This window comes from Bubalus kerabau, unplaced genomic scaffold (assembly GCF_029407905.1).
Source record: "Bubalus kerabau isolate K-KA32 ecotype Philippines breed swamp buffalo unplaced genomic scaffold, PCC_UOA_SB_1v2 scaffold_31, whole genome shotgun sequence".
In the NCBI taxonomy this organism is placed as follows: Eukaryota; Metazoa; Chordata; class Mammalia; order Artiodactyla; family Bovidae; genus Bubalus; species Bubalus kerabau.
In genome coordinates this window covers 2,068,824-2,139,499 of record NW_026577885.1, presented here as the reverse complement: position 1 = coordinate 2,139,499, position 70,676 = coordinate 2,068,824, and positions in this window count along the sequence as shown.

Genomic DNA, 70,676 nt, shown 5'->3' with positions numbered 1-70,676 from the left:
ATCGGGGTCATTCGGCATGTGGCACCACCCACGTGGCTCATCTCGAATTTCCTCGTGAGACCAGCATCATCCTGAGGTGCGGCGGGAAGGCCGGGAACACCTTCCACACAAAGTAGGGGAATCGATTCTCCTGTCGCGATCAGGAGGGGAGATGGGGCTCAGATGAAGTGGTGCCGGGACCCTCGGTGTTCCACTCGAGGGAACCCGGCGTTTCAGGGAACTTTAGGGGTCGCATCAAGGGAGCCAAGTACCGTTTCCCACTTCAGGACGGAACATGGGACTTCCCTGGAGACGCTGTAGCGGGCAAGGGCCTCATCCTGTGAAGACGCTGGAACCACGTCGTTTTTCTCGAGTTGCATTGGGATTCTCAAAAACGACAGGAATTTCAGGCTTCCTCTTGGGTTGGCCCTGGGAAGCCCAATCTTCAATTCGAGTTGCGATGGAAAGCTGGGGGTTCTGCTCGAGTCACTACAGGGCCAAAGAGACCTCATCGAGGCGTGTGTCCAGGACCTAATATTCCTCTCAAGGGAAGACAGGGATCACGGGTTTCCATTCCAGACTCCCCCGGGGGGTCAGGACTCGCCTGGAGGGGAAGCAAAGACTCCGATTTCCTCTCAAGTCGCGACACGGATCTCTTGGAGCCCACTGAGTGGACTCAAGGGTGTCGAGCCTCCTCTTCAGTTTGGAGAGAGGAATCGGGATTGCTCTCCAGGCCAGGCAAGAAAAGAAGGCCCACATCTCGCGATGACGGGGGCGTCTCATGGGTTTCCTCAGGCTGCTGCGCCCATGGGGGTTTTCTCACGAGGCATGATGAGGACCTCAGGGAGCCTCTCGTGCGGCGCCAGGCAAGTCAGGTCTCCATGCGCATGGCGAGGGGGAGCTGGTCATCACTCTCGAGTCATGGGAAACGGCTAGGTCCTCAAGAGGCGTTGAAGAAGGACTCTCGAGGTCTTTCTCGGGTTGCGGCAGGATACCCTGTGTTCCCTCGACTTGTGCCGGTGACCTCAGGGAGTTGCTCAGGGTGCCTCTGAGAAGACACTGATACTGTGGAGTTGGGAGGGGCCTCTCGGGACTCCACTGGGTGTGGTATAATACAAGAGGGCCTCATCTCGTGTTGACGAAGGAACCTCAGGGTTCCTCTCCATTTCAGACTCCGATCTCAGGATTCCTGCAGAGTTGGGACAGGAGAGTCAGGCCTCGTCTTGTCTGAGGAAGGGAACCCCGCTGGCCTCTCGAGTTGCTCAGGGGGTCTCAGGCCCCTCGTCGAGCTGTGTGTGGAACCCGCGGGTCTTTGCGGACGATGCCCGGGGGTGGCAGTGCCCCTTCGTGTTTTGCCTTCACGCACAGGGTTGCCTTCGAAGAGGGGTCCGGGCCTCGGGTCCTTCTCAAGAGCGGACCGGGGAATCGGGGGCGTTCGGCCTGTGGCCCCACCCACGTGGCTCGTCTCGAGTTTCCTCGTAAGACCGGCCTCATCCTGAGGTGCGCCGGGAAGGCCGGGAACCCCTTCCAGACCACGCAGGGGAATCGCCTATCTGTCGCGATCAGGAGGGGAGAAGGGGCTCAGAGGAAGCGGTGCCAGGACCCTCGGTGTTCCCCTCAGGGGAACCCGGCGTGTCGGGGGACTCTTGGGGGTCGCAGGAAGGCTGTCAGGGACCGTTTCGCCCTTCAGGGCCGAACAGGGGACTTCCCTTGAGACGCCGTCGCGGACAAGGGCCTCATCTTGCCAAGAGGTGGGAACCACGTGGTTTTTCTCGAGTTGCGGCTGCATTCTCGAGTTACGACGGGGATCTCAGCCTTCCCCTTGGTTTGGCCCTGGGAAGCCCTATCTTCCCCCCGGGTTGCGAGGGAAAGCTGGGGGTTGCGCTCGAGTCACTGCAGGGCCGAAGAGACCTCACCTAGGCGTGTGTCCGGGACCTAATTTTCCTCTCCAGGGAAGGCAGGGATCTCGGGGTTGCATTCCAGGCTCCCCCGGGGAGTCAGGCCTCGTCTCGAGGGGAAGCCAAGGACTCCGCTCTCCTCTCGAGTCGCGACGCGGGTCTCTTGGAGCCCCCTGAGCGGCCTCAAGGGATTCCAGCCTCCTCTTCCGTTTGGAGAGAGGACCCGGGATTTCTCTCCAGGCCATGCAGGAAAAGAAGGACCTCAGCTCACGAGGACGGGGGCGTCTCCGGGGTTTCCTCGAACTGCGGCGCCCGTGGGGGTTTTCTCCCGAGGCACGACGAGGATCTCAGGGAGCCTCTCGTGCGGCGCCAGGGAAGTCAGGTCTCCATGCGCGTGGCGAGGGGGAGCGCGTCCTGGCTCTCGAGTCACGGGAGGGGACTAGGGCCTCGAGACGCGTTGAAGAAGGACTCTCGAGGTCTTTCTCGGGGGGCGGCGGGAAACCCTCGTGTCCCTCGCCTTCTGCCGGGGACCTTAGGGAACTTGCCAGGGTGCCTCTGAGAGGCGAGGGATCCTGTGGAGGTGGCGGGGCCCCTCGGGACTCCGCTGGGTCTGGCGCAACGGAAGAGGGCCTCACCTCGAGGGGAGGCAGGAACCTCAGGCTTCCTCTCCGTTTCGGACTCCGAACGCAGGGTCCCTGCAGAGTTGGGACAGGAGAGTCAGGCCTCGTCTTGTCTGAGGAAGGGAACCCCGCTGGCCTCTCGAGTTGCTCAGGGGTCTCAGGCCCCTCGTCGAGCTGTGTGTGGAACCCGCGGGTCTTTGCGGACGATGCACGGGGGTGGCAGTGCCCCTTCGTGTTGTGCCTTCACCCACAGGGTTGCCTTCGAAGAGGGGTCCGGGCCTCGGGTCCTTCTCAAGAGCGGACCGGGGAATCGGGGGCGTTCGGCATGTGGCCCCACCCACGTGGCTCGTCTCTAATTTCCTCGTGAGACCGGCCTCATCCTGAGGTGCGCCGGGAAGGCCGGGAACCCCTTCCAGACCACGCAGGGGAATCGCCTCTCCTGTCGCGATCAGGAGGGGAGAAGGGGCTCAGAGGAAGCGGTGCCGGGACCCTCGGTGTTCCCCTCGGGAGAACCCGGCGTGTCGGGGGACTCTTGGGGGTCGCAGGAAGGCTGTCAGGGACTGTTTCGCCCTTCAGGGCGGAACAGGGGCCTTCCCTTGAGACGCCGTGGCGGGCAAGGGCCTCATCTTGCCAAGAGGTGGGAACCACGTGTTTTTCTCGAGTTGCGGCGGGATTCTCGAGTTACGACGGGGATCTCAGCCTTCCCCTTGGGTTGGCCCTGGGAAGCCCAATCTTCCCCTCGGGTTGCGAGGGAAAGCTGGGGATTGCGCTCGAGTCACTGCAGGGCCGAAGAGACCTCACCTAGGCGTGTGTCCGGGACCTAATATTCCTCTCCAGGGAAGGCAGGGATCTCGGGGTTGCATTCCAGGCTCCCCCGGGGAGTCAGGCCTCGTCTCGAGGGGAAGCCAAGGACTCCGCTCTCCTCTCGAGTCGCGACGCGGGTCTCTTGGAGCCCCCTGAGCGGCCTCAAGGGAGTCCAGCCTCCTCTTCCGTTTGGAGAGAGGACCCGGGAATGCTCTCCAGGCCATGCAGGAAGAGAAGGCCCTCAGCTCGCGAGGACGGGGGCGTCTCAGGGGTTTCCTCGAGCTGCGGCGCCCGTGGGGGTTTTCTCCCGAGGCACGACGAGGATCTCAGGGAGCCTCTCGTGCGGCGCCAGGGAAGTCAGGTCTCCATGCGCGTGGCGAGGGGGAGCGCGTCCTGGCTCTCGAGTCACGGGAGGGGACTAGGGCCTCGAGACGCGTTGAAGAAGGACTCTCGAGGTCTTTCTCGGGGGGCGGCGGGAAACCCTCGTGTCCCTCGCCTTCTGCCGGGGACCTTAGGGAACTTCCCAGGGTGCCTCTGAGAGGCGAGGTATCCTGTGGAGGTGCGGGCCCCTCGGGACTCCGCTGGGTCTGGCGCAACGGAAGAGGGCCTCACCTCGAGGGGAGGCAGGAACCTCAGGCTTCCTCTCCGTTTCGGACTCCGACCGCAGGGTCCCTGCAGAGTTGGGACAGGAGAGTCAGGCCTCGTCTTGTCTGAAGAAGGGAACCCCGCTGGCCTCTCGAGTTGCTCAGGGGGTCTCAGGTCCCTCATCGAGCTGTGTGTGGAACCCGCGGGTCTTTGCGGACGATGTACGGGGGTGGCAGTGCCCCTTCGTGTTGTGCCTTCACCCACAGGGTTGCCTTCGAAGAGGGGTCCGGGCCTCGGGTCCTTCTCAAGAGCGGACTGGGGAATCGGGGCCGTTTGGCATGTGGCCCCACCCACGTGGCTCGTCTCGAATTTCCTCGTGAGACCGGCCTCATCCTGAGGTGCGCCGGGAAGGCCGGGAACCCCTTCCAGACCACGCAGGGGAATCGCCTCTCCTGTCGCGATCAGGAGGGGAGAAGGGGCTCAGAGGAAGCGGTGCCGGGACCCTCGGTGTTCCCCTCGGGGGAACCCGGCGTGTCGGGGGACTTTTGGGGGTCGCAGGAAGGCTGTCAGGGACGGTTTCACCCTTCAGTGCGGAGCAGGGGACTTTCATTGAGACGCCGTCGCGGGCAAGGGCCTCATCTTGCCAAGAGGTGGGAACCACGTAGTTTTTCTCGAGTTGCGGCGGCATTCTCGAGTTACGATGGGGATCTCAGCCTTCCTCTTGGGTTGGCCCTGGGAAGCCCAATCTTCCCCTCGAGTTGCGAGTGAAAGCTGGGGGTTGCGCTCGAGTCATTGCAGGGGCCAACAGACCTCACCTAGGCGTGTGTCCGGGACCTAATATTCCCCTCCAGGATAGGCGGGGATCTCAGGGTTGCATTCCAGCCTCCCCCGGGGAGTCAGGCCTCGTCTAAAGGGGAAGCCAAGGACTCTGCTCTCCTCTCGAGTCGCGACGCGGATCTCTTGGAGCCCCCTGAGCGGCTTCAAGGGAGTCCAGCCTCCTCTTCTGTTTGGAGAGAGGACTCGTGATTGGTCTCCAGGCCATGCAGGAAAATAAGGCCCTCATCTCGCGATGACCGGGGTGTCTCATGTGTTTCCTCGAGCTGCCGCGCCAGTGTGGGTTTCCTCACGAGGTACGATGAGGAACTCATGGAGCCTCTCGTGCAGTGCCATGTTAGTCAGGTCTCCATGCGCGTGCCGAGGGGGAGCGTGTCATGGCTCTTGAGTCATGGTAGGGGAATCGCGACTCAACACATTTTGAAGCACTCTCGAGGTCTTTCTCGAGTCACGGCAGAAAACCCAGGGGTCCCTCGACTTGTGCCTGTGACCTCAGGGAGCTTCTTTTTGTGCCTCTGAGAACTCAGGGAATCTGTGGAGTTGGTAGGGGCCTCTCGGGACTCCACTGGTTGTGGTGCAATGGAAGAGGGCTTCATCTCGAGTGGACGCAGGAACCTCAGGCTTGCTCTCCGTTTCTGACTCGGAACCCGTGGTCCCTGCAGAATAGGGACAAGAGAGTCACACCTAGTCTTCTGTTGAGGAATGGACCTTTGTTTGCCTTTCGAGTTGTTTACAGGATGACAGGCCACTTGTCGAAATGTCTGTGGGACCTGCGGGTTTTTCTGGACGATGCACGCGGGTGTCAGTGCCCCTTCGTGTTGTGCCTTCATCCACAGGTTTTCCTTCAAAGAGGTGTGCTGGCATCGGGTTCTTTTCAAGAGTGGACCTTGAAATTGGGGTCTTTCGACATGTGGCACCACCCACGAGGCTATGTCTCGAACTTCCTCATGAGACCGGCCTCATCCTGAGGTGCGCCCGGAAGGTCGGGAACCCCTTGCAGACAGAGAAGGGGAGTCGACCCTCCTGTCACAATCAGGAGAGGAGAAGGGGCTCAGATGAAGTGGTGCCGGGAACCTCGGTGTTCCCCTTGAGTGAGTCTGGTATGTCGCGGAACTTTTGGGGTCGCATCAAGGGTACCAAGTACCGTTTCGCACTTCAGGATGGAACGTGGGACTTCTGTTGAGATGCTGTAGCGGACAAAGGGCCTCATCTTGCGATGACGAGGGAAGCACGTGGTTTTTCTCGAGTTGCGGTGGGATTCTCGAGTTACGACGGGGAATTCAGGCTTCCTCTTGTGTTGGCCCAGGAAGTCTAATCTTCCATTCGAGTTGCCAGGGAGAGCTGGGGATTGGGCTCCATTCACTGAAGGGCAAACTAGACCTCATCTAGGCTTGTATCCAGGACTTAATGTTCCTCTCCATAGGCGACAGGGATTTGGGGTTGCATTCCATACTCACCCGGGGAGTCAGGCCTCTTCTCGAGGGGAAGCAAAGGACTCCACTCTCTTCTCGAGCCGCGACAGGTATCTCTTGGAGCCCACTGAGTGGTCTTTGCTCTGTAGGAGAGCTCTAGTGTTCATAAGCCTGTACATAAGTGAACACAGACATTCTGTGTGCATGTTGCTGCATACCCAAAATAGGGCCACAAGGAGCCTCATGCTCTCCATGCGGCGCGGAAGCTGTGCAGACACGCAGCAGCTGAAGAATCCAACCAATTGCTCTTTTCTTACCTCTGACAGAGCTCGCATTGCCGTAGCCCTTGGCAGTTTGAAAACACTGGACCCTAACCCCTCTCAAAGTAGGCCTGGGTTCTAGTTCGAATAGAAAGTCAATAGCGGAGCTGAGGACAGGAACGCGGCAGTCATTTATCACACGCTCCTGCAGCCTGCTACTACAGGGACACTAACGCTAGAAGCTAGGAATGTCTTTGCAAGGTGCGCAAAGGACAAGGGAGAACCTCGACCCTGACTCTAGTATTTCAGTCCCCTGAGCAGATCTGAGGTTCTCCCGCTGTAGAAGCTAACCCATTCCTTTCAAATACAGGCTTCCTAACACAGGGCCAGTTGGCTGCTTGCTCTTCCACGAAGCAGGCTTCCTTAACTTGCAAACTGCGAATTCCGCTTAACAGCCTGGAGGAAAATCGCTTCTTGGAAGATTTTTTTCAGAGGCTGTATCCCCGGAGCTGGGGCCAAGCTAGGGGACCCATAGTGACAAGGGAAGGCAAAACCACATCCAATGTCTTTGCTCTGGAGGACAGCTTTGGTGAGCCTAAGTCTTTCAGGAATATTTCTGGCTCCAACAGAGTCAAATTCTGTGTGTGAAGCTGCACAGCCAAAATAGGGGAACAGAGAGCCTGATTCTCTCTGTGTAGCTTTGAAGCTGTCATTCAAACAACAGCTTGAGAATCCATACAATGCTCTCCCTTACTTCTAAGAGAATTCTCATTGCTGTAGTCCTTGACAGTTTGTAGAAATCCGCACCCTAACCCTTCTCCAAGTAGGCCTGGGTCCTAGCTCGGAATAACAGGCAACGGCGGAGCTGAGGCCAGTAAGGCACAAGTGAGGTCTCACACACTCTTGCAGCCTGATCGTCCAGGAGCAGTAAGGCCTCTTTTTCCCTGTAGGAGGCTCGCTTGCCTTGCCTCCTGTGAACTGCATTTCCCAGCCTGGGCGCAAAGCTGTTCCTGGAGATTTTTTCTCAGGGGCTGTTTCCCTGGAGCTGGGTCGGACCTCGGGGGCCCAACTCACAGGGGAAGACAAAACCACATGGACAGGTCTATGCTCTGTAGGTGAGCTCTAGTGAACCTCTTCTCTCAGGAACATTCTTGGCTTCTACAGAGACACCTCTGTGCATGAAGCTACACACCCAACATAGTGGCAAAGGGAGTCTGATTCTCTCCGTGGGTGCTGATGCTTTGTGGCAAAGCACCTGCTAAGAATCCATCTGCATAGGCTTCCCTCACCTTGACAGAGGTCTCATTGCTGTAGTCCTTGGCAGTTTGGAAAGAAGCAGACCCTTACCCTTCACCAAGTAGGCCCTTGTCCTTGTTTGAATGGAAAGGCAGTAGCTGAGCTGAGGCCAGTAAGGCGCCAGTCAAGTCTGACATATTCCCGATGCCTGCTCCTTCATGGAAAATAACGTTAGAATCTGGGAATGTCTTTGCAAGGCTGGCAAAGGGCAGTCAGGAACCTCGACCCTGCCTCTGGAATTTCTATCTTCTCAGCACATCTGGCGGTCTCGGTCAGGAGAAACTAACCCATTCCTTGCAAATATAGGCTTCCAAACACAGTCCGGTTGGCTGTCTCTTCTTGCCGAAGGAAGCTTGCTTATCCCACCTCCTGTGAACTCCACTTCCCAGCCTGGGTGATAAGAGGTTCTTGGAGATCTTTTCTCAGAGGCTGTTTCCAAGGAGCAGGGGCTGATCCCAGAGACCCACACGCACAGGGGAAGGGAAAACCGCATGGATAAGTCTTTGCTCTCTAGGAGTGCTCTAGTGAACCTCAGTCTGTGGGGAATGTTCTTGGCTCCAACGGGGACATCTCTGTGTGGGAAGCTGCATAGCCAACATAGAGACACAGAGACCTGATTCTCTCTGTGCAGCTTTGACGCTGTCGTTCAAACAACAAATTGAGAATCCACACAATGCTCTCCCTTACCACTGAGAGAGTTATCATTGCTGTAGCCCTTCGCAGTTTCTGGAAATCGGCACACAAACACTTCTCCAAGTAGGCCTGGGTTCAAGTTCAGATGAACATGCAATAGCGGAGCTGAGGCCAGTAAGGCACCAGTCAGGTGTCACACACTCTGGCAGCCTGCTCCTCCAGGGACAGTAAGGCCTCTATTTCCCTTCAGGAGGCTCGCTTGCCTTACTTCCTGTGAACAGCGTTTCCCAGCCTGGGCGGAAAGCAGTTCCTGGAGATCTTTTCTCAGGGGCTGTTTCCCCAGAGTTGGGGCGGACCTCGGGGACCCAACTCACAGGGGAAGGCAAAACCAAATGGACAGGTCTATGCTCTGTAGGAGATCTCTAGTGAACTGCCGGGGTCCAGCCCCAGCTGATCCAGGGTATTCGAAGCAGAGACGGCATAGGCGAGGGTCAGGGAACAGCTGCTTAATTAAACGTTAATTAAGGATATAAAGAGTAATAAAATGAGGATAGCTCAGTAGGAAAATTCAGTGGAGAAAAGAGGCTGAGTAGCTTGGTTTACGCGGGGGACCAATAAAACTTCAAGACAAGAAGCTTGCACCACTTACGTAGGCCGCAGGCGTCCTTCCGTTCTCCCGAAGGAGAGGAGACACTGAGGCCTCCCCGGTCGGATCTTAGAAGCCCAGGCAAAATTAGTAAGCTTGGTGGGTTCCGCGCTCCAGATGGAGACTCAACCAGAGTGAGAGAGAGAGAGAGACATGGGGAGACCAGTATTTCGAGAAACTGATCCCAATTCTTTATTTTCCATGGTCTACTTTTATACACTGAGATGTTATGCAAAAGTCACGTGGGGTCAGCACTCCTGACTTTTATCAAAGTCAGGTGCTTCATACAAAAGTATACAGAGGTCTTAGGGGTGTTACATCATCTTCTGGCCGGGGGGCCTGCTGACAATTTACGACCCTCTCCTTGTGACAGCGGTCAGTCAACCAGGACACTTATTTCTCCAGGGGTGATTATTCTTAAAACAGACGCCACCCAAATAAAGTTACATTCCTATAGGGTGAGGGTGTAGTGGGTTTTAGTTAAGGAAAGAATTTACTTAGCCTAAGGTCTAACGTGATTTATATCAAAGGTTAATACTTATTTCTTCTATATATTCATTAATGTGTATAAGGGCAGGGGATGTGGAGACTTAGCAGTAAACATCAGCTCAACAAATGAAAAACCCTTCACCAATATGATTTCTAATCAGCCCATTATACTTATACTAATAATTTTCTAACTTTTCTAAGAAACCTGTTTTTAGAAGGTTTAAAGCATCTCGTGCCTCTCATGGTTGGGAGGCTGTGAGCAATCACATGTGGCCAGACAAGCCTGTCAGGCAGGCTAGAGAACCTTCAGAGGAGTTTGTAGGTTAAAACACTCTTGTCACACCCAGGGGTTTTTATCAACTGGAGCTCTAGGTTAACTCCTTCTCCGAAAGAGGTGGTGGGGGACAGCCCCCCGTAAAGTCAGAGGTGTAGGTGAGAGCACAAAGTAGTAAGGTAGGCAGGCTCTGGTTATGGGGGTAGATGCTCGAGGATTTCCAGGGGGACTCCTGAGGCTCGATCCCGCCTTTGCGTATGTCGAGCCTCCTTCCTCATGACCTTTGCCATGGGCGGAGTGCCTCACTCTGGCCCCCAACAGTGAACCTCCTCTCTCAGGAACATTCTTGGCTCCTATCGAGACACCTCTGTGCGTGTAGCTACACACGCAACGTAGGGGCAAAGGGAGCCAGATTCTTTCCGTGGGGTGCTGATGCTTTGTGGCAAAGCACCTGCTTGAGAATCCATCAGCTTACGCTTCCCTCGCCTTGACAGAGGTCTCATTGCTGTAGCCCTTGGCAGTTTGGAAAGAAGAGGACCCTTACCTTTCATAAAGTGGGCCCTTGTCCTAGTTTGAAAGGAAAGGCAAGAGCTGAGCTGAGGCCAATAAGGCGCCAGTCAAGTCTGACATATTCCCGAAGCCTGCTCCTTCATGGAAAATAACGCTGTAATCTAGGAATGTCTCTGCAAGGCTGGCAAAGGGCAGTCAGGAGCCTGCACCCTGCCTCTGGAATTACCGACTTCTGAACAGATCTGGAGGTCTCCCTTAGGGGAAGCTAACCCATTCTTCCAAATAGAGGCTTCCAAACGCAGGCCGCTTGGCTGCCTCTTGCTCTCTGAAGGAGGCCTGCTTTTCCCGCCTCCTATGAACCCCACATCCCAGCCTCTGGGAAAAGCGGATCTTAAAGATCTTTTCTCAGGGGTTGTTTCCACGGAGCTGGGGCCGAGCCTGGAGCCCCAAACGCACAGGGGAAGAAAAACCACATGGACAAGTCTTTGCTCTCTAGGAGAGCTCTAGTGAACTTCACTCTGTCAGGAACTTTCTTGTTTCCTATGGAGACACCCCTGTCTGTGAAGCTGTGTACCGAACATGGAGACACAGAGTCTGATTCTCTCTGTGCAGCTTTGAAGCTGTCGTTCAAACAACAGCTTGAAAATCCATACAATGTTCTTCCTTACCCGTGACACAGTTCTCATTGCTATACCCCTTGGCAGTATTTAGAAATCCATATCCAAACCCTTCTCCTAGTAGGCCTGGGTCCTAGTTCGGAGAAACACGCAATGGCGGAGCTGAGGCCAGTAAGGCACCAGTCAGGTCTCACACATTCTGGCAGCCTGATCGTCCAGGGAGACTAAGGCCTGTTGTGCCTTGCAGGAGGCTCGCTTGTGTTACCTCCTGTGAACTGCGTTTGCCAGCCTGGGGGAATAGCGGTCCCTGGAGATCTTTTCTCAGGGGCTCCTTCCCCTGAGCTGGGGCGGACCTCGGGGACCCAACTCACAGGGCAAGGCAAAACCATATGGACAGGTCTATGCTCTGTAGCAGACTTCTAGTGAACCTCATCTCTCAGGAACATTCTTGGCTCCTATAGAGACACTTCTGTGTGTGAAGCTGCGTACCTAACATAGGGGCACAGAGAGCCTGATTCTCTCAGTTCATTTTGACCCTGTCGTTCAGAAAACAGCTTGAGAATCCATAAAATGCTCTCCCTTACCGCTGAGAGAATTCTCACTGCTGTAGCCCTTGGCACTTTGTAGAAATCCGCACCCAAACGCTTCTCCAAATAGGCCTGGGTCCTAGTTCGGAGGAACAGGCAATGGTGGAACTGAGGCCAGTAAGGCAACAGTCAGGTTTCACACACTCTGGCAGCCTGCTCCTCCAGGGACAGTAAGGCCTCTTTTTCTCTGAAGGAGATTCGCTTGCCTTACTTCCTGTGAACAGCGTTTCCCAGCCTCAGCGAAGCGGTTCCTGGAGATCTTTTCTCAGGGACAGTTTCCCCGGAGGTGTGGCAGACCTCGAGGACCCAACTCACAGGGGAAGGCAAAACCACATGGACAGGTCTATGCTCTGTAGGAGAGGTTTAGTGAACCTAATCTCTCAGGAACATTCTTGGCTCCTATAGAGACAACTCTGTGTGTGAAGCTACACTCCCAACATTGGTGCACAGGGAGCTTGATTCTCTCCGTGGGGTGCTGATGCTTTGTGGCAAAGCACCTGCTTGAGAATCCATCCTCTTAGGCTTCCCTCACCTTGACAGAGGTCTCATTGCTGTAGCCCTTGGCAGTTTGCAAAGAAGAAGACCCTTACCCTTCATAAAGTAGGGCCTTGTCCTAGTTTGAATGGAATGGCAATAGCTGAGCTGAGGTCAATAAGGAGCCAGTCCCGTCTGACACATTCCCGAAGCCTGCTCCTTCATGGAAAATAACTCTAGAATCTAGGAATATCTTTGCAAGGCTAGCAAAGGGCAGTCAGGAACCAGTACCCTGCCTCTGGAATTACCGACTTCTGAGCAGATCTGGAGGTCTCCTTTAGGAGAAGCTAACCCATTCCTTCCAAATAGAGGCTTCAAAACACAGGCAGGTGGGCTGCCTTTTCGTTCCCTATGGAGGCGTGCTTTTCTCTCCTCCTACGAACCCCGGTTCCCAGACACTGGGAAAAGTGGATCTTGAAGATATTTTCTCAGGGGTTGTTTCCACGGAGCTGGGGCCGAGCCTGGAGACCCAAAGGCACAGGGGAAGGCAAGACCACATGGACAAGCCTTTGCTCTTTAGTATAGCTCTAATGAACCTCACTCTGTCAGGATCTTTCTTGATTCCTACGGAGACACACCTGTGTGTGAAGCTGCGGGCACAGAGAGCCTGATTACCCCTGTGCAGCGCTGAGTCTGGGCGGCTAAACAACAGCTTGGGAATGCAGCCTGGGGCGCTTCCCTTCCCTCGGACAGAGCTCTCCTTGCGGTAGGCCTTGGTAGTTTGCATACAATGGGGCCCTAAGCCCTCTGCAAGTTGGCCTGGCTCCTAGGTCCAAAGGGCAGGCCAGAGCGGAGCTGAGGCTGTCAGGCTCCAGACACATCTCCCATACTCCTACATCCTGCTCCTACCCGGGCGTGAACGCTAGAAGTTGGGAAGGTACCTGGACCGTGCAGGGGCGGGGCGAACGCGGGCGGCGTGGGGCGGGGGTCGGCTTCTGGCGGGGGTGGGGGCGGGCTTCCCAGTTGTGCTCTCGGAGGTGGACACTGAGGCTGAAAACGCGCCGGGAGTGCACCCGGGACTGGGTAAACCCGGGCTGCGCGGGTCGAGATTCCGATGGCTTTGGGTGGGGGTCGGTCCCAGTTGTGCTCCCGGGGGTCGCCACTGCGGCTGGGAACGCGCCGGGAGCGCGGCAGGGTCGGGGCTAACCCTGGGGGCGCGGGGCGGGGGTCGGCTCATGGGGGGGATGGGGAGGGGTTCCCAGTTGCGCTCTCGGGGGTTGCAACTGCGGCTGGGAACGCCCATTTCGTCCGCTCCTGGGTCCCCAAGGATCGCCATCCCGTGGGTGCAGTGGAGGGCTGCGGACCACAGGTAAGGGAACTGTGACTGCGTGGAGCAGGGAACCAAGTAATCCGCCGTCTGTTGACACATTCTCGGAGCTCCCCAACCTGGCGGTCGCAGAAAGGCCTTGCCTTTGGGGTCAAGGCCTTTACCGCTCCACCCCTCTGCTGAAAAATCTCCGAGTCTGCGCGGTTCTTCCAAGCAGCCTACTGTCTGCTGGAAGTCCAAGGGACAGAACACTGAACTCTGGCCGGCTGGCCCAGCCCTGCTTCTGGCACTTTGTAAGCCAGCGGGCCCTTGAGCACCTGCTGGGATGGGAAAGGGAAGGGTCCACGGATTGCACCCTAGAAACTTAGTAGGGTGCATGGATTTCAAACCCTGGTGGCCGCCCAGGCAGCAAAGAAGGGGGGAGGGCACCTTGCTGCCCTTTCATGGCAGAATCTGTGGTTGTCCAGCTGCGTGGGCCTTTTCATGAGGACCCTGTGCAATAAAAGTTTGGTGTTTTGGAACTGAATAATTAGAACGTGTAAAAGCTTTAAATTATGTGGTGGTGTAATTAAAAAACAAAACAAAACAAAACCAAGCTCCAAGTGTTTTGCAAATGGAGGTTTAAATATTGAAGGACTGTATTCCTTGCACTGTGGCATTCTATCAAGAAGTGTGCAGGATTTTTTTTTTTTAAGAAAAGTGTTCGAAGTGAGGGAAACAGGAAACCCAGAGGTGCCCCTGTATTTTGGGGAAGGCCTTAGGAGGTCACTTGGAAATGCTGCTGGATGTGCGGGAGGGCGGCAGATGGGCTGTGCAGGCTTGTCCTTTGCATGGATGTTCTTGTGTGTGGAAACCCAGCTCGGAGCCATCTCCTGATGTGTAAGAATTTCGCAGACAAACCTTGAGCTAAGCAATGCATTTTTTCCTAAGAAAATGTTTGTCTTAAGCGATGTAAATATCCTATGTATTTCCGCTAGACTCTGGCTTCAGGTCGGTTCGCCCAAAAGGCTCAGAAGCGATTTGAACAAAACAGCATGTTTTCCTCCTAGCTTGTTCTCCTTATCTATGTTAAGGAAATGATATATTTGCCTGCAATACTGCCTTTCTTCAAGATTCATGTCAATCAAGTTTTGGCCCGGGATGACTCACCTGCTGCCAATATTATCTCAATGCATGTCGTGGGGGAAGGGCCTGGTGCCATTCCCTGAAACAGTTCCTTTCTTTCCTTAGCTGACTGCTAGTGCCTGTAGAATATCTGGCTAAAGACCAGCAGGGGGTACTCTTACTACCCCCCCCACCCCGCCTCGAGTCTAAGTCAGCAGCTTTCTCTATCTCTTTAATACTTTAATAACACTTGATGACACAAAAGCTCTGAGCGATCAAATCATATCAAATCTTCATTTCAGATTGAAGATGCATTCCATGGTATTGCCATCTTAAGTCTTTCCATCGTTATGGAATATCTGTCCATGTATTCAGGATAGTTTTCAGCCAGAGTGTATAATTTCCAGTGTGCCAGTCTTGTCATCCTCGTTACATCCATGGCAAAGTGTTTTATTCATGTTGATATTATTGAAAGGGAATTTTTTAAAATTCCTTTTCAGATTATTATCTGCTAATGTATACAGATAAAACTGTGTAATCATTCATTTTTATCAGTTTGGACAGCTTGATAGTTGTCTTTAATTTCTTTACTTTCTGACACTTTAAGATTATCCTGGGACACATATGTAATGCCTCACCCCTAAATTCAGACATGTGTTCAAAGAACTTCTGTCCTTTTATTTATTTATTTATTTATTCTTTAACATTGAAATCGTTTTGACTATGCTGGGTGTTTGTTGCTAGATGGAAGTAGCTAGGACCTCTGGACTGCAGTCTCTCATCTCTTGCTGACCTCTTGTTGACCTCTGCAGATTCCTGGTAGGTGGGAGCTTGTTAGTTCCTTGTTCCTTATCAGAACCTCCTGTGGTAAGTGTTTTTCTCTTCTCTGTTGCCTGGTAAGGGTGGGTGGTCATGGGCATCCCAAAGTTGGCTAGAAGTCAATTATTTAGGCAGGCTTGTGCATAGATATGGGAGAAGGCAATGGCACCCCACTCCTGGAAAATCCCAAGGACGGAGGAGCCTGGTAGGCTGCAGTCCATGGGGTGGCTAAGAGTCGGACACCACTGAGCGACTTCATTTTCACTTTTCACTTTCATGCATAGGAGGAGGAAATGGCAACCCACTCCAGTGTTCTTGCCTAGAGAACCCCAGGGACTGCGGGGCCTGGTGGGCTGCCATCTATGGCGTGGCACAGGGTCGGCCTCAACTGAACCACTTAGCAGCTGCAGCAGCAGCAGCAGCAGTGCATAGATATCAAAGGGGATGAGAACAGTCAGGTAGGATCACATATGTCACCGTGAAACAATACTTCTCCTCTTAGCCAAAGCTAACAAAAGATTTCTGTTCTAGGTCAACCTAGAAGAGATCACTTAAGAGGTAAAGAAACTTAAACTCCATTAGCAAAGGCAGTTCAACATCTCAAGAAAACTTGTGCTAGGCACAGAACTCTTTTCTGGGGGCCTACTTTCCCTACAACCTCCTTATCGCATTCTGTACCCATTCCTTTGCTTCTCCCGTCCTGAAAATGCCACCTGTAAGACAGAACTACTTCGTTTTCCTTCTTAAAGTGTGATTGCATTCCATACATTCTTGTAATAACAAGTCATACATTTCCCTTCAGCAACCAAGAACTGACTCTTATATTGGCATTTGATAGATTGGTGAGCATACCTATCAGTGATAATAGCGCCCACCCCGCTTCCTGCAAGAACAGAACAAAACAAAACAAAACAAAAAAATTGCTTTCTTACATTTAATATGTTCGGATGGTGCCAGTCACTATTCATGCAGAGTCAAAAATCTCTTTTGTTTCTGTGTAAAAGGGAGGTCCTTTCAAGTCGTGAATGTTTCAGAAGTTTCATTTATTTGGAAGTGACCTAGCTATTCAATACACTGTCGTCACTTAGTTTAGCACCAGGATAGAAACTCAGGTAACCAAAACACCTGGAGGAACGATTGTAAGTTCAGTTCAGTTCAGTTGCTCAGTCGTGTCTGACTCTTTGTGACCCCGTGGCCTGCAGGACGCCAGGCTTCCGTGTCCATCACCAACTCCAGGGGCTTGCTCAAACTCATGTCCATCGAGTCAGTGATGCCATCCAACCATCTTATCCTCTGTCATCCCCTTCTCCTCTGCCTTCAATCAAGACTATGAGAGGCGGATATTTTAGAGTATGATTATTGTTAAGAGTTTATCTAAAAGCTCATATCACATTTACATTTTTTACATTGGTTGTTGCTGTTTCCAGGTACTTTCTTGCTGACAAGCTTGTGACACATATAACAATAGAGCAATTTTTACCTCAAAAGAAACCTAGGCACTATGAACATGTTGTGCTTAATGTTGTTGACTCTTAGACATGTCTATAGTGGAGGAGCAAAACCAAAAATACTAGATATTTAATATTGACTAGTTCCCAGTTCACGGGACTCTGACATTCATTTAGGTCAATGTTTTCTTGTATTTCCAGCAGTTTGATTTGGAAGGGCTGCCTTGTCTTGAGACCATTGAAATCAGAACTCAGAACTTGAGCAATATTATCAAAAAACACAAGGCTCACACTGACACATACCTTAATCCAGACAGACAGACAAGACATCTTCCAGTTTTCCGCCTGAGATTTAAAATATTTCTTTGAGCCGTTTTCCTGGGGAGTGGGGGGGGGAGTTGGGGTGGCAGCGAGGCAGGCTTGGGTAACAAGCTAATTGTTGGTCATTGCATATGCAAAGAACCAGCTTTCCGGGTTCCAAGGAAAAAAGTTTCCTTGGTACCCAATTTTGTTTGGATCTATAGACTCTCATGGCCCTCCTACGTCAGGACATCTTTCCTTTCTGTAGTCCTCATTTTATCCCTAAATCATAGACAGCTTGGATTGTCTCTGTGGGGTGGATGTATTGTCCTCGTGTTTGACCTGGCGGCAGTAGCGAGGTCCGAGATCCTCTCCTGGAACCGGGCGTGGGGACGGGGCTCACCAGGAGCCCCTGGTGGAAGTGGGCAACGCCCCGGGAGCGAGCCAGGGGCGGGGCGATCCTGGGCGGCGCGGGTCGGGGTTCTGGTCGGGAGGGGGTGGGGGGCGGTAACAGTTGTGCTCTCGGGGGTCCCCACTGCAGCTGGAAATGCGCTGGGAGTGCGGCAGGGGCGGGGTGAACCCGGGTGGCGCGGGGCGGGGTTCGGCTCCTGGCAGGGGTGGGGGAGGGCTTCCCAGTTGTGCTCTCGGTGGTGGCCACTGCGGCTGGAAACACGCCAGGAGCGCACCCGGGGCGGGGTAAACCTGGGCTGCGCGGGTCGAGATTTAGATGGCTGTGGGTGGGGGTTCGGTCCCAGTTGTGCTCTCGGGGGTCGCCACTGCGGCTAGGAACGCCCATTTCCTACGCTCCTGTGTCCCCAAGGATCCACATCTAGTGCGTGCAGCGGAGGGCTGCGGGCCACAGGTCAGGGAACTGGGACTGCTTGGAACAGGAAACCAAGTATTCCGCCCTCTGTTGGCACATTCTCGGAGCTCCCCAACCTGGCGGTCGCAGAAAGGCCTCGCCCTTGGTGTCAAGGCCTTTACCGCTCCACCCCTTTGCTGAAAAATCTCAGTCTGCACGGTTTTCCCAAGCAGCCTAGTGTCCCCTGGAAGTCCAAGGGACAGAACACTGAACTCTGGCCGGCTGACCCAGCCCTGCTTCTGGCACTTTGTAAGCCAGCGGGCCCTTGAGCACCTGCTGGGATGGGAAAGGGAAGGGTCCACGGATTGCACCCTAGAAACTTAGTAGGGTGCATGGATTTCAAACCCTGGTGGCCGCCCAGGCAGCAAAGAAGGGGGGAGGGCACCTTGCTGCCCTTTCATGGCAGAATCTGTGGCTGTCCTGATGCGTGGGCCTTTTCATGGGGACCTTGTGCAATAAAAGTTTGGTGTTTTGGTACTGAATAATTAGAAATTGTAAAAAGTTTAAATTATGTGGTGGTGTAATTAAAAAACAAAACAAAACAGAACCAAGCCCCAAGTGTTTGGCACAGGGAGGTTTAAGTATTGAAGGCCTGTTTTCCTTGCACTGTGGCATTCTATCAAGAAGTGTGCAGGATTTTTTTTTTTTTTTAAGAAAAGTGTTCGAAGTGCTTGAAACAGGAAACCCAGAGGTGCCCCTGTATTTTGGGGAAGGCCTTAGGAGGTCACTTGGAAATGCTGCTGGCTGTGGGGGAGGGGGGCAGATGGGCTGTGCAGGCTTGTCCTTTGCATTCATGTTCTTGTGTGTAGAAACCCAGCTCGGAGCCATCTCCTGATGTGTAAGAATTTCGCAGACAAACCTTGAGCTAAGCAATGCATTTGTTCCTGAGGAAATGTTTGTCTTAAGCGATGTAAATATCCTATGTATATCTGCTGGACTCTGGCTTCAGGTCGGTTCCCCCAGTAGGCTCAGAAGCGACTTGAACAAAACAGTATGTTTTCCTCGTACCTTGTTCTCCTAATCTATGTTAAGGAAATGATATATTTGCCTGGAATACTGCCTTTCTTCAAGATTCATGTCAATCAGTTTTTGGCCCAGGATGACTCACCTGCTGCCAATGTGACCTCAAGGCATGTCGTGGGGGAGGGGCCTGGTACCATTCCCTGAGACAGTGCCTTTCTTTCCTTAGCTGACTGCTAGTGCCTGTAGAATATCTGGCTAGAGACCAGCAGGGCGTACACCCCGCCTCAAGTCTAAGTCAGCAGTTTTCTCTATCTCATTTATACTTTAATAACAATTGATGACACAAAAGCTCTGAGCGATCAAATCATATCAAATCTTCATTTCAGATTGAAGATGCATTCCATGGTATTGCCATCTTAAGTCTTTCCATTGTTATGGAATACCTGTCCATGTATTCAGGATAGTTTTCAGCCAGGGTGTATAAGTTCCAATGTGCCAGTCTTGTCATCCTCGTTACATCCATGGCAAAGTGTTGTATTCATGTTGACATTATTGAAAGGGAATTTTTTTTAATTCCTTTTCAGATTATTATCTGGTAATATATACAGAAAAAACCGTGTAATCTTTCGTTTTTATCAGTTTGGACAGCTTGATAGTTGTCTTTAATTTCTTTCCTTTCTCATACTTTAAGATTTTCCGGGCACCGTACATGTACTGCCTCACCCCTAATCTCAGTCATGTGTTCAAAGAACTTCTGTCCTTTATTTGTTTACTTATTTTTTGCAACATTGAATTCGTTTTGACTATGCTAGGTCTCTGCTGCAAGATGGAAGTTGCTAGGACCTCTGGACTGCAGTCTTCCATCTCTTACTGACCTCTTGTTGACCTCTGCAGAATCCTGGTTGGCGGGAGCTTGTTAGTTCCTCGTTCCTTACCAGGACCTCCTGTGGTAAGTGTTTTTCTCTTCTCTGTTGCCTTGTAAGGGTGGATGGTCATTGGCATCCCAAAGCTAGCTGGAAGTCAATGATTTAGGCAGGCTTGTGCATAGATATGGGAGAAGGCAATGGCACCCCACTCCAGTACTCTTGCGTGGAAAATCCCATGGATGGAGGAGCCTGGTAGGCTGCAGTCCACGGGGTCGCTAAGAGTCGGACACCACTGAGCGACTTCACATTCACTTTTCACTTTCATGCATGGGAGGAGGAAATGGCAAACCACTCCAGTGTTCTTGCCTAGAGAACCCCAGGGACTGCGGGGCCTCGTGGGCTGCCGTCTATGGGGTCGCACAGAGTCGGACACGACTGAAACGACTTAGCAGCAGCAGCGGCGGCAGCAGCAGCAGAAGCAGTGCATCGATATCAAAAGGGCTGCAAACAGTCAGGAAGGATCAAATATGTCACCGTGAAACACTACTTCTCCACTTGGCCAAAGCTAACAAAAGATTTCTGTTCTAGGTCAACCTAGAAGAGATCACTTAAGAGGTAAAGAAACTAAAACTCCATTAGCAAAGGCATTTCGACATCTCAAGAAAACTTGTGCTAGGCACAGAACTCTTTTCTGGGGGTCCACTTTCCCTACAACCTCCTTATCCCGTTCTGTACCCATTCCTTTGCTTCTCCCATCCTGAAACGGTCACCTGTAAGACAGAACTACTTTGTTTTCCTTCCTCAAGTGCCATTGCATTCCACATACTTTCTTGATATAACAAGTCATACATTTCCCTTCAGCAACCAAGAACTGACTTTTATATTGGCATTCGCTATAGCCCGCCCCCCTCCCCCCACCCCCAAGAACAGAACAAAACAAAACAAAACAATTGCTTTCTTACATTTAACATGTCAGGATGGTGCCAGACACTATTCATGGAGAGTCAAAAATCTCTTTTGTTTCTGTGTAAAAGGGAGGTCCTTTCAAGTCGTGAATGTTTCAGAACTTTCATTTATTTGGAAATGACCTAGCTATTCAATACACTGTCGTCACAAGGATAGAAACTCGGGTAACCAAAACACCTGGAGAAACGTTTGTTAGTTCAGTTCAGTTCAGTTGCTCAGTCGTGTCTGACTCTTTGTGACCCCGTGGCCTGAAGGACGCCAGGCTTCCGTGTCCGTCACCAGCTCCAGGGGCTTGCTCAAACTCATGTCCATCGAGTCAGTGATGCCATCCAACCATCTTATCCTCTGTCATCCCCTTCTCCTCTGCCTTCAATCAAGACTATGAGAGGCAGATATTTTAGAGTATAATTATTGTAAAGAGTTTGTCTAAAAGCTCATATCACATTTACATTTTTTACTTTTGTTGTTGTCGTTTCCAGGTAGTTTCTTGCTGACAAGCTTGTGACAGATATAACAATAGAGCAATTTTTACCTCAAAAGAAACCTAGGCACTATGAACATGTTGTGCTTAATGTTGTTGACTCTTAGACATGTCTATAATGGAGGAGCAAAACCAAAAATACTAGATATTTAATATTGACTAGTTCCCAGTTCACGGGACTCTGACATTCATTTAGGTCAATGTTTTCTTGTATTTCCAGCAGTTTGATTTGGAAGGGCTGCCTTGTCTTGAGACCATTGAAATCAGAACTCAGAACTTGAGCAATATTATCAAAAAACACAGGGCTCACACTGACACATACCTTAATCCAAACAGACAGACAAGACATCTTCCAGGTTTCCGCCTGAGATTTAAAATATTTCTTTGAGCCAGTCTTCTGGGGAGTGGGGGGATGGGGGTGGCAGTAAGGCAGGCTTGGGTAACAAGCTAATTGTTGGTCATTGCATATGCAAAGAACCAGCTTTCCGGGTTCCAAGGAAAAAAGTTTCCTTGGTAACCAACTTTGTCTGGTTCTATAGAATATCATGGCCCTCCTAGGTCAGGTCATCTTGCCTTTCTGTAGTCCTCGTTTTATCCCTAAATCACAGACAGCTTGGATTGTCTCTGTGGGGTGTATGTATTGTCCTCATGTTTGACCTGGCGGCAGCAGCGAGGTCCGAGAGCCTCTCCTGGAACCGGGCGTGGGGACGGGGCTCACCGAGAGCCACTGGTGAAGGTGGGCAGCGCCCCTGGAGCGCGGCAGGGGCGGGGCGAACCCGGGTGGTGCAGGGCGGGTGTCGGCTCCTGACGGGGGTAGGGGAGGGCTTCCCAGTTGTGCTCTCGGAGATGGCCACTGCAGCTGGAAACGCGCCGGGAGCGCAGCCAGGGTGGGGTAAACCTGGGCTGCACAGGTCGAGATTCCGCTCACTGTGGGAGGGGGGTCGGTCCCTGTTGTGCTCCCGGGGGTCGCCAATATTGCTGGGAACCCACCGGGAGCCCGGCAGGGCCGGGGCGAAATCTGGCGGTGCGGGGCGGGGTGGGGTTCCATTCGCAGTGGGGGTCGGCTCCTGGCGGGGGTGGGGGAGGGCTTTCCAGATGTGCTGTTGGGGGTCGCCATTGCGGCTGGGAATGCCCATTTCGTGAACTCCTGGATCCCCAAGGATCGGCATCCATTGGCCACAGCGGAGGGGTGCGGAACACAGGTAAGGGAACGGGGACTGCGTGGAGCAGGGAACCATGTATTCCGCCCTGTGTTGGCACAGTCTCAGAGCTCCCCAACCTGGCGGTCGCAGAAAGGCCTCGTCTTTGGGGTCAAGGCCTTTACCGCTCCACCCCTCTGCTGAAAAACCTCAGAGTCTGCGCGGTTTTCCCAAGCAGCCTAGTGTCCGCTGGAAGTCCAAGGGACAGAACCCTGAATTCTGGTCGGCTGGCCCAGCCCTGCTTCTGGCACTTTGTAGGCCAGCGGGCCCTGGAGCACCTGCTAGGACGGGAAAGGGAAGGGTACGCGAATTGCACGCTGGTGGCCGCCGAGGCAGCAAAGAAGGGGGGAGGGCACCTTACTGCCCTTTAATGGCAGACAGAATCTGTGGCTGTCCTGCTCTGTGGGCCTTTTCATGGGGACCTTGTGCAATAAAAGTTTACCGGTGACCTTAGGGAACCCCCCAGTGTGCTTCTGACAGATGAGGGATGCTGTGGAGTTGGCGGGGCCTCTCAGGACTCCGCTGGGTTTGGCGCAATGGAAGAGGGCCTCATCTCCAGGGAAGGCAGGAACCTCAGGCTTCCTCTCCGTTTCAGACTCCGACCGCAGGGTCCCTGCAGAGTTGGGACAGGAGAGTCAGGAATCGCCTTGTCTGAGGAAGGGAACTCCGCTTGCCTCTCGAGGTGCTCAGGGGGTCTCAGGCCCCTTGTTGAGCTGTGTGTGGAACCTGCGGGTGTTTCCGGAAATGCACGACGGTGACAGCGCCCCTTCGTGTTGTGCCTTCACCCACTGGGTTGCCTTCGAAGAGGTGTCCGGGCCTCGGGTTCTTTTCAAGAGTGGACAGGGAAATCGGGGTCTTTCGGCATGAGGGACCACCCACGGGGCTAGTCTCAAATCTCCTAGTGAGGCCAGCTTCATCCTGAGTTGTGCTGGGAAGGCCGGGGACCCTTCCAGACAATGCAGGGGGATTGACTCTCCTGTCGCCATCAGGAGGGGAGAAGGGGCTCAGATGAAGTGGGGATGGAACCCTCGGTGTTACCCTCGAGGGAAACCGGCGTGTGGGGGACTTTTGGGGGTTGCATGAAAGGAGTCAGGTACCGTTTCGCACTTCAGGACAGAACCTGGGACTTCCCTTGAGACGCCGTAGCGGGCAAGGGCCTCATCTTGCGAAGACGTTGGGACCATGTGGATTTTCTTGAGTTGCGGCGGGATTCTCGAGTTACGAAGTGGATTTCAGGCTTCCTCTTGTGTTGGCCCCAGGAAGCCTAATCTTCCATTCGAGTTGCGAGGGAAAGCTGAGGGTTGCACTCGAGTCACTGCAGGGCCAAAGAGACCTCATCTAGGCCTGTGTCCGGGACTTAACGTTCCTCTCAAGGGAAGACAGGGATCTCAGGGTGGCGTTCCAGACTCCCCCGGGGAGTCAGGCCTCGCCTCGAGGGCAAGCCAAGGATGCCGCTCTCCTCTCAAGTCGCGACGCAGATCTCTTGGAGCCCACTGAGTGGCCTCAAGGGAGTCAGGCCTTCTCTTCAGTTTGGAGAGAGGACTCGGGATTGTGCTCTGGGTCAGGCAGGAAAAGAAGGCCCTCACCTCGCGAGGATGGGGGCTTCTCAGGGGTTTCCTCGAGCTGCGGCGCCCGTGGGGGTTTTCTCACGAGGCAAGACGAGGATCTCAGGGAGCCTCTCGTGCGGTGCCAGGGAAGTCAGGTCTCCGTGCACGTGGCGAGGGGGAGCGCGTCATGGCTCTCCAGTCATGGGAGAGGACTAGGGCCTCCAGAGGCGTTGAAGAAGGACACTCGAGGTCTTTCTGTGGTTGCGGCGGGAAAGCCTCGTTTCCCTCGACTTCTGCCGGGGACCTGAGGGAACTTCCCATGGTGCCTCTGATAGGTGAGGGATGCTGTGGAGTTGGCGGGGCCTCTCGGGACTCCGCTGGGCTTGGCGCAATGGAAGAGGGCCTCATCTCGAGGGGAGACAGGAAACATAGGCTTCCTCTCCTTTTCGGACTCCAACCACAGGGTCCCTGCAGAGTTGGGACAGGAGAGTCAGGCCTCGTCTTGTCTGAGGAAGGGAACTCTGCTTGCCTCTCGAATTGCTCAGGGTGTCTCACGCACCTCGTCAAGCTGTGTGTGGAAACCGCGGGTTTTTCCGGACGACGCACGGGGGTGTCAGTGCCCCTTCGAATGGTAACTTCACCCACAGGGTTGCCTTCGAAGAGGTGTCCGGGCATCGGGTTCTTATCCAGAGCGGACTGGGAAATCGGGGTCGTTCGGCATGTGGCACAACCCACGGGGCTCGTCTCGAATTTCCTCGGGAGGCCGGCCTCATCCTGAGGTGTGCCGGGAAAGCCGGGAACCCCTTCCAGAATACGCAGGGGAATCGACTCTCCTGTCGTGATGAGGAGGGGAGAAGGGGCTCAGATGAAGGGGTGCCAGGACCCTCGGTGTTCCCCTCGAGGGAACCCGGCGTGTCTGGGAAATTTTGGAGGTCGCATGAAGGGTGTCAGGTACCGTTTCGCTACTCAGGACGGAACGTGAGACTTCCCTTGAGACGCCGTAGCGGGCAAGGGCCCCATCTTGCTAAGACGTTGGGACCACGTGGTTTTTCTCGAGTTGCGGCGGGATTCTCGAGTTACGACGTGGATTTCAGGCTTCCTCTTGGGTTGGCCCTGGGAAGCCCCATCTTCCATTCGAGTTGCTAGGGAAAGCTGGGGGTTGCGCTCGAGTCACTGCAGGGCCCAAGAGACCTCATCTAGGCGTGTGTCCAGGACCTAGTAGTACTCTCAAGGGAAGACAGGGATCCCGGGGTTGCACTCCAGAGTCTCCCGTGGAGTCAGGCCTCGCCTCGAGGGGAAGCAAAGGACTCCGCTCTTCTCTTGAGCCACGACGCGGATCTCTTGGAGCCCTCTGAGTGGCCTCAAGGGAGTCAAGCCTAATCTTCAGTTTGGAGAGAGGACTCGGGATTGCTCTCCAGGAAAGGCAGGAAAAGAAGGCCCTCACCTCGCGAGGACGGGGGCTTCTCAGGGGTTTCCTCGAGCTGCGGCGTCCGTGGGGCTTTTCTCACGAGGCACGACGAGGTTCTCAGGGAGCCTCTCGTGTGGCGCCAGGGAAGTCAGGTCTCCATGAGCGTGGCAAGGGGGAGCGCGTCATTGTTCTCGAGTCCTGGGAGGGGACTAGGGCATCAAGGCGTGTAGAAGAAGGTCTCACGAGGTCTTTCTCGGCTTGCAGCGGGAAACCCTCGTTTCCCTCGACTTCTCCCGGTGACTTGAGGGAACTTCCCAGGGTTCCTCTTAGAGGTGAGGGATGCTGTGGAGTTGGTGGGCCATCTCGGGACTCCTCTGGGTTTGGCGCAATCGAAGAGGGCCTCATCTCGAGGGGAGACAGGAGCGCAGGCTTCCTCTCCGTTTCGTACTCCGACAGCAGTGTCCCTGCAGCGTTGGGGCAGGAGAGTCAGGCCTCGTCTTGTCTGAGGAAGGGAACTCCGCTTGCCTCTCGAGTTGCTCAGGGAGTCTCAGTCCCCTCGTGGAGCTGTGTGTGGAAACCGCGGGTGTTTCCGGACGATGCACGGGAGTGTCAGTGCCCCTTCGTGTTGTTCCTTCACTCACAGGGTGGCCTTCGAAGAGGCGTCCGGGCATCGGGTTCTCCTCAACTGCGGACCGGGAAATCAGGGTCGTTCAACATGGGGCACCAGCCACGGGGCTTGTCTCGAATTTCCTCGCGAGGCCGGCCTCATCCTGAGGGGCGCCGTGCAGGCCGGGAACCCCTTCCAGACCACGCAGGGGAATCAACTCTCCTGTCGCGAACAGGAGAGGAGTAGGTGCTCAGAGGAAGTGGTGCTGGGACTCTCGGTGTTCCCCTCAAGGGAACCCAGCATGTCGGGGAACTTTTGGATGTCGCATGAAGGGTGTCAGGTACCGTGTCTCACTTCACGACGGAACATGGGACTTCCCTTGAGACGCCGTACCGGGCAAGGGCCTCATCTTGCGAAGACGTTGAAACCACCTCGTTTTTCTCGAGTTGCGGCAGGATTCTCGAGTTTCGACGAGGATTTAAGGCTTCCTCTTGGGTTGGCCTTGGGAAGCCCCATCTCCCATTCAAGTAGCGAGGGAAATCTGGGGGTAGCGCTCGAGTCACTGCAGGGCCAAAGAGACCTCATCAAGGCGTGTGTCCTGGAACTAATATTCCTCTCCAGGGAAGGCAGGAATCTCGGGGTTGCATTCCAGGCTCCCTCGGGGAGTCAGGCCTCGTCTCGAGGGGAAGCCAAGGACTCCGCTCTCCTCTCGAGTGGCGACGCGGATCTCTTGGAGCCCACTGAGTGGCCTCAAGGGAGTCCAGCCTCCTCTTCAGTTTGGAGAGAGGACCCGGGATTGCTCTCCAGGCCATGCAGGAATTGAAGGCCCTCAGCTCGCCAGGACGGGGGCGTCTCAGGGGTTTCCTCGAGCTGCGGCGCCCGTGGGGGTTTTCTCCCGAGGCACGACGAGGATCTCAGGGAGCCTCTCGTGCGGCGCCAGGGAAGTCAAGTCTCCATGCGCGTGGCGAGGGGGAGCGCGTCCTGGCTCTCGAGTCACGGGAGGGGACTAGGGCCTCGAGACGCATTGAAGAAGGACTCTCGAGGTCTTTCTCGGGTGGCGGCGGGAAACCCTCGTTTCCCTCGCCTTCTGCCGGGGATCTTAGTGAACTTCCCAGGGTGCCCCTGAGAGGCGAGGGATCCTGTGAAGTTGGCGGGGCCCCTCGGGACTCCGCTGGGTCTGGCGCAACGGAAGAGGGCCTCACCTCGAGGGGAGGCAGGAACCTCAGGCTTCCTCTCCGTTTTGGCTCCGACCACAGGGTCCCTGCAGAGTTGGGACAGGAGAGTCATGCCTCGTCTTGTCTGAGGAAGGGAACCCCGCTTGCCTCTCGAGTTGTCAGGGCTTTTCAGGCCCCTGGTCGAGCTGTGTGTGGAACCTGCGGGTCTTTCCGGATGATGCACGGGGGTGTCAGTGCCCCTTCGTGTTGTGCCTTCACCCACAGGGTTGCCTTCGAAGAGGGGTCCGGGCCTCGGGTCCTTCTCAAAAGCGGACCGGGGAATCAGGGGCATTTGGCATGTGGCACCACCCACGTGGCTCGTCTCGAATTTCCCTGTGAGACCGGCCTCATCCTGAGGTGCACCGGGAAGGCCGGGAACCCCTTCTGAACCACGCAGGGGAATCGACTCTCCTGTCGTGATCAGGAGGGGAGAACGGGCTCAGATGAAGCTGTGCCGGGACTCTCGGTGTTCCCTCGAGGGTACCCGGCGTGTCGGGGAGCTTTTGGGGGTCGCACGAAGGGTGTCAGGTACTGTTTCGCACTTCAGGGCGGAACATGGGACTTCCCCTGAGACGCTGTAGTGGGCAAGGGCCTCATCTTGCGAAGACGTTGGAACCACGTGTTTTTTCTCGAGTTGCGCCGGGATTCTCGAGTGACGATGGGGATTACAGGCTTCCTCCTCTGTTGGCCCTGGGAAGCCCAGTCTTCCATTCGATTGGCGAGGGAAAGCTGGGGGTTGCGCTCGAGTCATTGCAGGGCCAAAGAGACCTCATCTAGGCTTGTGTCCAGGACCTAATGTTCCTCTCCAGGGAAGGCAGGGATCTCGGGGTTGCATTCCAGGATCCCCCTGGGTGTCAGGCCTCGTCTCGAGGGGAAGCAAAGGACTCTGCTGTCCTCCCGAGTCGCGACGCGGATCTCTTGGAGCCCCCTAGTGGCGTCAGTGGAGTCAAGCCTCCTCTTCATTTTGGAGAGAGGGCTCGGGATTGTTCTCCAGGCCATGCAGGAAAAGAAGTCCCTTCACATCGCGAGGACGGGGGCGTCTCAGGGGTTTCCTCGAGCTGCGGCGCCCGTGGGGGTTTTCTCGCGAGGCACGGCGAGGATCTCAGGGAGCCTCTCGTGCGGCGCCAGGGAAGTCAGGTCTCCCTGCGCGTAGCGAGGAGGAGCGCGTTGTGGCTCTCGAGTAATGGGAGGGGACTAGGGCCTCAAGACGCGTTGAAGAGGGACTCTCGAGGTCTTTCTCGGGTTGTGGCGGGAAAAAGTCGTTTCCCTCGACTTCTGCCGGGGACCTTAGGGAACTTCCCAGGGTGTCTCTGAGAGTTGAGGGATACTGTGGAGTTGGCGGTGCCTCTCGGGACTCCGCTGGGTTTGTCACAATGGAAGAGGGGCTCATCTCGAGGGGAGGCAGGAACCTCAGACTTCCTCTCTGTTTCGGACTCCGACATCAGGGTCCCTGCAGAGTTGGGACAGGAGAGACAGGCTACGTCTTTTCTGAGGAATGGAACTCCGCTTGCCTCTCGAGTTGTTCATGGGGTTTCAGGCCCCTTGTCAAACTGTGTGTCGAATCTGCAGGTTTTTCCAGACGATGCACGGGGGTGTCAGTGACCCTTCGTTTTGTGTCTTCATCCACAGGGTTGCCTTCGAAGAGGTGTCCGGGCATCGGGTTCTTATGAAGAGTGGACCGGGATATCGGGGTCGTTCAGCATTTGGCACCACCCACGTGGGTTGTCTCGAATTTCCTCATGAAACCGGCCTCATCCTGAAATGTGCCACGAAGTTCATGAAACTCTTCCAGACAAAGCAGAGGAATCGACCCTCCTGTGGCGATCAGGAGGGGAGAAGTGGCTCAGATGAAGTGCTGCTGGGAACCTCGGTGTTTCCCTCAAGTGAGACAGGTATGTCGGGTAACTTTTGGGGTCGCATAAAGCGTTCCAAGTACCGTTTCGCTCTTCACAATGGAACGTTGGACTTCTCTTGGGGTGCTCCAGCGGGCATGGGCCTCATCTTGGAATGACTGGGGAACCACTTGGTTTTTCTCGAGTTGCGGTGGGATATTTGAGTTACCACAGGGAATTCATGCTTCCTCTTGTGTTGGCCCACAAAAGTCTTATCTTCCATTCGAGATTCGAGGAAGAGCTGGAGGTGCGCTCTAGTCACTGAAGGCAAAAGAGACCCCACCAAGGCTTGTGTGCAGGACCTAATGTTCATGTCAAGGGGCGACAGGAATCTCGGGGTTGCATTCCAGACTCACCCTGGAGTCAGGCCTCGTCTCGAGGGGAAGCAAAGGACTCTGCTCTCCTCTCGAGTCGGACGGGTATGTCTTGGAGCCCACTGAGTGGCTTAAAGGGAGTCAAACCTCCTTTGGTGTTTGGAGGGAGGACACGGGATTGCTCTCCAGGGAATGCATGAAATGAAGGCCCTCATCTCCCAATGACTGGGGCGTCTCGTAGGTTTTCTCGAGCTGTGGCGCTAGTGTGGGGTTTCTCACGAAGTAAGACTGGGAGCTCAGTGAGCCTCTCACGTGGTGCCAGGGCAGTCAGGTCTCTATGCACGTGGTGAGAGGGAGCCCGTCATTGTTCTCGAGTCATGGTAGGGGAATTGGGCCTGAAGAGGTGTTAAAGAAGGACTCTCGAGGTCTTTCCTGCGTTGCAGCAGGAAACCCTGGGTTCCATCGACTTGTGCCAGTGACTTCAGGAAGCTTCTCAGCGTGCCTCTGAGAAGTCAGGGTCACTGTGGAGTTGGGAGGGGCCTCTCGGAACTCCACTGGGTTTGGTGCAATGGAAGAGGGCCTCATGACAAGTTGAGGCAGGAACCTCAGGGTTCCTCTCCTGGCTTCGAATGCGCCGGATCTGACTCGGATCGCAGAGTCCCTGCAGAGTTGGGACAGGAGAGTCAGGCCTCGTCTTGTGTGGAGGACTGGAACTCCGCTTGACTCTCGCGTTGTTAATGGGGTGACAGGACACTTGTCGATTTGTATGTGGAACTTGTGGGTTTTTCTGGACGATGCACCGGGGTGTCACTGACCCTTCGTGTTGTGCCTTGATCCACAGGATTGCCTTCGAGTTGGGTTCTGCCATCGGGTTCTTATCAAGAGCGGACCAGGGAATTGGGGTCTTTTGGCATGCCGCACCACCCACGAGGCTATGTCTAAAATTTCCTCGTGAGTCTGGCCTCATCATGCGCCAGGAAAGTCGGGAATGCCTTCCAGACAAAGCAGGGGAATCGAACCTCCTGTCGTAATCAAGAGGGGAGAAGAGTCTCAGATGAAGTGGTGCCGGGAACCTCGGTGTTCTCCTCAAGTGAGACTGGTATGTCGGGGAACTTTTGGGGTCGCATCAAGGGTTCCAAGTAACTTTTCGCTCTTCAATACGGAACGTGGGACTTCTCTTGAGACGCTGTAGCGGGCAAGGGCCTCATCTTTCGATGACGGGGGAACCACGTGGTTTTTCTTGAGTTGCGGCGGGATTCTCGAGTTACGACGGGGAATTCAGGCTTCCTGTTCAACTGGCCCAGGGAAGTCCAGTTTTCATTCGAATTGCGAGTTAGAACTGGGGATTGCTCTCGAGACACTGCAGGGCCAAATAGACCTCATCTAGGCTTGTGTCCAGGACCTAATGTTCCTCTGCTGGGGCGACAGCGATCTCGGCATTGCATTCTCGACTCACCCGGGGAATCAGGCCTCGTCTCGAGGGGAAGCCAAGGACACCGCTCTCCTGTCAAGTCGCGACGGGTATATCTTGGAGCTCACTGTGTGGCCTAAAATGAGTCAAGCCTCCTGTGGAGTTTGGAGAGAGGACTCAGGATTGCTCTCCAGGCCATACAGCAAAAGAAGGCCCTCATCTCGTGAGGACTGGGGCGTCTCGTGGGTATTCTCGAGCTGCGGCTCCAGTGTGGTGTTGCTCACGAGGTATAATGGGGAGCTCAGGGAGCCTCTCCTGTGGCGCCAGGGAAGTCAGGTTTCTATGCGCATGGCTAGGCGGAGTGCGTCATTGCTCTCGAGTCATGGTAGGGGAATCGCACCTCAAGACGCATTGAAGAAGGACTCTCGAGGTCTTTTACGGGTTGGGGCAGGAAACCCTTGGTTCCCTCGACTTGTGCCGGTGAACTCAGGAAGGTCTAAGGGTGCCTCTGAGAAGTCAGGGATACTGTGCAGTTGGGAGGGGCCTCTCGGGACTCCACTGGGTTCGGTGCAATGGAAGAGGGCCTCATCTTGAGTGGAGGCAGGAAACTCATGTTTCCTCTCCTGACTTCCCCTGGGCCAGATCTGACTCGGATTGCAGTTTCGCTGCAGAGTTCGAACAGGAGAGTCAGGCCTCGTCTTGTGTGGAGGAATGGAACTCTGCTTGCCTCTCCAGTTGTTCACGGGGTGACAGGTCACTTCTCGAGCTGTGTGTGGTACCTGCGGGTTTCTCCGGACGATACCCGGGGGTGTCAGTGCCCCTTCGTGTTGTGCCTTCATCAAAAGGGTTATCTTCAAAGAGGTGTCCGGGCACTGGGATCTTATCAAGAGCGAACCGGGAAATCGGGGTCTTTCGGCATGTGTCACCATCCACGAGGCTATGTCTCGAATATCCTCGTGAGACCGGCCTCATCCTGAGATGCACCGGGAAAGGCGGGAACCCCTTCAAGACAAAACAGGGGAATCGACCCTCCTGTCGCGATCAGGAGGGGAGAAGGGGCCCAGATGTAGTGGTGCCGGGAACCTCGGTGTTCTCCTCGAGTCAGACCAGTGTGTCGAGGAACTTTTGAGGTTGCATCAAGGGTGCCGATACCATTTCGCACTTCAAGACGGAACGTGGGACTTCTCTTGAGACGCTGTAGGGGGCAAGGGCCTCATCTTGGGATGACGGGGGAACCACGTAGCGTTTCTCGAGTTGTGGCGGGATTCTCGAGTTTCGACGGGGAATACAGTCTTCCTCATGTGTTGGCCCAGGGAAGTCCTATCTTCCATTCGAGTTTCAAGGGAGAGCTGGGGATTGCCCTCGAGTCACTGCAGGGCAAAATAGACCTCATCTAGGCTTGTGTCCAGGACTTAATGTTCATCCCTAGGGGTGACAGGGATCTCGGTCTTGCATACCAGACTCACCCGGGGAATCAGGCCTCGTCTCGAGGGGAAGCAAAGAACTCCGCTGTCCTTTTGAGTCGCGATGGGTATCTCTTGGAGCCCACTGTGTGCCCTAAAGGGAGTCAAGCCTCCTGTGCTGTTTGGATAGAGGACTCGGGATTCCTCTCCAGGCCATGCAGGAAAAGAAGGCCCTCATCTCGCGATGACGGCGGCCCCTTGTGGGTTTTCTAGACTGCCGCGCTAGTGCCGGGTTTCTGACGAGGTACAAGAGGGAGCTCAGGGAGCCTCTCGTGTGGCGCCAGGGAAGTCAGGTCCCCATGAGATGGCTAGGGGGAGTTCGTCATTGCTCTCGAGTCATGGTAGGGTAATCGGGCCCTCAAGACGGGTTGAAGAAGGACTCTCGAGGTCTTTCTCAGGTCACTGCATAAAACCCAGGGTTCCCTTGACTTGTGCCTGCGACCTCAGGGAGCTTCTCAGAGTGCCTCTGAGAAGTCAGGGATACTGTGCAGTTTGGAGGGGCCTCTCGAGACTCCTCTGCATTTGGTGGAATGTAAGAGGGACTCATCTCGAGTTGAAGCAGGAACCTCAGTGTTCCTCTCCATTTCTGACTCAGATCGCAAGGTCCCTGAATGTTGGTACAGGAGAGTCAGGCCTCGTCTTTTCTGGAGGATGGGACTCCTCTTGCCTCTCGAGTTGTTCTCGAGGTGACAGGCCACTTGTCGAGCTGTGTATGTAACCTGCCCTTTTTTCCGGATGATGCACAGGTGTGTTAGTGCCCCTTCGTGTTGTACCTTCATACTCAAGGCTGCCTTCCAAGAGGTGTCCGAGCATCGGATTCTTATCAAGAGTGGACCGGGAAATTGGAGTCTTTCAGCAAGTGGCACCACTCACAAAGCTACGTATCGAATTTCCCCATGAGACCGGCCTCATCCTGAGTTGTGCAGGGAAGGTCGGGCCCCCTTGCAGACAAAGCAGGGGAATCGACCCACGGGTCACGATCAGGAGGGGAGAAGGGGCTTAAATGAAGTGGTGCCGGGAACCTCGGTGTTCCCCTTGAGTGAGACCAGCGTGTTGGGGGACTTTTGGGTCGCATCAAGGGTGCCAAGTACCGTTTCGCATTTCAAGACGGAACCTGGGACATCTTTTGAAACGCTGTAGCGGGCAAGGGCCTCATCTTGCGATGACGGGAGAACCACGTGGTTTTGCTCGAGTTGCGGCGGGATTCTCGAGTTATGACCGGGAATTTAGGCTTCCTCTTGTTGGCCTTGAAATCCAATCTTCCATTCGGGTTGCGAGGGGGAGCTGGGGATTGCGCTAGAGTCACTGCAGGGCAAAAGAGACCTAATCTAGGCTTGTGTCCAGGATCTAACGTTGCTCTCCAGGGGCGACAGGGATCTCGGGTTTGCATTCCAGACTCATCCGGGGAGTCAGTTCTCACCTCGAGGGTAAGCAAAGAATTCTGCTCTCGTCTCGAGTCGCGATGGGTATCTCTTGGAGCCCACTGTGTGTACTAAAGGGAGTCAAGCCTCCTGTGGAGTTTGGAGAGAGGACTCGGGATTGGACTCCAGGCCATGCAGGAAAAGAAGGCCCTCATCTCGAGATGACGGTGGCGTCTCGTGGGTTTTCTCGAGCTGCGGCGCCAGTGTGGGGTGTCTCATGAAGTACCACAGGGATTTCAGGGAGCCTCTTGTGTGGCGTCAGGAAAATCCAGTATTCCATTCGAGTTGCAAGTTAGAACTGGGGATTGCTCTCCAGTCACTGCAGGGCAAAATAGACCTCATCTACGCTTGTGTCCAGGACCTAGTGTTCCACTACTGGGCCGACAGGGATCTCAGGGTTGCATTCTCGACTCACCCGGAGAGTCAGGCCTCGTCTTGAGGGGCAAAAAAGGACTCCGCTCTCCTGTCGAGTCGCGACGGGTATCTCTTGGAGCCCACTGCGTGGCGTAAAGGGAGTGAAGCCTCCTATGGAGTTTGGAGAGATGACTCGGGAATGTTTTCCTGGCCATGCAGGAAAAAAGGCCCTCGTCTCGCGATGACGGGGGCGTCTCGTGGGTTTTCTCCAGCTGCGGCGCCAGTATCAGATTTCTCACGAGGTACGACGGGGAGCTCAGAGAGCCTCTCGTGTGGTGCTAGGGACGTCAGGTCTCCGTGCGTGTGGTGAAGGGGAGTGCGTGATTGCTCTCGAGTCATAGTAGGCGAATCGGGCCTCAAGACGCATTGAAGAAGGACTCTCGAGGTCTTTCTCGGGTTGCGGCAGGGAACCCTGGGTTCCCTCGACTTGTGTCGGTGACCTCAGGCAACTTCTCAGGGTGCCTCTGAGAAGTCAGGGACACTGTGGATTTGGGAGGGGCCTTTCGTTACTCAACTGGGTTTGGTGCAATCGAAGAGGGCCTCATCTCGAATGGAGGCAGGAACCTCAGGGGTCCTCTCCATTTCTGACTCGGGTCGCAGAGTACCCGCCGAGTACGGACAAGAGAGTCACGCCTCGTCTTCCGTGGAGGAATGGATCTCCGCTTGCCTTTCGAGTTGTTCACGGAGTGACAGGCCACTTGTTGAGCTGTGTGTGGAACCTGCGGGTTTTTCCGGACGATGCACGGGGGTGTCAGTGCCCCTTCGTGTTGTGCCTTCATCCACAGGGTTGCCTTCAAAGAGGTGTCCGGGCATCGGGTTCTTTTCAAGAGCGTACCAGAAAATTGGGGTCTTTCAGCATGTGGTACCACCCACGAGGCTACGTCTCGAATTTCCTCGGGAGACCAGCCTCATCCTGAGGTTCGCCGGGAAGGTAGGGAACCCTTGCAGACAAAGCAGGGGAATCGACACACCGGTCGCGATCAGAAGGGGAGAAGGGGCTCAGATGAAGTGGTGCCGGGAACCTCGGTGGTCCCCTCGAGTGAGACCGGTATGTCATGGCACTTTTGAGGTCGCATCAAGGGTGCCAAGTACAGTTTTGCACTTCAAGATGAAACGTGGGAATTCTCTGGAGATGCTCTAGCGGGCAAGGGCCTCATATTGCGATGACGAGGGAAACACGTGGTTTTTCTCGAGTTGCGGCGGGATTCTCGAGTTACGACGGGGAATTCAGGCTTCCTCTTGTGTTGGCCCAGGAAGTCCAATCTTCCATTCAACTTGTCAGAGAGAGCTGTGGGTTGCTCTCGAGTCACTTCAGGGCAAAGAGTCCTCATCTAGGCTTGGGGCCAGGATGTAGTGTTCCTCTCCAGGGGCAACAGGGATATTGGGGTCGCATTCCAGTCTCACCCGGTGGGTCACGCCTGGTCTCGAGTGGAAGCAAAGGACTCCACTATCCTCTCGATTCGCGACGTGTAACTCTTGGAGCCCAATGAGTGGCCTAAAGGGAGTCAAGCGTCCTGTGTAGCTTGGACAGAAGGTTCACGCTTGATCTGCATACCATTCAGTTAAAGATGGCCCTCCTCTCGTGATGACGGGAGCGTCTCATGGGTTTTCTCGAGCTGCGGCGCCAGTGTGGGGTTTCTCACGAGATATGATGGGGAGCTCAGGGAGCCTCTCGTGCGGCGCCAGAGAAGTCAGGCCTCCATGCGTGTGGCCAGGCAGATCGCGTCATTGCTCTGGAGTCATGGGAGGGACTAGGGCCTCCAGACGCATTTAAGAAGGACTCTCGAGGTCTTTCTTGGGTTGGGGCGGGAAACACTCGTTTCCCTCGACCTCTACCGGGGACCTTAGGGAACTTCCCAGGTGCCTCTGAGAGGTGAGGGATACTGAGGAGTTAGAGGGGCCTCTCGGGAATCCACTAGGTTTGACGAAATGAAAGAGGGCCTCATCTCGATTGGAGGCAGGAACCTCAGGCTTCCTCTCCATTTCTGACTCCGACCGCAGGGTCCCTGCAGGGTTGGGACAGGAGAGTCAGGCCTCGTCTTGTCTGAGTAATGGAACTCTGCTTGCCTCTCGAGTCGTTCAGTGGGTCTCAGGCCCCTTGTCGAGCTGTGTGTGGAACCTGCGGTTGTTTCCAGAAGATGCACGGGGGTGTCATTGCCCCTTCATTTGGTGCCTTCCCCCACAGGGTTGCCTTCAAAGAGGTGTCCAGCATCAGGTTCATTTCAAGAGCGGACCGGGAAATCGGGGTCATTCAGCATGTGGCACCACCCACGTGGCTCATCTCGAATTTCCTCGTGAGACCAGCATCATCCTGAGGTGCGCCGGGAAGGCGGGGAACCCCTTCCACACAAAGAAGGGGAATCGACTCTCCTGTCGCGATCAGGAGGGGAGATGGGGCTCAGATGAAGTGGGGCCGGGACTCTAGGTGTTCCACTCGAGGGAACCCGGCGTTTCAGGGAACTTTAGGGGTCGCATCAAGGGAGCCAAGTACCATTTCCCACTTCAGGACGGAACATGGGACTTCCCTGGAGACGCTGTAGCGGGCAAGAGCCTCATCCTGTGAAGACGTTGGAACCACGTCGTTTTTCTCGAGTTGCGTCTGGATTCTCGAAAACGACGGGGATTTCAGGCTTCCTCTTGGTTTGGCCCTGGGAAGCCCAATCTTCCCCTGGAGTTGCGAGGGAAAGCTGGGGGTTCTGCTCGAGTCACTACTGGGCCAAAGAGACCTCATCGAGGCGTGTGTCCAGGACCTAATATTCCTCTCAAGGGAAGACAGAGATCTCGGGTTTCCATTCCAGACTCCCCCGGGGAGTCAGGCCTCGCCTCGAGGGGAAGCAGAGGACTCCACTTTCCTCTCAAGTCGCGACACGGATCTCTTGGAGCCCACTGAGTGGACTCAAGGGTGTCGAGCCTCCTCTTCAGTTTGGAGAGAGGACTCGGGATTGCTCTCCAGGTCAGGCAGGAAAAGAAGGCCCTCATCTCGCGATGACGGGGGCATCTCATGGGTTTCCTCAGGCTGCGGCGCCCGTGGGGGTTTTCTCACGAGGCACGACGAGGACCTCAGGGAGCCTCTCGTGCGGCGCCAGGGAACTCATGTCTCCATGCGCATGGCGAGGGGGAGCTGGTCATCACTCTCGAGTCATGGGAAGTGACTAGGGCCTCAAGACGCGTTGAAGAAGGACTCTCGAGGTCTTTCTCGGGTGGCGGCGGGAAACCCTCGTTTCCCTCGACTTCTGCAGGGGACTATAGGGAACTTACCAGGGTGCCTCTGAGAGGTGAGGAATGCTGTGGAGTTGGCAGGGCCTCTCGGGACTCTGCTGGGTTCGGCGCAATGGAAGAGGGCCTCATCTCGAGGGGAGGCAGGAACCTCAGGCTTCCTCTCCAATTCTGACTCCGACTGCACGGTCCCTGCAGTGTTGGGACAGCAGAGTCATGCCTCGTCTTGTCTGAGGAATGGAATTCTGGTTGCCTCTCGAGTTGTTCCGGGAGTCTCAGGCCCCTTGTCGAGCTGTGTGTAGACCCTGCGGGTTTTTCCGGATGAGGCACGGGGGTGTCAGTGCCCCTTCGTGTTGTGCCTTCACTCACAGGGTTGCCTTCGAAGAGGTGTCCGGGCATCAGGTTCTTATCAAGAGCGGACCGGAAAATCGGTGTCGTTCGGCACGTGGCACCTCACACATGGCTGGTCTCGAATTTCCTCCTGAGACCGGCCTCATCCTGAGGTGCACCAGGAAGGCCGGGAACCCCATCCAGAGAAAGCAGGGGAATCGACTCTCCTGTCACGATCAGGAGTGGAGAAGGTGCTCAGATGAAGTGGTGCCGGGACCCTCGGTGTTCCCCTCGAGGGAACCCAGCGTGTCGGGAACTTTTGCGGTCGCATCAAGGGTGTCAAGTACCGTTTCGCACTTAAGGACAGAACATGGGACTTCCCTGGAGACGCCGGGAATTTCGGTGTTCCCCTGGAGTGAGACCAGTATGTTGGGGAACTTTGGGGTCGCATCAAGGGTGCCAAGTAGCATTTCGAACTTTAAGATGGAACGTGGAACTTCTCTTGAGACTCTAGCTGGCAAGGGCCTCATATTGCGATGAAGGGGGAACCACATGGTTTTTAAGACTTGAGGCTGAATTCTCGAATTACGATGGGATATTCAGACTTCCTCATGTGATGACCGTGGGAAGCCCAATCTTCCATTCAAATTGTGAGGGAGAGATGGAGGTTGCTCTCGATCACTGTAGGGCAAAATAGACCTCATCTAGGCTTGTGTCTAGGACATAATATTCCACTCCAGGGGCGACAGGGATCTCGGGGTTGCATTCCAAACTCACCCGGGGAGTCAGGCCTCGTCTCCAGGGAAGCAAAGGACTCCGCTCTCCTCTCGAGTCGCACCGGGTATTTCTTTTACCCAACTGAGTGGCCTAAAGGGAGTCAATCCTCCTGTGAAGTTTGGAGAGAGGACCAGGGATTGCTCTCCAGGTCAGGCAGGAAAAGAAGGCCCCCATCTCTCCTTGACGGGGGCATCTTGTGGTTTTTCTCGAACTGCGGCGCCACTGTGGGTTTTCTCACGAGGTACGATGGGGTACTCAGGGAGCCTCTTGTGTGGTACTAGGGAAGTCAGTTTTCCTGCTTGTGGCGAGGGGAGCACGTCCTTGCTCTGGAGTCATGGTAGGGGAATCGGGCATCAAGAGACGTTGAAAAAGGACTCTCCAAGTCTTTCTCGGGTTACTTCAGGAAACTCTGGGTTCCCTCGACTTGTGCCAGTGACCTCAGGTAGCTTCTCAGGGAGCCTCTGAGAATTCAGGGATACTGTGGTGTTGGGAGGGGCCTCTCGGGACACCACTGAGTTTGGTTCAATGGAAGAGGGCCTCTTCTCTAGTTGAGGTAGGAACCTCAGGGTTCCTCTCCATTTCTGACTCCGATCGCAGGGTCCCTGAAGAGTTGGGCCAGGAGGGTAAGGCCTCGTCTTGTGTGAAGGAATGCAACTTCACTTGCCTCTCGAGTTGTTCACGGGGTGACAGTCCACATTTGGAGCTGTGAGTGGAATCGGCGGGTTTTTCCAGACGATGCATGGGGATGTCAGTGTCCCTTCGTGTTGTGCCTTCATCCACAGGGTTGCCTTCGAAGAGATGTCCGGGCGTCAGGTTCTTATCTAGACTGGACCGGGAATTCGGGATCTTTCAACATGTGGCACCAACCATGAGGCTACTTTTCGAATTTCCTCATGAGACTGGCCTCATCCGGAGGTTTGCGGGGAACGTCGGGAACCCCTTGCAGACAAAGCATGGGAGTCGACCCTCCTGTCGCGATCAGGAGGGGTGAAGGGGCTCACAGGAAGTGGTGCCATGAACTTTGGTGTTTCCCTCGACTGAGACCGGTATGTCAGGGAACTTTGGGGGTCGCATCAAGGGTGCCAAGTACCGTTTTGTACTTCAGGATGGAACGTGGGACTTCTCTTGATACGCTGTAGCGGCCAAGGGCCTCATCTTGCGATGACGGGGGAGCCACGTGGTTTTTCTCGAGTTGCGGCGGGATTCTCGAGTTACGACGGGGATTTCAGGCTTCCTCTTGTGTTGGGCCAGGGAAGTCCAATCATCCCTTTGAGTTGCGAGGGAGAGCTGTGGGTTGCGCTCGAGTCACTGCAGGGCAAAGGAGACCTCATCTAGGCTTGTGTCCAGGACCTAATGTTCCTCTCCAAGGGCCACAGGGATCTCAGGTTTGCATTCCAGACTCACCCAGGGAGTCAGGCCTCGTGTCGAAGGGAAGCAAAGGACTCCGCTCTCCTTTCGAGTCGCGACGGGCACCTCTTGGAGCCCACTTTGTGGCCTAAAGGGAGTCAAGCCTCCTGTGAAGTTTGGAGAGAGGACTTGGGAGTGCTCTCCAGGCCATGCAGGAAAAGATGGCCCTCATCTCGCGATGACGGAGGGGTCTTGTGGGTTTTCTCGAGCTGCGGCGCCAGTGTGGGGTTTCACACGAGGTACGACAGGGAGCTCAGGGAGCCTCTCATGTGGCGCCAGGGAAGTCAGTTCTCCATGTGCGTGGCGAGGGGGAGCGCGTTATTGCTCTCGAGCCATGGTAGGGGAATCTGACCTCAAGACGCATTGAAGAAGGACTCTCGAGGTCTTTCTTCGGTTGTGGCAGGAAACCCTTATTTCCCTCGACGTTTGCCGGTGGCCTCAAGGAGCTTCTCAGAATGCCTATGAGAAGCCAGGGATACTGTGGAGATGGGAGTGGCCTCTCGGGACTCCACTGGGTTTGTTTTAATGGAAGAGGGCCTCATCTCGGGTTGAGGCAGGAACCTCAGGTTTCCTCTCCATTTCTGACTCAGATCGAAGCGTGCCTGCAGAGTTGGGATTGGATACTCAGGCCTCGTCTTGTCTGAGGAAGGGAGCTCCGCTTGCCTCTCTCATTGTTTAAGGGGTGACAGGCCAGTTGTGGAGCTGTATGTGGATCCTGTGGGATTTTCCGGACGATGAACAGGGTTGCCAGTGCCCCCTCGTGTAGTGCCTTCATCCACAGGGTTGCCTTAGAAGAGGTGTCCGGGCATCGGGTTCTTATCAAGAGCAAGACCGAGAAATCGGGGTCTTTTGGCACGTGGCACCAACACGAGGCTACGTCTCGAATTTCTTCGTGAGACTGGCCTCATCCTGAGGTGCGCCATGAAGGTCGGGAACCCCTTCTAGACAAAGCAGGGGAATCGACCTTCCTGCCGTGATCAGGAGCGGAGAAGGGGCTCAAATGAAGTGGTGCCAGGAACTTCGGTGTTCCCTTGGATTGAGACCGGTATATTGGGGAACTTTTGGGGTCGCATCAAGGGTGCCAAGTAGCATTTCGAACTTTATGACGAAACATGGGACTTCTCTTGAGACTCTGTAGCGGGCAAAGGCCTCATATTGCGATGAATGGGGAACCACGTGGTTTTTAAGAGTTGCGGCGGGATTCTCGAGTTACAACGGGAAATTCAGACTTCCTCTTGTGTTGGCCCAGTGAAGACCAATCTTCCATTCGAATTGCGAGGGAGAGATGGGTGTTGCTCTCGATTCACTGTAGGGCAAAATAGACCTCATCTAGGCTTTTGTCCAGGACATAATGTTCCTCTCCAGGGGCAACAGGGATCTCGGGGTTGCATTCCAGACTCACCCAAGGTAAGGCCTCATCTCGAGGGGAAACAAAGTACTCTGCTCTCCTCTCAAGTCGCGACAGGTATCTCTTGGAGCCCATTGAGTGGCCTAAAGGGAGTAAAGCCTCCTGTGAAGTTTGGAGAAAGGACCAGGGATTGCTCTCCAGGTCAGGCAGGAAAAGACGTCCCCAATCTCGCGATGACGGTGGCGTCTCGTGGGTTTTCCCGAGCTGTGGCGCCAGTGTGGGGTTTCTCACGAGGTATGACGGGGAGCTCAGGGAGCCTCTCATGTGGCGCCAGGGAAGTCAGGTGTCCATGCGCATGGCGAGGGGGAGCGTGTCATTGCTCTCGAGTCATGGTAGGGGAATCCGGCCTCAAGACGTGTTGAAGACGGACTCTTGAGGTCTTTCTCGGGTTGCGGCAGGATACCCTGTGTTCCCTCGACTTGTGCCGGTGACCTCAGGGAGTTGCTCAGGGTGCCTCTGAGAAGACACTCATACTGTGGTGTTGGGAGGGGCCTCTCGGGACTCCACTGCGTTTGGTGCAATGGAAGATTGCCGGGAGCCAGCGAGAGATATTCCACTCGTGACAAAGGTCATGAGGAAAGAGTCTCGGCATACGCAAAGGCGGGATCGAGCCTCCGGGAGTTCCCCCGTATATTCTTCAGCATCTACCCCCAAAAACCAAAGTCTGCCTTCTTTATTGCTTTGTTCTCTCACCTCTGACATTACTGGGGATGTCCCCCACCACCATCTCACTCTCTCTGTCAAAGAGCTAACTTACAGCTCCAACTAATAATGTTCCTGGGCAATTAGGAGTGTTTAAATCCAAACCCCTCAGATGGTTTTCTAACTCGCCTGACAAGTTTACCCGGTCTCCTACAGCTATGCATACGATTGTGTACAGTCTCCCAGCCTCGAGACGCATGGGAAGTTTAAGATATTCAAATAGCTTAGAGCCTCTCAGAGAGTTAGAAACTGTCAGAATAAAACTAGTAAAAGATTTCATTGATGAACCAATGCTTTTTGCCAAGTTTCCACATCCCCTGAATTGTATCCTTGAATGTGTGCTAATTAATATAGTTGGTATGTAGAAAAAATAAGTAGTGGCCTTGATGTTGGTAACTTTAGACCCTTAAGGTAATAAATTCTTTTCTTTGTTGTAAACCCATTACACATCCTCCCTATAGGAATGCAATTTTATCTTCGAAAGATGGCGCCAAACCTTAAACAATTACTCTTAGAGAAAATAACTCTTATGGTTGATAAGTCTTTGTCAAGAGTCATAAAATGTTAATAGGTCTTCTGGCCAGAAGATGATGTAAATCATCTAAACCATTTTAATACGATAAATCTGCAGAAAAGAAACCCTGGTTTTTGATAAGGATTAAAGACTGCTGACTTTGCATCCCCTATTATCCTCTATGTGTAACTTAGGGTATTAAAACCTGTGTTGAAAATAAAGCTACGGGCCTTGCTCGCCAATGCTTGGTCTCCCCATGTCATTATTCCCCTCAATTTTCAGATGAGTGTCCATCTGGAGCGCGGATATCCTCTGCGACCATTTATTTGCCTGGGCTTCGAAGACCCACTCGATAAGGTGTCTAAGGTGGGGCACCTTCCTCTATTCTAGAGGGCACTTGCAGCCTCCGTGGTCAGAGCTAACCTGGTGTCATGGGTTATATTGATTTTCCGCGTAAACCAAGCTACTCAGCTGCTTTTCTCCACTGAATTTTCCTACTGAGCTATCCTCATTCTATTACTCTTTATATCTTTGATGAATAAATAAATATATAAATAGGTCGCCTACTCCATCTTCCCTTCGAATACCCTGGATCAGCTGGGGCTGGACCTCTGCAGGTGGCGCCCAAGACAGGCATTTCGAAGGTAAATCCCCAACCCCATTCCCCCAGTGTTCAGTTTTGGGGACAGATAGGATCCCACTTAGGGGGCTGCAGATCCCCCTGTAGAATAGACAGGGCGAGAGGAGTGGGAAGTGTTGAAGAGTTAGAGAGAAAAAACGGTTTCTAAAAAGGCTGACAAAAAAGGCCTAATCTTTAGATAGCTAAAAGCAAAATCTTTTACTATCCTTAAGTTTCTGACATGGGCAACACTGAATCAAATGAAAGACAGCTCTTTATAGGAGTAATTTTACAGTTATTAAGTAAAAGAAGAATCAAGGTTAAAAAATCTTCCATTCAATCATTTTTTACATTTGTACAAGACCACTGCCCTTGGTTTCTACAACAAGGCACTGTTAACCTCGATATCTTGAAAAAACTAGGAAGACAGCTAAGAGCTTATTGTGCTCAGCAAGGTTTGGAAAAAATCCCTACTTACACCTTTCCTCTGTGGAATATGACTAGAGATGTTTTAGATCCAGCTCATGAATTTGAAAAGGTACCTGTTAAAGAGGAAAGTAAAGTTGGAAAAGTACCTGTTAAACAAAAAAGCAAATCTGAAAAGGTACCTGTTATAAAGAAAAGTGAAAATGAAGAGGCTATACCTAGCTATCGACAGCTAAATGAATGGCTGGCCGCTATGACTGCCAATGAGCATGTAAAAGATAGGGATGAAAAGAAAGATCAGCTCTCCCCTCAATTTGAAAAAGGTTTAGAGGAAACAGCAGCTCGATGCCATTCTGATGAGGATTTTTTTTTTTTTAAGCTAAAGATGCTCCTAAAAGTTTAAGAAAACATCCCTAATCAGACCATCCGCTCCTAGGAGGTTGAGGGAAACATCCCCGATCAGACAGTTCGTAAGATTTAGTTACCAAACAGTTAAAGGATCTCCGGAACAGAAGAGGAAAACTTCGGGACGCTCCCATCCCCCTATGCCTCCTCCTCCATGTCGGGGTAAAGGGCCACTGCTAGGAGTTTCCCGGAGAAGGATTTTCTCTAGTCCCAAGGATGAACTTGATCCTCACCTTGAGGCTTCTTTTCTAGTCCCCTCTGCAGTTTAGCCAGGGTAAAGAGGTTACAAAATAAATAAAAATATTCTCTAAAATTAAAAAAAAATTAAAAATGGATTTCTCTGCATCTAAGAATAGACAAATATTTATTGACTGTGGAATATGATTAGAAATGTCCTGGACCTCCGTCACGAGGCTGTTAAATAGACTATGGGGGAGGCTATAGAGGTGGATGGTGGTGAGTCTCCATTTACTGCACAGATCATATTTTCTGCCATTGAAGAAAAAAAAAAAAGGAGGGAGAAAGTGGTCTACCTCCCGAGGAAGGAGAGGGCTTACAGGACGCTGCGGCCGAGAGCCCTGGCGAGCTCCCTCCCCCTCTGCGCAAACCTTTAAAAAACTTATCCACCACTTTCTGATTTAAGGCGACTGCCACCGCCTTCGATTGTGCCTCCCAGGACCCAGGAGTTCCCCACTTTGCCCCCAAAGCCTCCCAAAGTGTTGCCTAAGACTGAGGAAGATAAAAAGTTTTTTAAACAAAGGAGCTTTTAGTACACAATATTCAGAGCGTGCTCCTTGGAGAAAACTCCCTCAGGGGGGTCTCACCCAGGCTAGGAGAAAAGCGAAAAGGCAAGGAGATTTAATAACAATATTAACCCCTGATGTGCCGCTTACTCCAATTCCAACCGGAGTGGCTGGCCCCCTATCTGAGGACATTGTAAGATTTGTCCTGGGGCGTAGCTCGCTTTCTTTTAAAAAAAAGTTAAAAAAAAAAAAGAAAGAAAAGAAATTTCGCTGGTGCATGGTGTAGTAGATTCTGATGATATTGAGAAATTAAAGTCTTGATCTCACTGCCTATCAAAACTGTACAAATTAATAAAGGTCAAAGAGTAACACAGCTTTTACTTTTACCTTACTATCAGACAAGGAAAAACTTGACTTCTCAATCTAAGAGCCACAAAACATTTGGATCTAGTGATCTAGCCTTTTGGGTGCAGGAAATTACAGTTCCAAGGCCTTTAAAAGATCTTTTAATTCAAGAGAATAAAACGCCAGGGCTATTAGACACAGGAACAGACGTCTCTTAACATTGCTGGGAAAGACTGGCCCAGCTCCTGGCCAACACATAATACTGAAAATGAGTTGGTGGGATTAGAGAAAGTGGTATGTGGGGTGGAGATGCTGTACAGGTGGTACATTTAACAATACTTTATATATTGTTATAAATACATAATATAAATGTATTTGCCTAATTACAGTTTGCCTAATTAGGTATGGGTATAAATAAAATATAATAAAGGTATACCTAATTCTATTTATAGATCTATACTTAATTAATTTGTATATAAATTAATATGTATACTATATACACACACACATATATATACTGTATAATTAAATATATATGGCAGTAATATAATGTGTGTGTGGCTGATATTAATTGGTATGGATTGATGTGCTGTGATGATATATGTTCTATATACTGTATAATTATAAATGTGTGACATGTATTATTACAGTATATTGGTTTGCGTTGGTTGGTATTAGCTGTGTATGTGTTGTATTGCTGTAATATATATTAATTAATATATTAATTATAAAGATTAATTCAAGTATATTGATTTATATATATTATATGTCAATAACTTTATACTTGTTGCCATATATAAATACATATATAAATGCATTTTGCATTTAGGTATATCTGTATACCTGTATACCAAAATGAGATAAGGAGGTTATACATTTATTACTTAAATTTATACAGAGACCTAAACTAAACATTAGACCTAAATTAACATATCCATAGGGAAACAGCTAGACAAATAGTGAAGTTATGTTCCAATTGTAATTAATCACTTAAACGTAAACACACAGGGGCAGACTACAATGATGAGACACTAGATGCCTGAATTACAGGCTACGACTCGGCCCCTGGTCAAGTAAAAAGGCCTCCTTACGGGAGAGTGAAAAAGGCCAGATGTGTTGCTAACTTGTGGGAGAGGGTATGCTTGTATATTTCTACAGAATGCAGATTCTCCGGTTTGCATCTCAGACAAATTCGTCATGTCACATTCCCCAAAGACCAGGTTCGCGGCGCGCGCACTCGCTCGCTCCCCCTCCCCCAGCCAGCTCTCGCCTCCGCGCCACCAGCAGCGCCTCGCACCCACCTCTCTGCACCCCGTGACCTAGAGCAAAGAAGTCTGTGCAGCGAGTGAGGGCCAGAGAGGAAAGCGCGCCCACGGAGTGCCGTCCAGACCAGCATGGCCCCACCGGCGAGAGGGGACCGCCCTGAGCCCAAGCGGTGGCGGCTAGCCCTAAACCACGAACCCTGCCCCTCCGCCCACCATAGGCGCCTTGGCCCACAGCCTGCCGCTCGCGTTCTGCCTCCTGATGCTGGGGACACTGCTCCCCCGGGCTGACACCTACAGCTGCTCCCTGGTTCATCTTGTTTAAACCCTCAATATAATGTTTGCTCCTTTGTAATGCTACAACATCCACCTTATCTTATGATGTAACCACTTATTGAATTATGGTCTTGCTGTATTACAACAACTACAGGATTTAATGCAAACACGACGGTTTGTGGGCTTACTTATCTTGGGAACAGCAGCTTTGATAAGTGCAATCACTTCTGTTACTGTGGCAGCAATATCATTGACTCAACAAGTACATACTGCTCAATATGTTGATTCTATGTCCAAAAATGTTTCTTTAACATTGGCAACACAGGAAGCTATAGAGAGAAAATTAGAAATGAGGGTAGACGCCCTAGAGGAAGCAGTAATACATATTGGGACTGAATTGCAGGCTTTAAAGGTGAAAATGGCATTGTCTTGTCATGCTGACTATCGGTGGATATGTGGAACACCCCTGAAAGTAAATGAGACAGATTTTGAATGGGAAAAGATTAAAAACCATATTTCAGGTATCTGGAACAGCTCTGACATTGGTTGAGACGTAGGGAAACTTCACTATCAAATAGCAACCATGGAGCACTCCCGATTAGATTTTACTGCTGCTGGAACAGCAAATGATTTCTTCCATACTTTCCCTAACTACATCTCAGGAAAGAATATTCTGTCTAATGTCTTTAGCTATGCTGCGGTGGCTGCTTTAATTGTGCTTCTCATAATCATTCTTCCTTGTATTGTCAGGATTCTTCGGCAGAGTATTCAGAGGCTCGCGACTGAGCTACATCTGGCTGTTTTAAGAAATACAAAACGGGGAGATGCCGGGAGCCGGCGAGAGACATTCCACTCGTGACAAAGGTCATGAGGAAGGAGGCTGGGCATACACAAAGGCGGGATCGAGCCTCGGGAGTCCTCCCGGATATTCTTGAGCATCTACCCCCCAAAACCAGAGTCTGCCTACTTTATTGCTTTGTGCTCTCCCCTCTGACTTTACTGGGGGCTGTCCCCCACCACCATCTCACTCTCTCTGTCAAAGAGCTAACTTACAGCTCCAATTAATAAAGTTCCTGGGCAATTAGGAGTGTTTAAATCAAAACACGTCAGATGGCTCTCTAACTCGCCTGACAAATTTACCCGGTCTCCTACAGCAATGCATACAATTGTTTACAGTCTCCGAGCCTCGAGAGGCACGGGAAGCTTAAGATATTCAAATAGCTTAGAGCCTCTCAGAGAGTTAGAAACTGTCAGAATAAAACTAGTAAAAGATTTCATTGATGAACCAATGCTTGTTGCCAAGTTTCCACGTCCCCTGAATTGTATCCTTGAATGTGTATTAATTAATATAGTTGGTATGTAGAAGAAATAAGTAGTGGCCTTGGTGTTACTAACTTTAGACCCTTAAGGTAATAAATTATTTCCTTTGTTGTAAGCCCATTACACATCTGCCCTGTAGGAATGCAATTTTATCTTCGAAAGATGGGGCCAAACCTTAAAATAATTACTCTTAGAGAAAATAAGTCTTACGGTTGATAAGTCTTTGTCAAGAGTCATAAAATGTTAATAGGTCTTCTGGCTAGAAGATGATGTAAATCACCTAAACCATTTGTATACGATACATTTGCAGGACAGAAACTCTGGTTTTTGATAAGGATCAAAGGCTGCTGTCTTTGCATCCCCATTATCCTCTATGTGTAACTTAGGGTATAAAAACCCCTGTTGAAAATAAAGCTACGGGCCTTGATTGCCAACGCTTAGTCTCCTAATGTCATTCTTCCCCTCAATTTTCAGATGAGTGTCCATCTGGAGCGCGGATATCCTCTGCGACCATTTATTTGCCTGGGCTTCGAAGACCACTTGAGAAGGTGTCTAAGGTGGGGCACTTTTCGCTATTCGAGAGGGAGCCTGCGGCCTCCGTGGTCAGAGCTAACCTGGTGTCACGGGTTATACTGATTTTCCGCATAAACCAAGCTACTCAGCTTCTTTTCTCCACTAAATTTTCCTACTGAGCTATCCTCATTCTATTACTCTTTATATCTTCGATAAATAAATCAATAGGTCGCCTACTCTGTCTCCCCTTCGAAAACCCTGGACCAGCCGAGGCTGGACCTTGTCAGAAGAAGGCCTCATCTCGATTTGAAGCAGGAACCTCAGGGTTGCTCTCCATTTCTGACTCTGAACACAGAGTCCCTACAGAGTTAGGACAGGAGAGTCAGGCCTCGTCTTGTGTGGAGGAATGGAACTCCACTGGACTCTCGAGTTGTTCACCGGATAACAGGCCACTTGTCGAGCTGTGTGTGGAACCTGCGGTTTTATCCGGACGATGCATGGGGGTGTCAGTTCCCCTTCGTTTTTTGCCTTCATACACAGGGTTGCCTTCGAAGAGGTATCCAGCCTTCAGATTCTTATCAAGAGCAGACCAGGAAATCAGTGTCTTTCGGCATGTGGCACCACCCACAAGCCTACGTCTCGAATTTCTTCTTGAGACGGACCTCAACCTGAGGTGCACCAGGAAGGACGGTAACCCTTTCAGACAAAGCAAGTGAATCGACCCTCTTGTCCCGATCAGGAGGGGAGAAGGGGCTCAGATGAAGTGGTGCCGGGAACCTCGATGTTCCCCTCGAGTAAAACTGGGATGTCGGGGAAGTTTTGGAGTCACATCAAAGGTGCTAAGTACCGTTTCAAACTTCAAGACGGAATGTGAGACTTCTCTTGAGATGCTGTAGCTGGCAAGGGCCTCATCTTGTGGTGACGGGTTAACCACGTCGTTTTTCTCGAGTTGTGGCGGGATTCTCGAGTTAGGTCAGGAAATTCAGGCTTCCTCTTGTGTTGGCCCAGGGAAGTCCAGTCTTCCATTCGAGTTGCGAGGGAGAGCTAGGGATTGCGCTTGAGTTACTGCAGGGCAAAAGAGACCTTATCTAGGCTTGTGTCCAGGACATAATGTTCGTCTCCAGGGGGGACAGGGATCTCGGGGTTGCTTTCCTGATGCACCCGGGGAGTCAGTCCTTGTCTCGAGGGGAAGCGAAGGACTCCACTCTCCTCTCGAGTTGCGACGGGTATCTCTTGGAGCCCACTGAGTGGCCTAAAGGGAGTCAAGCCTCCTGTGGAGTTTGGAGAGAGGACTCGTGATTGCTCTCCAGGCCATGCAGGAAAAGAAGGCCATCATCTCGCGATGAAGGGGGCGTCTCGTGGGTTTTCTCGAGCTGCAGCGCCAGTGTGGGGTTTCTCATGAGGTACTACGGGGAGCTCAGGGAGCCTCTCATGTGGCGCTTGGGAAGTCAGGTCTCCATGCGCATTGTGAGGGGGAGCGCGTCATTGCTCTAGAGTCATGGAAGGTGTATCGGGCCTCAAGAACCGTTAAAGAAGGACTTTCAAGGTGTTTCTTGGGTCACGGCAGTAAACCCTGGGTTCCCTCGACTAGTGCCGGTGGCCTCAGGGAGCTTCTCAGTGTGCCTCTGAGAAGTCAGGGATACCCTGGAGTTGGGAGGGCCCTCTCGGGACTCCACTGGGTTTGGTGCAATAGAAGAGGGCCTCATCTCGAGTGGAGGCAGGAACCTCAGGGTTCGTCTCCATTTCTGACTCTGATCGCAGGGTCCCTGCAGAGTTGGGACAGGAGAGTCAGGCCTCGTCTTGTAAGGAGGAATGGAACTCCGCTTGCCTCTCGAGTTATTCACGGGGTGACAGGCAACTTGTCGAACTGTGTTTGGAATCTGCGGGTTTTTCCGGACGATGCACGAGGGTGTCAGTGCCCCGTCGTGTTGTGCCTTCTTCCACAGGGTTGCCTTTCAAGAGGTGTCCGGGCATCGGGTTCTTATCAAGAGTGGACCGGGGAATCGGGGTCTTTCAGCATGTGTTACCACCCATGAAGCTATGTCTCAAATATTCTCGTTAGACCGGCCTCATCCTGAGGTGCGCTGGGAAGGTTGGGAACCCCTTCCAGACAAAGCACGGGAGTCGACCCTCCAGTCGCAATCAGGAGGGGAGAAGTGGCTCAGATGAAGTCATACCGGGAACCTCGGTGTTCCCCTCGAGAGAGACCAGGGTGTCGGGGAACTTTTGGAATCGCATCAAGGGTGCCAAGTTTTCACACTTGAAGTGTGAAAACACTTGAAGAAGAAACCTGGGACTTCTCTTTAGACGCTGTAGCGGGCAAGGGCCTCATCTTGCGATGACAGGGTAACCATGTGGTTTTTCTCGAGTTTCGGCGGGATTCTCGAGTTATGATGGGGAATTCAGGCTTCCTCTTGTGTTGGCCCAGGGAAGTCCAATCTTCCATTGGAGTTGCGAGAGAGAGCTAGGGATTGCTCTCGAGTCACTTCAGGGCAAAAGAGACCTCATCTAAGCTTGTGTCCAGGACCTAATGTTCCTCTCCAGGGGCGACAGAGATCTCGGGGTTGCATTTTAGACGCACCCGAGGAGTCAGACCTCATCTCGAGAGGAAGGAAAGGACTCTGCTCTGCTCTCGAGTCCCGACGGGTATTTCTTGGAGACCACTGAGTGGCCTAAAGGGAGTCAAGCCTCCTGTGGATTTTTTTTTAATTTTATTTTATTTTTAAACTTTACATAATTGTATTAGTTTTTCCAAATATCAAAATGAATCCGCCTCAGGTATACATGTGCTCCCCATCCTGAACCCTCCTCCCTCCTCCCCCCCCATAGCATCCCTCTGGGTCGTCCCAGTGCACTAGCCCCAAGCATCCAGTGTCATGCATCAAACCTGGACTGGCAACTCTTTTCATACATGATATTTTACATGTTTCAATGCCATTCTCCCAAATCTTCCCACCTTCTCCCTCTCCCACAGAGTCCATAAGACTCTTCTATACATCAGTGTCTCTTTTGCTGTCTCGTACTCAGGGTTATTGTTACCATCTTTCAAAGTTCCATATATATGCGTTAGTATACTGTATTGGTGTTTTTCTTTCTGGCTTACTTCACTCTGTATAATAGGCTCCAGTTTCATCCACCTCATTAGAACTGATTCATTCTATTCTTTTTAATGGCGGAGTAATACTCCATTGTGTATATGTACCACAGCTTTCTTATCCATTCATCTGCTGATGGACATCTAGGTTGCTTCCATGTCCTGGCTATTAGAAACAGTGCTGCGATGAACATTGGGGTACACGTGTCTCTTTCCCTTCTGGTTTCCTCAGTGTGTATGCCCAGCAGTGGGATTGCTGGATCATAAGGCAGTTCTATTTCCAGTTTTTTAAGGAATCTCCACACTGTTCTCTATAGTGGCTGTACTAGTTTGCATTCCCACCAACAGTGTAAGAGGGTTCCCTTTTCTCCACACCCTCTCCAGCATTTATTATTTGTAGACTTTTGGATTGCAGCCATTCTGACTGGCGTGAAATGGTACCTCATAGTGGTTTTGATTTGCATTTCTATGATAATGAGTGATTTTGAGCATCTTTTCATGTGTTTGTTAGCCATCTGTATGTCTTCTTTGGATAAATGTCTATTTAGTTCTTTGGCCCATTTTTTGATTGGGTCATCTATTTTTCTGGAGTTGAGCTGTAGGTGTTGCTTGTATATTTTTGAGATTAGTTGTTTGTCAGTTGCTTCATTTCCTATTATTTTCTCCCATTCCAAAGGCTGTCTTTTCACCTTGCTAATAGTTTGCTTTGATGTGCAGAAGCTTTTAAGGTTAATTAGGTCCCATTTGTTTATTTTTGTTTTTATTTCCAATATTCTGGGAGGTGGGTCATAGAGGATCCTGCTGTGATGTATTTCAGAGAGTGTTTTGCCTATGTTCTGACATAGGCATCAGAAGGGGGCAGAAAAGAGTACCCCCTTGCTAGTGTTAACAATGAGGTTATATAATCCAAAGACTGTCTGGAGGTTGCAAAGACCTCATCAGACCCACTCCCATAATTTACATCTTAAGGTAACACTGTCCTCAGGCAAGATGCATCCTTGTAAAGACCGGGTCTACTCCCATAATTAACATTTTAAGATAACAAAAGGTTGAATCCAAAGACTGTCCTTAGGCAGGATACATTATTGTTATATAATCCTAAGGAATGTAGAGAAAGACAAAAAAGTTTGTCCTTTCTTCCTCCTTGAGAATTCCAGACCCCTCTCTCCTTGGGGACCCCTAGACTCCCTATCAACCTGCCTAGGAAATGACTCTCTCATTCCCCCCTTTTCTTTTAGGAGAATTATGTTGCCTAGGGAAAAGGGGCATCATTCTCATTCCATAACTACTTCTGAGCTGACAAGGGGCGTTGTCCCTAAATTGGTGAGGCAACATATTCTCCTAATCCTCATATTGAGGATATCTGATCCAGGGGCCCCAAATAGTAGTTGGAGGAAGCTACAGCAGTAGCAGGAGTTTGAGCAACCATTTGTAACTGAAAAGCTTTCATGCAGCTAGAAACAAATCCAGTTATACAATTACAGGTGCAGGGAGCAAACAGCAAGAACAAAACAACCAGAATTATTGTAATTAAGATAGTTGTCCACCATGGGGAACTAGTTAACGTCTCCCAAAGTGAGGCAATTGAGGCTTCAGGAGTATCCATGGCCCTAATCATCTTGTTCATGTGGTTAGTAAAATGAGTAACATTCGTGCTCATATCAGGTATATATGTACAGCATTGGGAATGAATAATGGCACAAGTTCCTCCTTGTGCAGCTGTCAGAATATCTAGAGCCAATCTGTTTTGTAAAACCACCTTTCTAATTTGTGCTTGTTCAGCATTAAGAGCTGAAATAGCCTTTTGAGAATCTTGTTTACCTTATATGTAGCAAAATAGTCATTGAACCGAGACAATGTATAATCAAAATTAAAAGTCACATTATGTCCATGGTTAGAGTACAAAGTATTGCACCAGTCCATGTTAGGGTTGGTAGATGTCATCAGATGAAGAAGAGGCATTGCATGTGATTGTTGTCGAAGGTATTCACAGACTTGGAGAAAGTCTTTTCCTTGAAGTGGGGATGTCCACCACAGGAAGCCTTCCACTGACGAAGAGGGGAGCACTCCACAGACCCAGCAGTTAGACCGATTGTGGAATGCAGCATAGGAGTGAGCCCAGGACAGGAAGACATTGTCTTGAGGATCCAATGGCAGACTCAGGATATTTGGAGTCAGCAGAAGTAAGCTCACATAGGCTATCAGGTACATCTTGTCCTGAAGGATCCCGGACGAGCCCCCAAGATGAAAGGTTGTTGTTGAATCACGCGAATACACCGGGATTCTTGGCCCCCGGAGGAGAAGAATTCAATCCGGGGCCAGAGACGAGGCTTGATCACTCAGAGCTTTTGTGTAATAAAGTTTTATTAAAGTATAAAGGAGATAGAGAAAGCTTCTGACATAGGCATCAGAAGGGGGCAGAAAAGAGTACCCTCTCCTCTAGGAGTTTTATAGTTTCTGGTCTTACGTTTAGATCTTTAATCCATTTTGAGTTTATTTTTGTGTATTGTGTTAGAAAGTGTTCTAGTTTCATTCTTTTACAAGTGGTTGACCAGATTTCCCAGCACCACTTGTTAAAGAGATTGTCTTTAATCCATTGTATATTTTTGCCTCCTTTGTCAAAGATAAGGTGTCCATATGTGTGTGGATTTATCTCTGGGCTTTCTATTTCGTTCCACTAATCTATATTTCTGTCTTTGTGCCAGTACCATACTGTCTTGATAACTGTGGCTTTGTAGTGGAGCCTGAAATCAGGTAGGTTGATTCCTCCAGTTCCATTCTTCTTTCTCAAGATCGCTTTGGCTATTCGAGGTTTTTTGTATTTCCATACAAATTGTGAAATTATTTGTTCTAGCTCTGTGAAGAATACTGTTGGTAGCTTGATAGGGATTGCATTGAATCTATAAATTGCCTTGGGTAGTATACTCATTTTCACTATATTGATTCTTCCAATCCATGAACATGGTATATTTCTCCACCTATTAGTGTCCTCTTTGATTTCTTTCACCAGTGTTTTATAGTTTTCTATATATAGGTCTTTAGTTTCTTTAGGTAGGTATATTCCTAAGTATTTTATTCTTTCCGTTGCAATGGTGAATGAAATTGTTTCCTTAATTTCTCTTTCTGTTTTCTCATTATTAGTGTATAGGAATTCAAGGGATTTCTGTGTGTTGATTTTATATCCTGCAACTTTACTATAGTCATTGACTAGTTCTAGTGATTTTCTGGTGGAGTCTTTAGGGTTTTCTATGTAGAGGATCATGTCATCTGCAAACAGTGAGAGTTTTACTTCTTCTTTTCCAATTTGGATTCCTTTTGTTTCTTTTTCTGCTCTGATTGCTGTGGCCAAAACTTCCAAAGCTATGTTGAATAGTAATGGTGAAAGTGGGCACCCTTGTCTAGTTCCTGACTTTAGAGGAAATGCTTTCAATTTTTCACCATTGAGGATAATGTTTGCTGTGGGTTTGTCATATATAGCTTTTATTATGTTGAGGTATGTTCCTTCTATTCCTGCTTTCTGGAGAGTTTTTATCATAAATGGATGTTGAATTTTGTCAAAGGCTTTCTCTGCATCTATTGAGAAAATCATATGGTTTTTATTTTTCAATTTGTTAAGGTGGTGTATTACATTGATTGATTTGCGGATATTGAAGAATCCTTGCATCCCTGGGATAAAGCCCACTTGGTCATGGTGTATGATCTTTTTAATGTGTTGTTGGATTCTGATTGCTAGAATTTTGTTAAGGATTTTTGCATCTATGTCATCAGTGATATTGGCCTGTAGTTTTCTTTTTTTGTGGGATCTTTGTCAGGTTTTGGTATTAGGCTGATGGTGGCCTCATAGAATGAGTTTGGAAGTTTACCTTCCTCTGCAATTTTCTGGAAGAGTTTGAGCAGGATAGGTGTTAGCTCTTCTCTAAATTTTTGGTAGAATTCAGCTGTGAAGCCGTCTGGACCTGGGCTTTTGTTGGCTGGAAGATTTTTGGTTACAGTTTCCATTTCCGTGCTTGTGATGGGTCTGTTAAGATTTTCTAGTTCTTCCCTGGTCCAGTTTTGGAAAGTTGTACTTTTCTAAGAATTTGTCCATTTCTTCCACGTTGTCCATTTTATTGGCATATAATTGTTGATAGTAGTCTCTTATGATCCTTTGTATTTCTGTGTTTTCTGTTGTGATCTCTCCATTTTCATTTCTAATTTTATTGATTTGATTTTTCTCCCTTTGTTTCTTGATGAGTCTGGCTAATGGTTTGTCAATTTTATTTATGGTTTCAAAGAACCAGCTTTTGGTTTTGTTGATTTTTGCTATGGTCTCTTTTGTTTCTTTTGCATTTATTTCTGCTCTAATTTTTAAGATTTCTTTCCTTCTACTAACCCTGGGGTTCTTCATTTCTTCCTTTTCTAGTTGCTTTAGGTGTAGAGTTAGTTTATTTATTTGACTTTTTTCTTGTTTCTTGAGGTGTGCCTGTATTGCTATGAACTTTCCCCTTAGGACTGCTTTTACCGTGTCCCACAAGTTTTGGGTTGTTCTGTTTTCATTTTCATCCGTTTCTATGCAAATTTTGATTTCTTTTTTGATTTCTTCTGTGATTTGTTGGTTATTCAGCAGCGTGTTGTTCAGCCTCCATATGTTGGAATTTTTAATAGTTTTTCTCCTGTAATTGAGATCTAATCTTACTGCATTGTGGTCAGAAAAGATGCTTGGAATGATTTCTATTTTTTCGAATTTACCAATGCTAGCTTTATGGCCCAGGATGTGATCTATCCTGGAGAAGGTTCCATGTGCACTTTAGAAAAAGTTGAAATTCATTGTTTTGGGATGAATTGTCCTATAGATATCAATTAGGTCTAACTGGTCTATTGTATCATTTAAAGTTTGTGTTTCCTTGTTAAATTTCTGTTTAGTTGATCTATCCATAGGTGTGAGTGGGGTATTAAAATCTCCAACTATTATTGTGTTAGTGTTAATTTCTCCTTTCATACTTGTTAGCATTTGTCTTACATACTGTGGTGCTCCCACGTTGGGTGCATATATATTTATAATTGTTATATCTTCTTCTTGGATTGATCCTTTGATCATTATGTAGTGACCTTCTTTGTCTCTTTTCACAGCCTTTGTTTTAAAGTCTATTTTATCTGATATGAGTATCGCTACTCCTGCTTTCTTTTGGTCCCTATTTGCATGGAAAATCTTTTTCCAGCCCTTCACTTTCAGTCTGTATGTATCCCCTGTTTTGAGGTGGGTCTCTTGTAGACAACATATGTAGGGGTCTTTTTTTTGTATCCATTCAGCCAGTCTTTGTCTTTTGGTTGGAGCATTCAACCCATTTACGTTTAAGGTAATTACTGATAAGTATGATCCCATTGCCATTTACTTTATTGTTTGGGGTTTGAATTTATACACCGTTTTTGTGTTTCCTGTTTAGTATTTGTTGGAGAGCTGGTTTGGTGGTGCAGAATTCTCTCAGCTTTTGCTTGTCTGAAAAGCTTTTGATTTCTCATTCATACTTGAATGAGATCCTTGCTGGGTACAATAATCTGGGCTGTAGGTTATTTTCTTTCATCATTTTAAGTATGTCTTGCCATTCCCTCCTTGCTTGAAGAGTTTCTATTGAAAGATCAGCTGTTATCCTTATGGCAATTCCCTTGTGTGTTATTTGTTGTTTTTCCCTTGCTGCTTTTCATATTTGTTCTTTGTGTTTGATTTTTGTTAATGTGATTAATATGTGTCTTGGGGGGTTTCGCCTTGGCTTTATCCTGTTTGGGACTCTCTGGGTTTCTTGGACTTGAGTGAGTATTTCCTTCCCCATTTTAGGGAAGTTTTCAACTATTATCTCCTCAAGTATTTTCTCACGGTCTTTCTTTTTGTCTTCTTCTTCTGGGACCCCTATGATTCGAATGTTGTAGCGTTTAATATTGTCCTGGAGGTCTCTGAGATTGTGCTCATTTCTTTTAATTCGTTTTTCATGTATCCTCTCTGATTCATTTATTTCTACCATTCTATCTTCGAATTCACTAATCCTATCTTCTGCCTCTGTTATTCTACTATTTGTTGCCTCCAGAGTGTTTTTAGTTTCATTTATTGCATTATTCATTATATATTGACTCTTTTTTTATTTCTTCTAGGTCCTTGTTAAACCTTTCTTGCATCTTCTCAATCCTTGTCTCCAGGCTATTTATCTGTGATTCCATTTTAATTTCAAGATTTTAGATCCATTTCACTATCCTTACTCGGAATTCTTTATCAGGTAGATTCCCTATCTCTTCCTCTTTTGTTTGGTTTGGTGGGCATTTATCCTGTTCCTTTATCTGCTGGGTATTCCTCTGTCTCATCTTGTTTAAATTGCTGAGTTTGGGGTGTCCTTTCTGTATTCTGGCAGTTTGTGGAGTTCTTTACTGTGGCATTTCCTCGCTGTGTGTGGGTTTGTACAGGTGTCTTGTCAAGGTTTCCTGGTTAGGGAAGCTTGTGTCCGTGTTCTGGTGGGTGGAGCTGTATTTCTTCTCTCTGGAGTGCAATGAAGTGTCCAGTAATGAGTTATGAGATGTTTGTGGTTTTGGGGTGACTTTGGGCAGCCTGTATCTTGAAGCTCAGGGCTGCGTTCCTTTGTTGCTGGAGAATTGGCTTGGTATGTCTTGCCCTGGAACTTGTTGGCCCTTGTGTGGTGCTTGATTTCAGTGTCGGTATGGAGGCATTTGATGAGCTCCTGTCAATTAATGTTCCTTGGAGTCAGGAGTTCCCTGGAGTCAGGGTTTGGACTTAAGCCTCCTGCTTCCAGTTATCTGTCTTACTTTTACAGTAGTTTCAAAACTTCTCCTTCTATACAGCACCATTGATAAAACATCTACGTTAAAGAAGAAAAGTTTCTCTACTGTGAGGGTCACTCAGAAAGGTTCACAGCATTACATGGAGAAGAGAAGAGGGAGGAGGGAGTTAGAGGTGACCCAAATGAGATCAGGTGGAATCAATAGTGGAGAGAGTGGGCTGGCCAGTAGTCACTTCCTTATGTGCACTCCACAACTGGACCGCTCAGAGATGTTCACAGAGTTATACAGAGATGAGAAGAAGGAGGAAGGAGACAGAGGTGGCCAGAAGGATAAAAGGGGGGAATGAAAAGGAGGGAGACAGATCCAGCCAGTAATCAGTTCCCTAAGTGTTCTCCACCGTCTGGAATACACAGAAATTCACAGAGTTGGGTAGAGTAGAGAGGGGTTAGGGAGGAGACACAGGCGACCTGGTGGAGAAAAAGGAGAGTCCAAAGGGAGAGAGAGCAGTCAAGCCAGTAATCTCGCTCCCTAGTGAAAAATGGGTACTGAAGATTGGGTTCTTAAAGGTACAAAATTGGTAACAAATACATAAAAGCAAAAATTAAAAATCTAGAGTAGAGTTTGGAATTTCAAAAATACGATGTTAAAGAAAAGAAGAAGGAAAAGAAAGAGAGAAAAAACGAACAAAGAAAAACAAACATGGTCGCAAAAATTATCAAGAAAATACAGGTACAAAATTGATAACTAATACCAAAAAGCAAAAATTAAAAATCTAGAGTAGAGTTTGGAATTTCAAAAATACAATGTTAAAAAAAAGGAAGAAGAAAACTAAAGAGAAAACAAACAAACAAAAACAAGCAATGTCGCAAAAATTATAAAGAAACTACAGGTACAAAATTGATATCAAATATCAAAAAGCAAAAATTAAAAATCTAGAGTACAGTTTGGAATTTCAAAAATACAATGTTAAAGAAAAGAAGAAAAAAAACAAAACAAAAAAACAAGGTCAAAAAATTATTATATATATATATATATATATATATATATATATATGAAGTTTGCTGAAGAAGAAAAAATAGGGTCTTTGTTTTGCAAAGTAATAGGTTATAAAAGTGAAAATTAAATGAACAATAGAGAACTTAAAATTAAAAAAATTAAAAAAAGTAAGAATGATCATAAAAATATATCTAGGACTTTCTCTGGTTTTGTTGTGAGTATCGTGGGTTCGGTTCATTTTTGGCTAGTTCCTTGGTCCGACTTATATTTCTCAAGATCTATAGGCGCCTTCCTATGTAGTCCTAGTAACCACAGGGTTTTAATCTATTGCCTGTAGCTTCCAAGGCGTTTCCCTCTGTTATAGCTTCTTTTGTTTGCCTGTCTCTTCAGTGTCTGGTTTACGCCCTGACACAAAGGGGACGGTGGAGGACACTTTTTTTTTTTTAGGCTCACTTGTTCAGTTGCGCTGTGGGGAGGGAGGGAGGGAGTGATGCTGCAAACAAATAACACTGGCGTGCGCTCGCAGTGCCTCAGCCACACTGGGTCTGCCCCCGCTCACGGCACGTGTAGCCTCCCTGCCCACACTGCTCGGGCTCTAGGTTGTTCCACCGGGAACAATCCGAGGCTGGCCCTGGGCTTCATGCACCTCCCAAGTCCAAGCCGCTCAGGTTCAGGCACTCGGGTAGTCCTCAGAGGCACAGACTCGGTTGGGCCTGCGTTTTGTGCTCTTCCCAGGTCCGAGCAGCTCAGGTGATGAGGTGTTTGGCGAGCGCCAATGTTGTGACTTATCGCCTCCCCGCCACTCGGTTATCTGGGTGTAAAACAGGCGCACCTTCTCAGGCAGATGTTGACCGTCCAGATCCCCAAGAAGTTTTAGTTAGCAAAGAAGCCTGCTTACAGTTTTATAGATAATGTCTCTCTGGGGCTGCGATTGCCCCCTTCTGGCTCTGGCTGCCTGTCACCGGAGGGGGAAGGTCTGCAGCCGGCTATCTCTGTTCAGTCCTTTGTTCCATGCGCGGGCCTGGCGGTGTCTTAGGTTAGGGCTGGCTTTTTGCGTGGTAGATATCCCAGAGTCTGGTTTGCTAGCCCAAGTTATTTCGTTCAGATAGTGCTCAGGGTATTCAGGCCAGATTCTTACTCTAAGCGATGCAGCCCGCGCCGCGCCTCCCTGCCCAGCCCCTGCTTGCTAATGGTGTGAGCAGGTGTCTGCACTGCTTTGCGGCTGGGGGAGTTACCGTAGGGCTTGCAATCTGCGAGTTTTAATTGTTTATTTATTTTTATCCCCCTTATGTTGCCCTTTGTGCTTCCAAAGCTTGGCAAAGATTTGGCAGTGAAAAGCTTTCCTGGTGTTTGGAAACTTTTCTCTTTTTAAGACTATCTTCCCGGGACAGAAATCCCTCCCTCCCTCTTTTGTCTCTTTTTTTGTCTTTTATACTTTTTCCTACCTACTTTCCAAGAGTTGGGTTGCTTTTCTGGGTGCCTGATGTCCTCTGGCAGCATTCATAAGTTGTATTGTGGAATTTACTCGACGTTTAAATGCTCTTTTGATGAATTTGTTTGGGGGGGAAAGAGTTCTCCCCGTCCTACTCCTCAGCAATCTTGGCTCCTCTCTTGTGGAGTTTGGAGAGAGCACGCGGGATTGCTCTCCAGGCCATGCAGGAAAAGAAGGCCCTCATCTCGCGATGTCGGGGGAGTCTCGTGGTTTTTCTGGAGCTGCGGTGCCAGTGTGGGGTTTCTCACAAGGTACGACCGGGAGCTCAGGGAGCCTCTCGTGTGGTGTCAGGGAAGTCAAGTCTCCATACGAGTGGCGAGGGGGCGCACGTCATTGCTCTCGAGTCATGGTAGTGGAATCAGGGCTCAACACAATGAAAAAGGACGCTCGAGGTCTTTCTCGGGTTGCGGCAGGAAACCCTGGGTTCCCTCGACTTGTGCCTGTGACCTCAGGTAGCTTCTCAGGGTGCCTCTGAGAAGTCAGGGATACTATGGAGCTGGGAGAGGCCTCTCGGGACTCCACTGGGTTTGCTGCAATGGAAGAGGGCCTAATCTCGAGATCAGGAAGGAACCTTAGGGTTCCTCTCCATTTCTGACTCAGATTGCAGGGTCCCTGCAGAGTTGGGACAGGAGAGTCAGGCCTCGTCTTGTGTGGAGGAATGGAACTCCGCTTGCCTCTCGAGTTGTTCAAGGAGTGACAGGCCACTTGTCGAGCTGTGTGTGGAACCTGCGGTTTTTTCCAGACAATGCACGGGGGTGTCAGTGCCCCTTCGTGATGTGCTTTCATCCACAGGGTTGCCTTCGAAGTGGTGTGCGGGCATAGGGTTCTTATTAAGAGCGGACCAGGAAATCGGGGTCTTTTGGAATGCGGCACCACACACGAGGCTACGTCTCGAATTTCCTCGTGAGACGGGCCTCATGCTGAGGTGCCCCTGGAAGGTCGGGAAAGCCTTCCAGACAAAGCAGGTTAATCGACCCTACTGTCACGATCAGGAGGGGAGAAGGGGCTCAGATGAAGTGGTGCCGGGAACCTCGGTGTTCCCCTTGAGTGAGACCGGTATGTCAGGGAACTTTTGGGGTCTCATGAAGCTTGCCAAATACTGTTTCAAACTTCAAGATGAAACGTGGGACTTCTCTTGAGACGCTGTGGCGGGCAAGGGCCTCATCTTGTGATGAAGGGGAAACCACGTGGTTTTTTTCGAGTTGCGATGGGATTGTTGACTTACGACGGGGAATTCAGGTTTCCTCTTCTGTTGGCCCAGGGAAGTCCATTCTTCCATTCGAGTTGCCAGGGAGAGCTGGGTGGGAATTGCTCTCAAGTCACGGCAGGTCAAAATAGACCTCATCTATGCTTGTGTCCAGGACCTAATGTTCCTCTCCAGGGGCGATAGGGATGACGGGGACGCATTCCAGACTCACCCAGTGAGTCAGGCCTCGGCTCGAGGGGAAGCAAAGGATTCTGATATCCTCCTGGGTCGCAATAGGTATCTCTTGGAGCCCACTGAGTGGCCTCCAGGGAGTCAAGCCCCCTGTGGAGTTGGAGAGAGGACTCCGGATTGCTCTCCAGGCCATACAGGAAAGAAGGCCCTCAGCTCGCAATGACGGGGGCGTCTTGTGGGTTTTCTCGAGTTGGAGCGCAAGTATGAGTTTTCTCACGAGGTACGACGGGGAGCTCAGGGAGCCTCTCGTGTGGTGCCAGGAAAGTCAGGTGTCTATGCGTGTGATGAGGAGGAGCCCATAAATGCTCTCGAGTCATGGTAGGGAAATCGGGACTCAAGACGCGTTGAAGAAGGAGTCTCGAGGTCTTTCTCAGGTTGCGGCAGGAAACCCTGGGTTCCCTCGACTTGTACCGGTGACCTCAGGGAGCTTCTCAGGGTGCCTCTGAGAAGTCAGGCATACTGTGGACTTGGGAGGCGCTCTCGGAACTCCACTGGGTTTGGTGCAATGGCAAAGGTTCTCATCTCGAGTTGAGGCAGGAACCTAAGGGTTCCTCTCCATTTAAAACTCCGACCACAGGGTCCCTGAAGAGTTGGGACAGGAGAGTCAGGCCTCGTCTTGTGTGGAGGAATGGAACTCCACTTGCCTCTCGAGTTGTTCACAGGATAACAGACCATTTGTCGAGCTGTGAGTGGAACCTTCGGTTTTTTCCGTAAGATGCATGAGGGGGTCAGTGCCCCTTCGTGTTGTGCCTTCATCCACAGGGTTGCCTTCAAAGAGGTGTCCGGACATCGGGTTCTTATCAATAGCAGAGCAGGAAATCGGGGTCTTTCAGAACGTGGCACCATCCATGAGGCTACATCTCGAATTTCTTCATTAGACTGGTGTCATCCTGAGGTGTGCCATGAAGATCGGGAACCCCTTCCAGACAAAGCAGGGGAATCGACCATCTTGTCACGATCAGGAGGAGTGAAAGGGCTCAGTTGAAGTCGTGCCGGGAACCTCGGTGTTCCCCTCGAGTGGGACCGGTGTGTCGGGAAACATTTGGGGTCACTTCAAGGGTGCCAAGTACCGTTTTGCACTTCAATACGGACTTGGGGCTTCTCTTGACACGCTGTAGAGGGCAAGGGCCTCATCTTGGGATGACGGGGGAATCACGTGGTTTTTCTCAAGGTGCGGCGGGATTCTCGAGTTACGACGGGGAATTCAGGCTTCCTCTTGTGTTGGCCCAGGGAAGTCCAATCTTCCATTCGAGTTTCGAGGAAGAGCTGGGGTTTGCTCTTGAGTCACTGCAGGGCAAAAGAGACCTCATCTAGGCTTGTGTCCAGGACCTAATATTCCTCTCCAGGGCCGACAGCGATCTCGGGGTTGCATTCCAGACGCATCCTGGGAGTCAGAGCTCGACTCAAGGGGAAGCAAAGGACCCCGCTCTCCTCTTGAGTCACTGCAGGTGTCTCTTGGAGCCCACTGAGTGGCCTAAAGGGAGTCAAGCCCCCTGTGGAGTTTGGAGAGAGGACTCAGGATTGCTCTCCAGGCCATGCAGGAAAAGAAGACCCTCATCTCGCGATGACAGGGGCCTCTTGTTGGTTTTCTCGAGCTGCGGTGCCAGTGTGCGGTTTCTGACGAGGTGCGACGGGAAGCTCAGGGAGCCTTTCGTGTGGCACCAGGGAATTCAGGTCTCCATGCGCATGGCAAGGGGGAGCGCGTCATTGCTCTCGAGATATGATACGGGAATCGGGCCTCAAGACACGTTAAAGCAGGACTCTCAAGGTCTTTCTCGGGTTGCGGCAGGAAACCCTGGGTTCCGTCGACTTCTGCCGGTGACCTTAGGGAGCTTCTCAGGGTGCCTCTGAGAAGTCAGGCATACTGTGGATTTGGGACGGGCCTCTCGGGACTCCACTGGTTTTGTGGCAATGGAAAAGGGCCTCATCTTGAGTGGAGGCAGGATCCTCAGGCTTCCTCTCCATTTCTGACTCGGTGCGCAAGGTCCCTAGAGTTGTGACAGGAGAGTCAGGCATCGTCTTGTGTGGAGGAATGGAACTCCGCTTGCTTCTCGAGTTGTTCACGAGGTGACAGACCACTTGTGGAGCTGTGTGAGGAACCTGCGGGTTTTTCCGGAAGATGCACGGGGTGTCAGTGCCCCTACGTGTTGTGCCTTCATCCACAGGCTTGCCTTCGAAGAGGTGTCCAGGAGTCTGGTTTTGATCAAAAGTGGACCATGGAATCGGGGTCTTTCGGCATGTAGTATGGCCCTCGAGGCTACCTCTCGAATTTCCTCATGAGACCGGCCTCATCCTGAGGTGTGCCGGGAAGGTCGGGAATCCCTTCGAGACAAAGCAGTGGAATCGACCCTCCTATCGCGATCAGGAGAGGAGAAAGGCCTCAGATGAAGTGGTGCCGGAAACTTCAGTGTCCCCTCTAGTGAGATCGGTATATAGGGGAACTTTTGGGGTCGCATCAAGGGTGCCAAGTACTGTTTTGCACTTCAAGACGGAATGTGAGACTTCTCTTGAGACGCTGTAGGGGGCAAGGGCCTCATCTTGCAATACGGGGAACCACGTGATTTTTCTCGAGTTGCGGCGGGTTTCTCAAATTACAACTGGAAATTCAGGCTTCCTCTTGTGTTGGCTCAGAAAGGCCAATCTTCCATTCGAGTTGCAAGGGAAAGCTAGGGGTTGCGCTTGAGTCACTGCAGGGCCAAAGAGACCTCATCTAGGCTTTTGTCCAGGACCTAAGGTTCCTCTCCAGGGGCGACAGGGATCCAGGGTTGCATTCCAGACTCACCCTCGTAGTCAGGCCTCATCTCGAGGGGAAGCAAAGGACACCGCTCTCCTCCTGAGTATCGACGGGTATCTCTTGGAGCCCACTGAGTGACCTAAAGGGAGTCAAGCCTCCTTTGGAGTTTGGAGAGAGGATTCGGGATTGCTCTTCAGGTCATGCAGGAAAGGCCCTCATTTCACCATGACAGGGGCGTCTCGTGGGTTTTCTCGAGCTGCGGCGCCAGTGTGGGGTTTCTCACGAGGTACGATGGGGAGCTCAGGGAGCCTCTCATGTGGTGCCGGGGAAGTCAGATCTTCATGCGCGTGGCGAGGGGGAGCGCGTCATTTTTCTCCAGTCATGGTAGGGGAATCGGGCCTCAAGACGCGTGAAGAAGGACTCGTGAGGTTTTTCTCAGGTTACGGCAGGAAACCCTGGGTTCCGTCGACTTATGCCCGTGACCTCAGGGAGCTTTTCAGGGTGCCTCTGAGAAGTCAGGGATACTGTGCAGTTGGGAGGGGCCGCTCCGAACTCCACTGGGTTTGGTGCAGTAGAAGAGGGCCTTATCTCGAGTTGAGGCAGGAACCTCAGTGTTCCTCTCCATTTCTGAATCGGATCTCAGTGTCCATGCAGAGTTGGGACAGGAGAGTCAGGCCTCGTCTTGTGTGGAGGAATTTAACTCCTCTTGCCTCTCGAGTTGTTCACGGGGTGACAGGCCACTTGTCGATCTGTATGTGGAACTTGCGGGCTTTTCCAACGATGCAGGAGGGCGTCAGACCCCTTCGTTTTGTGCCTTCGTCCACAGGATTGCCTTCGAAGAGGTGTCCTAGCATTGGGTTCTTATCAAGAGCAGACAGGGAAATCGGGGTCTTTCGGCGTGTGGCACCAACCACAAGGCTACGTCTCGAATTTCCTCGTGAGACCGGCCTCATCCTGAGGTGCGCCGGGAAGGTCCGGAACCCCTTCCAGACAAAGCAGGGTAATCGACCCTCCTGTCGCGATCAGGAGGGGATAAGGGGCTCAGAACAAGCGGTGCACCGAACCTTGGTGTTCCCCTCGAGTGAGACCAGGGTGTCGGGGAACTTTTGTGCTAACATCAAGGTTGCCAATTATCGTTTTAAACTTCAAGATGGAACGTAGGGCTTCTACTGAGACGCTGTAGCTGGCAAGGGCCTCATCTTGCGATGACGGGGGAACCACGTGGTTTTCCTCGAGTTGCAGTGGGATTTTCGAATTACGATGGGGAATTCAGGTTTCCTCTTGTGTTGTCCCAGGGAAGTCCATTCTTCCATTCGAGGTGCGAGGGCAGCAGGGGATTGCTCTCGAGTCACTTCAGGGCAAATGAGACCTCATCTATGCTTGTGTCTAGGACCTAATGTTCCTCTCCAGGGGCGACAGGGATCTCGGGGTTGCATTCCAGACTCACCTGAGGAGTCAGGCCTGGTATATAGGGGAAGCAAAGAATTCCGCTCTCCTCTCGAGTCCCAACGGGTATCTCTTGGAGCCCACAGAGTGGCCTAAAGGGAGTCAGGCCTCCTGTGGAGTTTGAAGAGAGGCCTCGAGATTGCTCTCCAGGCCATGCAGGAAAAGAAGGCCTTCATCTCGCGATGACGGAGGCGTCTCGTGTGTTTTCTCGAGCTGGGGAGCCAGTGTGGGATTTCTCACGAGGTATGACGGGGAGCTCAGGGAGCCTCTCGTGTGGCGCCAGGGAAGTCAAGTCTCCATGCGAGTGGCGAGGGGGAATGCGTCATTGCTCTCGAGTCATGGTAGGGGAATCGGGATTCAAGATGCGTTGAAGGAGGATTTTCGAGGTCTTTCTCGGGTTGCGTCAGGAAACCCTGTGTTCCCTCGACTTGTGCCAGTGACCTCAGGGAGCTTCTAAGGGTGCCTCTGAGAAGTCGCGATACTGTGGATTTGGGAGGGGCCTCTCGGGCCTCCACTGTTTTTGGTGTAATGGAAGAGGGCCTCATCTCGAGTGGAGTCAGGAACCTCAGGTTCCTCTCCATTTCGGACTCCGATCGCAGGGTCCCTTCAGAGTTGGGACGGGAGAGTCAGGCCTCGTCTTGAGTGGAGGAATGGAACTCTGCTTGCCTCTCGAGTTGTTCATGGGATGACAGGCCTCTTGTCGAGCTGTGTGTGGAACCTGCGGCTTTTACCGAATGATGCACGGGAGTGTCAGTGACCCTTCGTTTTGTGCCTTCGTCCACAGGGTTGCCTTCGAAGAGGTGTCCGGGCATCGGGTTCTTCTCAAGAGTAGGCCGGGAAATCGGGGTATTTCGGCATGTGACACCACCCACGACGCTATGTCTCGAATTTACTCGTGAGACCGGCCTCATCCTTAGGTGCGCCGGGAATGTGGGAAACCCCTTCCAAACAAAGCAGGGGAATAGACCCTCCTGTCTCGAACAGGAGGGGAGAAGGTGCTCAGATGAAGTGGTGCGGGAACCTCGGTGTTCCTGTCGAGTGAGACCGGCGTGTCCGGGAACATTTGGTGTCGCATCAAGGGTGCAAAGTACCGTTTCGCACTTCAAGACGGAACGTGGTTCTTTTCTTGAGACGCCATAGCAGCAAGGGCCTCATCTTGGGATGACGTTGGAAACACGTGGTTTTTCTCGAGTTGCGGCGGGATTCTCGAGTTACGAAGGGGATTTCTGGCTTCCTCTTGTGTTGACCCAGGGAAGCCCAATCTTCCATTCGAGTTGCGAGGGAGAGCTGGGGGTTGCGCTCGAGTCACTGCAGGGCAAAAGAAACCTCATCCAGGCTTGTGTCTAGGACCTAATGTTCCTCTCAAGGGATGACTGGGATCTTGGGGTTGCATTCTAGACTCACCCAGGAGTCAGGCGTCCTCTCGAGGGGAAACAAAGGACTTCTCTCTCTTCTCGAGTCGCGACGGGTATTTCTTGGAGCCCACTGAGTGGACTAAAGGGAATCAAGCCTCCTCTGGAGTTTGGAGAGAGGACTCGGGATTGCACTCCAGGACATGCAGGAAAAGAAGGCCCTCATCTCACGATGACAGGGGGGGTCTCGGTGGTTTTACCGAGCTGCAGCGCCTGTGTTGGTTTCTCAGGAGGTACGACGGGGAGCTCAGGGAGCCTCTTGTGTGGCGCCAGGGAAGTTAGGTCTCGATGCGTGTGGCGAGGGGGAGCGCGTCATTGCTCTCGAGTCATGGTAGGGGAATCAGGCCTCTAGACGCGTTGAAGGACTCTCAAGATCTCTCTCGGGTCTTGGCAAGAATACCTGGGTTCCCTCGACTTGTGCCGGTGACCTCAGGGAGATTCTCCGGGTGCCTCTGAGAAGTCAGGGATACTGTGGAGTTGGGAAAGACCTCTCGGGACTCCACTGGGTTTGGTGAAATGGAAGGGGGCCTCATCTCGAGGGGAGGCAGGAACCTCAGGGTTCCTCTCCATTTCTGATTCCGATCGCAGCCCCCTGCATAGTTGGGAGAGGTGAGTCAGGCCTTGTCTTGTGTGCAGCAATGGACCTCCGCCTGCCTCTCGAGTTGTTCACTGGGTGACAGGCACTTGTTGAGCTGTATGAGTAACCTGCGGTCTTTTCCGGACGATGCACGGGGGTGTCAGTGCCCCTTCGTGTTGTGCCTTCATCCACACTATCTTCGAATAGGTGTCTGGGCATCGCGTTCTTATCAAGAGCGGATCGGGAAATCGCGGTCTTTCGGCATGTGGCACCACCATCGAGGCTATGTCTCGAATTTCCTCGTGAGACAGCCTCATCTGAGGTGCGTGGAGAAGGTCGGGAACCCCTTGCAGACAAAGCAGGGGAATTGACCCTCCTTTCGCGATCAGGAGGGGAGAAGGGGCTCAGATGAAGTGGTGCCAGGAACCTCGGTGTTCCCCTCTAGTGCGACCCGTATGTCGGGGAACTTTTGGGGTAGCATTAAGGGTGCCAAATATCATTTCGCACTTGAAGACAGAACGTGGGACTACTCTTGAGACGCTGGAGCGGGCAAGGGCCTCATCTTGCAATGACGGGGGAACCACGTGGTTTTTCTCAAGTTGAGGCGGAATTCTTGAATTACTACTGGGAATTCAGGCTTCCTCTTGTGTTGGCCCAGGGAGGTCCAATCTTCCATTCGGGTTGCGAGGGAAAGCTGGGGAGTGCTCTCGAGTTACTGCAGGGCAAAAGCGACCTCATCTAGCCTTGTGTTCAGGACCCAGTGATCCTCTCCAAGGGCGACAGGGATCTCGGGTTTGCATTACAGACTCACCCGGGGAGTTAGGCCTCGTCTCGAGGGGAAGCAAAGGACTTGGCTATCCTCTCGAGTTGCGACGCGTATCTCTTGGAGCCCACTGAGTGGTCTAAAGGGAGTCAACCCTCCTCTTCAGTTTGGAGAGAGGACTCGGGATTGCTCTCCAGGCCATGCAGGAAAAGAAGGCCCACATCTCGAGATGACGGGGGCGTCTCGTGGGTTTTCTCGAGCTGCGGCGCCAGTGTGGGGTTTCTCACGAGGTACGACGGGGAGTTCAGGTAGCCTCTCGTGTGGCAACAGGGAAGTCAGGTCTCCATGGGCGGGGCAAGGGGGAGCGCGTCATTGCTCTCAAGTCAGGGTAGGGGAATCGGGCCTCATGACGGGTTGAAAAAGAACTCTCGATGTCTTTCTAGGGTTGCGGCAGGAAACCCTGGGTTCCCTTGACTTGTGCCGGTGACCTCAGGGAGCGTCTCAGGGTGCCTCTGAGAAGTCAGGGATACTGTGGATTTGGGAGAGGCCTCTCGGGACTCCTTTGGGTTTGGTGCAATGGAAGTGGGCCTCATCTCGAGTTGAGGCAGGAACCTCAGGGTTCTGCTCCTGACTTCCTGGAGGCCGGATGTGACTCAGATCGCAGGGTCCCTGTTGAGTTTGCTCAGGAGTGTCAGGTCTCGTGTTCTGCGGAGGAATGGAACTCCGCTTACATCTCAAGTTGTTCAAGGATAACACCACTTTTCGTGATGTGTGTGGAACCTGCGGGTTTTTCGGAGATGCACGGGGGCGTCAGTGCTCCTTCCTGTTGTGCCTTCATCCACAAGGTTGCCTTCGAAGAGGTGTCCGGGTATCGTGTCCTCCTCAAGTGCGGACCGGGAAATTGGGGTCTTTCAGCATGTTGCACCACCCACTAGGCTACGTCTCGAATTTTCTCGTGAGACCGGCCTCATCCTGAGGCGCGCAGGAAAGTCCGGGAACCCTTTCCAAACAAAGCAGGGGAATCGACCCTCCTTTCGGGATCAGGAGGAGAGAAAGGGCTCAGATGAAGTAGTGCCGGGAACCTCGGTGCTCTCCTTGAGTGAAAGTCGGGTAACTTTTCTGGTTGCATCAAGGGTGCCAAGTACCGTTTCGCACTTCAAGACGGAACCTGGGACTTCTCTTGAGATGCTGTAGTGGGCAAGGGCCTCATCTAGCACTGACGGGGGACCCACGTGTTTTTTCTCGAGTTGCGGCAGGATTCTTGAGTTACGATGGGGAATACAGGTTTCCTCTTGTGTTGGCCCAGGGAAGTCCAATCTTCCATTCGAGTTGCAAGTGAGAGCTGGAGATTGCTCTCGAGTCACTGCAGGGCAAAATAGAGCTCATCTAGGTTTGTGTCCAGGACCGAGTTTTTCTCTCCAGGGGCGACAGGGATCTCGGGGTTGCATTCCAGACTCACCCGGGGAGTCAGGCCTCATCTCGAAGGGAATGAATGGACTCCGCTCTCCTCTCGAGTCGCGACGGGTATCCCTTGGAGCCCAAGAGTGGCCTAAATGGAGTTAAGCCTCCTGTGGAGTTTGGAGAGAGGACTCGGGATTGCTCTCTAGGCCATGCAGGAAAAGAAGGCCCTCATCTCGCGATGATGGGGGCGTCTCGTGGGTTTTCTCAAGGTGCAGTGCCTGGTTGGGGTTTCTCACGAGATAGGACGGGGAGCTCAGGGAGACTCCTGTGGTGCCACGGAAGTCAGGTCTCCAT